Source organism: Galeopterus variegatus, unplaced genomic scaffold (genome assembly GCF_000696425.1).
Source record: "Galeopterus variegatus unplaced genomic scaffold, G_variegatus-3.0.2 Scaffold335, whole genome shotgun sequence".
NCBI classification, from domain to species: Eukaryota; Metazoa; Chordata; class Mammalia; order Dermoptera; family Cynocephalidae; genus Galeopterus; species Galeopterus variegatus.
Window position 1 is genome coordinate 543,373 of NW_007726446.1, and position 72,089 is coordinate 615,461.

Consider the following 72,089-nt stretch of genomic DNA (forward strand, 5'->3'; position numbering starts at 1 on the left):
TGAAACAAATTGATAACCTAGGTTTACTTTAATTAAAATGTGTTTTCCGCCCTTAACTTTACCCTGGTTGACATTTAAGATATATATAATTTTGGTATTTGCCTGAAATATTGATGTTGGTCAAGGGGGATCCCTTGAACAGAACTCATGGTGCCAGATGTGAAGTAAATCCTAGATTTGTTGGAAATGTTTTGGAATTCTGGACAAGTGTCCTATATCATGAAGTATTGAAGGTTGACAAGAGTCAGGTAAGATGAAGTCTCCAAGGCCAGACCAAGGATAATAAAGGTCTCTCTGATGGGCTTTCCTAATAAGCTCTCCTGCTATCAGGGGACATGAGTTATAGCAGGGCAGGGGAAGTGTGCAGAAATGTGGAGAGCCTTGGGAAGGGAAGCACTGGGAGATGAGTTCGACTTGCATAACTTTAATCAAAATGTACCCTTTCCAACCAGGAGACAGCTAACACATATTGTGGCTGGTTCCCCCACATCCATTCCACCCAAGATTATAAATTTAAGCAAATCATGGTCATTTTATCCCCTTTGCTACTAGTTATTGCTAGGCATGGGCAGAACTAAGCTGATTTCGGCTATAAAACGTGCAGGTGTTGGATGTTGTGGGAATGCAGGCCATGTCAACTCCATTTTCAGGTCCCTTTAGCTTCACTTGCCCTTTCTATGACCATCACCCACCCACTTCATAAGCTCTTTAATAGAAAGTTATCCATTATAATATCTGAAGCAAGGTAAGCATAGTTAGGACAATAACAGAAAATCTAGGCTAATTTAAGATAAAGATAGATGAAAGCTTTCATGCTGATGCAGGTGGTACCCTTAAGTTAAATGCTCACTGGTCACAAGACTTTTAATATATCATAGTCACAAGACATCCAGAGGTTGACCACATCAACATATTGTAGACATACTACCTTTTGTTCCTAGGTTCTTATATAAGCCCCTACTTACCTCCAAACAGTGCAGAGAGCAGCTGAATGAACATCTGGATTGCTACCCACCCAGTCCTCCCTGTGTGTAAGTTAATAAACTCTTTGTTAAACTGTTTGGAGTTGACTGCTTTGTTTTTTGGTCTCAAAGTACCTTCTCAGTTCAGAGGCTATTTCATGGCTACTGGTGGCCATCTCAGAACCATGAGTAAGCCTATGCGAAGCCAATGCTAAGGACAGCAGAGCTGACAGAAACAAAGAACCTGGTCTTTGATGATATTTTTAGTGGCTCAGTCAACTAACTGTGTTTAGTGCCTGCCTTTCCCTGAATATCTTATGTAAGACAATAAATTTTATTACTATTTAATCCATTTTGTTCCAGGTGTTCTATTACTTGCACCTGAGAGTGTATCTGATGTATCTGCCACAGCACGGTAAACATGATAATGCCAATAACACCCCTAAAGACTATGTAAGCCAAACTGGTCTCCTAGGTTACCCTCAGGTCCCCAAATGTCTGTGGCCACTCAAAACCAATGAATGAGAATTGCTGGATCCTTCTGCCAGTTGCAGTATAAGTAGAAATGTGAAACTGGTTAGGATGGTTATCTCTGGTTGTGCACCTGAGAAGGGGAGGTAGGTAAGATGAGCTTTACTTTTCATTTTACCTCTCATTTATTCCCTTAAATTTTTTTTTTCCTTTTTGTCTTTTTTCGTGACCGGTAACGGGATGGCAACCCTCAGTGTCGCGCCTGTACCGCGACCGGCAATGGGATCGCAACCCTCGGTGTCGCGCCTGCACCGCGCTTAACCAGTGAGCGGACTGGTCTCTATATGGGATCTGAACCCTTGGCGGGAGCGCTGCCACGCTCCCAAGTGCCGCACTCTACCGAGTGCGCCACCGGGCCGGCCCACCCTTAAATTTTTTTTAACCATAGTCATGTATCATTTTTATAACTAAAAGTTATTGTTTTACAATAAAATGTAAAACAAAAATTACCATTTTAACCACTTTTATGGGTATAGTTCAGTGACATTTAGTACATTCAAATCATTGTGCAGCCATCACCGCCATCCATCTCAAGAACTTTTTCCATCTTCCCAACTGAAATTCTGTAACCATGAAACAATAGCTCCCCATTTCTTTCTTTCTTTTTTTTTTTTTTTTTGGCAGCTGGCTGGTATGGAGATCCAAACCCATGACCTTGGGGTTATAAGGTCGCTGTGCTCTAACCAACTAAGCTAACCAGCCAGCCCAGCTCTCCATTTCGCCCTCCCACCAGTTCTACCCTGTCTCTATGGATTTGACTACCCTAGGTACCACGTACAAATGGAATCATGCAATATATGTCCTTTTGTGACTGGTTTATTTTACTGATTATAAAGCATAATATCTTCAAGGTTCATGTATGTCATAGCATATATATCAATACTTCATTCCTTTTTATTGTTAAATATTCCATTGTACATATATACAACATTTTGTTTATCCATTCGTTGATGGACACTTGGATTGCTTCTACATTTAGTTTATTGTGAATAATGTTACTATGAACATGAATGTACAAATAACTGTTTGAGGCTAGAAACTTTTAAATTAAGCCTATACATGGGGTAGAGGGAAATCTGAGGGAAAAAAATTAATGGAAGTGTTAACCATGGTTGTATTTGGGTGATGAGGTTACTTCATTTTTCATCATTCTAAAGTCATAAACTTTAACAATCACGTATTACTTCAAAGGAAAAATATGTACTTTTTTGGAAAGAAACATATAAGGAGAGTTAAGGTAAAATTGACCTTAGGAACAGAAAAGTTAACACAAGGAAGGGAAGAAACAAAGAAAACAATATTCATGGAGTGCCTATTATATATGAGACTTTTTAACAGGACTTAGTACCCTTTTTGGTGTGCCAGAAGCTTCTAATGAGGATAAATACTAACAAGTAAACAAATAGGTCATTAAGTTCAGAAAAGAAGTATCATCTGAGATAGAAATTTCCTGATCTTAATAGAATATTAACCAGTTAATACCCTTATGCCTAATTGAATAATTGAAGTAAGAGTTAATTGAAATCCATCACAAATAGCTCCCCGAAAGTCCCTCTATCTTTAGAATTTATTATGTAGTTCCTGTTCCTGCATAACTGTACAATTATATATTTTAACAATTTTCGTGAATGCCTTTTCCCCCTTTTTAGTACTTCATCTACTCTGCAACAAGGCTTTTGGTGTTTCATGCCATAAGATCCCTAAGTGTATCTTCATCTCTAGTAAAAATTATTCTAAATGTCTTTACATAAAAAGGATTTTATGAAAATGATCATTCTGTAAAGATGAGAAATTTCACAGTCCTCTGTCTACCACTGGATAATGTGTTAGGAGGAAAATCTCTTTCCTATCATAACAGGCACCAAACTCAGTTTTTTTTCTTATTAATTCAACCAAAGATGGGGGCAGAGTATTTAAATCAGCACAAAATCATCATCCTAAAGCCACTTTCTCTTACCTCACAACCTGCCAATGAAAAACATTAAAAATCATGTCACTAAGTGAAATTAAGAGAATACTTTGAGAAACTTGTCTCAAACTAAAACATGCCAAATTGAGCTCTCTTACAACCTTTTAAAGCAATGGTTTGAATACTGGTGTAACTGGCTACTCCTTCATAGGCCGGTTGAAGTCTCCCACGTGGCCCTGACTTTTAGGGACTTATTTCTTCTGTCCTTTCTCTGCCCCCTCATCTGAATCCGGATATAGCAGAGAAAGACAGCGATGCAAAAGGACTGCCCAGACCACACTCATTCTGCAATTGCCAGGTGCCTTCCACCTCTGCTTGCAAACCTAGATGTTCATCTGAAGATTTTAGAAATATATCGTCTATTCAGCTGCAATCTACATCTACTATTTCCTTGGTTTCTAGTTTTTCTGTGAAACAATTTCTTGCCTAATATCAAAGGGTTCACTTCGTAAGGTTACTTTTGGAAGGCCACCTATGTGGGAAAGAAATGGATGCCGTGCATCCTCTTCTCTTTCACCAAATGGATAGACGACCCCGCGTGTTTCAGGTCACTTCCGGAGCATTTCTCAGCATTTACAAAGGTCCTGCTTTGTGAAATATGGCAGGATGAACGTGAGCTGGAGAGAGCCTGCACTCTTCGTTGAAGAACTGCTCCTTTGTGGGGCCTGTTGTTTCTTCTCAGAAATTGTAATCTATCGCCACCTGGTGGTCGCTCTGTGTACATGTTTGGAATAGCAAGAACTGGGCATTTTAAGATTTGCACAAGGAGATTTGCCCAAATATAAATCACCCCGTCCTCCTTGATTAATTTCTTAATATTAGAATATTTTTATCTTCCGAATAACAACGGGGAAGGGCCATTTGACAATTATCTGAGGAATTCAGCTTTCTTCTTTAGGAGAAATGATTGTAATTTTCAGTCCTCTCCAGCGTAATGACTGGAATTTTGCCTCCCCCGCCACACTTTTAACCCTTTCCTGCCTCCCAGGAGTGAGTGTTGTGTGGTCTTTTGGGATGGGGGTGTGAATTTAACCATAGTCCTCCAAGGGAAGTCCAGAATGATTCGGAGAGCTACTTAAAAGTAACAAACACAGAGAATGGACTTGAGCTCCGGCTTAAAGAAAAGCCGAATGCAAGGTTAAGCAATGCTCCCCCTAGCCCTCGTCTCAGGAGACAGACGTTTAAACAGTGAGCACTGCCTTTTCTTTGGTCATAAATTAGGTACTTAAAATAGACCTTCAAGAGCCAGCTAAAATGAACCAACACCAAGGCTTTAAATTACCTTTCCTGGAGGCTAAAAAAGCAAAGTGCGTCCAAAAAAAAAAAAAAAAATTGACGTTTCTTACCTACTCACCTTGATTGACCGTATTTTAGGCAAAAAAATTTCCCCCGCTGCCGGTTTGGCCGCCTCTTCCACGCCTTACACTCCCCCCGCCCACCCGTTTTTCCCTTTCCGGGGAAGACTCGGCCCCAAATCCGGTTGGAATATCTTTAAACCTCCCCGGGAAAGAGCGGAGGGTCGCGTTCCCAAGTCTCAGTCACGATTGACCTAAGGGAAGGTTGTTGTCCTCGGCAGACAGGACGGAGTAACCGGGGCTGCAGGCTCGCAAACCCCAAAATCCCGGGGGGGGGCGACACTGTAGGGGTCGCACGACGCCCCCTCCTTCCTTTTCCTTTGGGTCGTCGCGTTCGCATTTCTTCAAAGCGCTAAACCTTAGATCAAATGCAAACGAAACAGCTGGACGGACACCACGCCCTTCCGGGCCACCCCTCATCACCGGTGTGGGTCCCTGGAGAGGATATCTTTTTCCCACCCCTAATATCTGAAGCATCCACCCCCGGGGAGTAATAAAAGATCAAAGTGAAGAACACAAACAAAGATATAGTTTCCAAATGTTCTGACGAGCCAAATGACCACCACAGCCACCTTTAGTTCAAATTCTTAACAGGGGAGGAGAGGAGTGGGCCAAATACCCCACCCCCAACCCGGCAAAACAAACAGCGGTGACTGCCGGGAGGCAGGAGGGCGGGGGCGAGCTGAGCAACCCAGGGTTGGCCAAGAACGAGTGGCCGAAGCGGACGGACGCAAGGGAGGCGTGAGGGACAGAACCGCGGGTGCTGTCCTTGGTGCTGAAAAAAGCAGTACCCTGTCTCAAAACTTGATGCACTGGATCTGAGTGGAATTCCAGGCCCTCGATTCCTTACCATCCCTGCTGAGCCCAAGAGTCTGAGTTGGAGTGGGAGACAATTGAAAATTAAATCAAAAACCACGAAGTCTCTAAGTCTGCTACTCTCCCTGCTTCACCGAATGTCACCTCCATGAGCAAAGGATAATATAAATTGCAGGGACAACGTAAGCTCCAAGAGAACAATGCCTGGCCCATAGTAGGTGATTAATAAATATTTGCTTAATTAATTACTAATTTTAATTAAACATTTTAAAAGTAAGGAAGAGCAGGAGCTTTTATTCTTCTCCTTCTCTCCACAAAGAAGAAAGAGGGGGATGTCCTCGCAGCTGGACACTCGGCTTTAAGTTGCAGTGCCTAGTGCTGTAGGAGATTCTTTTTCCAACGAGTTTATTTTCTTGGCTTAAGCGTTAGGGTGAGCATTTTAGATTCTGGGGTAAGAGGAGGGAGTGGTTGGAAATTTCTCAATCTAGTGCCACAGGTGAAGTAAGCGAATCTTCCTTTCCAGGGAAGCTAGGATCTTGGGAGAAGAAGGTCGAGGAGACAGGGGGCGAGCGGGCGTCTATGCGGGACAGCGCACACCTAGGGGCACCCGGGTTTGTTGCCTCCTTCTTCCTGACTCCTTGCTCCGTGCGTCTTGATTCAGCGACAATCTCTTTTAGGGTAGACTCGAGGAGGGGCCGTGGGTGGAACTCCTAGGCTTCACCTTGTGAACTGCGCAATTCAAGCGGCGCGGAGAGGCTGCATGCCCACTTTTCTACGTGGAGTGGGCACCCCCACCCTGCCCAGACCGGAGCTCTGACACCCGGGGCTGTGGTACCTCGCGCCCCGCTGTTCAGGATGCTCTTGTGTCCTTAAAAAGTGCACGGGCTTTCATTGTAAGGTGGGGAGAAGGCGACAGTATTTTCATTAGCATTAAAGGGGACGCGGTTATTTCAAACCTCACAGCTATATCGAATCGTATCTTCACAGGGATCAATCTTCGATCTCCCTTATGGAATTTTCGGTGATTATAAGATTTTCGGTATTCCCACTACGTCGTGGTGAAAGGCGACAAGACATTCAGAGAGACGAGACGGGCTTCGGGTGAACCAGCGAGGCCCCAGATGTGCCCATAAATAACTCCTTCCTGCTGCACCGCAAGAGAGAATAATATAAAATAAAATAAAAATCACTGTGGAAACGAGTAAAAGAATCATTGAGTTCATGGTGTCACCCAGACACGCACAAAGGTTCACTTTATGTTGCCCTAAAGTAGAAGAAGCAGGGAGAGGAACGGGGAGAACACGCACTAGCGGGGCTGAGGGGAGGCGTGAAGAGGTGGGTACGTCACGGAGCCTGCCAGCCCCTCCAGGTGTCGGCGCCGCCGCGGCGCCGGAGGAAGGACCCGGACGGAACCGGCCTCCGGGTCTCGACGCTCTTGGCGCCCTCTGGTGGGAAGTTCTCCGTCAACGCCTTTTTACGGTGAGCGGCTTTTCCCAACACAGCGATTCATTAAATGTGCTTAAATATTGCAAAGGGAGAATCCTTAAGGGGCGTGAAATCGAAAGGGGAGTGAGGGGAGTGGGCCGGGGCTGCTCCGCCCCCTCCGGGGCCACCTCTGTTGTCCAGTTCCCCGTGCGTATGGAGCGGCGCTCGTGCGTGTTATTAACCTTCAGACGTGATCAATCAGGACTTCTTTCCCCATCACCAAGGGGACCAAAGCTAGCAGGGAGCGCCTAGAAAAAGGGAGACGGGGCCCTCTTCTCTGCCCGTGGCACCGGGTAGCTATGCTCAGGTGAGGTACTTTAGGGGAGGCCCCGGGCTGGACGAGGAAACTGGAGTGACGAGATGAAGATCCTCCTTGTTCTGAGTGGTCCCCCCTCATCTCTGTCTCCTTTGCTTTTACAACAATTCTGGCTCAGTAGAAAGCTTGCTAGGACACAACCCAGAACGTGCTTTGCTCGAGTAAGCGTAGCGGGGTCGCAAATCTGGGGAAACCGTGGGGAAAGGGATTGAGGCAAAGCCAGGGCTCTTGTCTCCTCCAAGATGGGGGGGGCGGGGGGAGGGGATAAAGGGGAGGGAAGAAAAACGCTCAGCTAGGCAGGATTCTTCGTAGGAATTATCTTTTCCCTCCTCTCACCCGCCACTCTGCCTATTGCAAAAAATAGAGCGTGTTGAGTACGTTCTGGATTACTCAGAGGACCTTTTTTCACCCCCGGGCGCAAATCCGTGAGCTGGATTTATAATCGCCCTATAAAGCTCCAGAAGCGGTCAGGCACCTGCAAAGGAGCCCCGCCGCTCGGCCGACGAGCCGCCCCCGCGAGCAGCGGCCTCGTGATTCCCCCGCGGAGCCGGTCCCCGCCTCCCCACTCCGCCCCCGCCTCCCCCAGCAGAGCAGCAGCCTCTCTCCACCTCTCTCCTCTCCTCCGGGCGCTCGCGTGCGGGACAGGGCTGGCGAGAGCAAGGAAGCAGCTGGAGGTAACGCCGGACAGATTACGCCTGTGTCAGGGCCCGGCCGAGCGGAGCCGAGCGGATCGCTGGGCGCTGCGCAGAGGGGCTGCTGGAGTGCCCGGCTCGCAGTCGCCGAACCGAGGTGAGTAAGCGCGCGACCGCCCGGACTTCCCAGCGCCCAGCCTGAGCTGTTCATCTGGGTCCTCTCCGCCCGCGGCTTCTCTACCAACCTCTACCCACGGCGTCAGCCACCCATCCTCCCGAGCCGAGTGCTTCCCGCCCGCCCCAATCCCCGCTCCTCGTTGGTGCGCGGCGCAGGGACCCCCGCCCTCTGCACTCTCCCGATTCCCGCCCGCCGGATTTCTGACCCGGAGATGCACAGAGGCTGAGGTTCGCGCTGAACTGGGGCGAAAGCGATTTTCCCTTGCGCTCCCAGGCTGTGAGCACCCGTCCCTCCAAAGGGCGCCTGGGCAGCAGAAGTCTAAGGCGCGACCAGGAGCGGTAACCTGTTACTTCCCCAGCAACCGTGGTTACCCGCCGCCGCTTTGCTGTGCGAGTGCGCGCACGGGGCTAGGTGTGGGGCCCGAGGGAGGGTGTGGAGGCGGTGGCGGTGGGCGCTTCTCTGCGGGGTCTTAGATCTACCCAGATTCGACCTCACTCTCTTCTGTCCCGGGGCCTTTGGACGCCATCGCCCCAGCGCTGAGCGCCGAGCAGGGGCATAGAGAACAGATCTTTGTCCGCCTCTTCCTGCGCGCTGGGCGCAAGTTCGTTTCCTGGGTGACGTTCCCCTTTCTTACCTCCTCCACCCTCTCCGTATTCGTACGGCAAGAAATCTAGGGTCCTCAGGGGGCTAGGTAGAGGAGAAACACCGAAACCGGGACGGAGTCTCGCCGTAGGTTTTGAGATGGCTCAAAACAGGGTGGGACAAGAGGGAGACGAAATACCCCAGCTGCTTTCCGACTGCCTGGAGTGCAAGGTGACTGTGGTTCTTCCTCCGCTAAATCTGAGGGAGAACGTAAAGATATGGACCTTGTATTCCTTTCACCTTGTCTCACCAAAGTCCCCGATATCCAGAGCAGTTGGCTTCCTTCTTTCCAGGGAATTAGCCAGACACAACAACGGGAACCAGACACAGAACCAGACGTGCCCGCCCCGTGTGCCCTTCCCCCGCCTGCCCGCACTCCTGCTGCTGAGAGAGCTCAGTGGGGCTTGTCGCGACTCGGATAGAAAATCGCGCACTGAGCGCTCCCTTGTGCTCCTAGCCCAGTCCCCCACACCCTCGTGTCCTGCACTGGCCTTGGGCCCCCTTCGTCTCAAGTGCTCGCTGCACTCAGGTCGCCCAGCTGCGCCGCCAGACTGAAGAGCCGCCGGCGGCTACGTTACCTGCGCCCCTGTCCCCGAGCTAGCGCGCACGTCTCCTCCACCCCCCAACCCCCGGCGCACCCGGACCCGGCCCGCTCGCTGCCCTTCCTCCTCTCTCTCTCCGCTGCCGGGACTTCAAGGGGAGCGTCGGCGCCCCCGGCCCCTCAGTCGCCTCCCGTGTGCAGTACCCCGGAAGCCCTTCCCGCACAGCTCTCGCTTCTCTTTGCAGCCTGTTCCTGCTGCCGACCCGCCGAGGACCCTGGACAGTAGAGGCCCCGAGACCACAGAGCTGATGGCGTCTTCGACCCCTTCTCCGTCCGCAACCTCCTCGAACGCGGGAGCGGACCCCAATACTACCAACCTGCGCCCCACAAGTAGGTCCCGCCCCGGCTTCCTATCAAATGAACTGAGGGGAAGATGGGGGGCGCTGAGACTTTGAGAGGCTGCGCTGGCGGAAAGGGAAAGGGAAGCGCGGAGACGGTGGGGGCTGGGAAATAAATAGGGCCCTGACCCGGGTCCCTGTCAGAGGGCATTCGGCTGTCAGGGACGCTAGATGACTCCCAGGGCACCGGAGAGCGAGGACCAAGCAGAGTTTGAGCGGCGGCGATCTCGCTGGGGGTTCCGCGGCGGGGGAGGGGTGCTCGGCGAGAGTGCTGTTTTTGTTGTGTTGTGCATGATTTCTTGGTGGGATAACAGGGGTCGGGGCAGGGGGCGGTGTGAAAAGCCGGGAGTCCCAGTGGGAAAGCAGTCTTCTGTCTCCGGCTTTCGTTTAGCTGAGATGTGACCTCCTCCTTTCTTCCTGCGCTGTGCTCAAAGTCTGTAATCAGCGGAAATTTCGACGTTAATTGCAGCGTTTAGAAAAAGCTCAGGGTCCCTAATTGCTCCAAATTTGCGTCGAGCTATTGACGAGTGAGGGAGAAGCCAGGGGCGGGAAAGGTGCGTAAAACTGAGACTGAGCCTCGACATTTCATACAATTAATTACATCTCGGAGACAAAAAAGGGAGAGGGGCAGCATCCTGAGTGGCGAGAGGTGGGGAACTGGGAGGGGGCAAGGAGGTTTGCCAGGGCGGGAGGAGAGTGCACCTCTCTCCTTTCTCCTGGGCAAGAGACCTGTCAGCAGGTGTAACAAGTCCTGAAGAGAGGGGAAGAAAGGGGGTACCAGATAAAAGAGGGGGATTTATGCTTCCCCACCCTTAGCTTGATGGGCTCCTCAACCCATTTCCAGCATCTGTCTTTGATTCGGATTGATTTCCTACGTTTGTAGAAGCAGGAGGATAAGGGAATTTTTTTCTTTTTCGGTGTTGAAGTGAAGTGTCTGCCCACCCCACCCCGCAAAAATCTATCAGCTCCAGACAGTAACGGCCCCAGAATTTCTATACAAGAGGGGTTTAGGGGGGCAAAGTGTGGTTAGAAGGAATGCTTACTGCTGCGCTTTTATGGCACTTTTATATAAGCTTGAGAAAATAATTGTCCTCATCAACGAAGGCGGGGAGGGTTGTTATCGGGAAAGCCCCCTCCCCAACCCTTTGGCGCTGGCAGGGGGTCCCGGGCAGGAGGCCTCAAGCCCTCAGGCCGCGTTCCAGTTTCCTTTTCAGTTCCCTCTTCCGCCACCCAGGCGGGCTACAATTACCCACATAACAAAGAGGGGCTCGGGAGAGCCGCCAGCCTGGTGGCACGTGAGCTGGGCACCGGCGGCGCAGCGCTGGCCGGAACAGGCCGGGGGGGAGCGCGAGGCCTGCGCGCCTTTTGTTCGTTGCTTTGGCCTTGATGGATTCCTTCTCCGATCCTCCCCACATTTCCCGCCCCCTTTTTGCTGCCCGGCTGTGTTGGGCGGCAGTTGCGTTCACCCACCTCTCGCGCCCCGATACCCTACTTTCCAGTAGCCGCTCGCCGCCGGGCGCAAATGCCTTGAGCAAATGCCTACGGGCTCTTCCACGCAGTAGAGGCGATGACCCTAGCCCATACGTGGCCTGGCGCGCCCGGAAGCCGCGGAGGCGAGGGAGCCAAGGATCCCGCCCAGGAAGAGTAAACAGCACCTGTCCCAGCAACACAGTCTCCAGCCCTCAACAGCCCAGTCCCAGCGTCCGCACCCCAAGCTGCAGGCGCACGCCCCGCGCTCTTCCACTCCCACCCTCCCTTGCAGACACACCCTCGCCCGCCCAGCTGACTGCATTTCTCTGCCCCTTCTAGGTCTCCTGGGAGGTGTCCTTGCCCAGCCGCACATCTTTACTCTCCCTCTTGCTCCAGCAACCCCTGAGCCGGGCATGGAGCCCTTCTTGCCCTCGGCAACTAGGTCTTCCCGACCCCTGCTACATCAAAGAGGCTCTCTCACTGTTTCTCCCCATCTTTCTTTCCCTTTCCTTCACTGTAACCCCCAATTTTGAAAGGTAGTGCATTGTGTCTGAAATCCAACCTGCCCGCTAACCTGCCCGCTGAGTGACCTTGGAAAACTCTCTTAACCTCTCTGAGCCTCAATGTTCTTTGAAAAATGAGTCTTAGATTAACACTCCTCTTGCCTGTTTCATAGGGTTGTTATAAGGATTAGATGAGATGATGTTTAACGTGAAAGCTCTTTATCGGGTGGAAATAGCTTTCTACCCTTGAGGTGTTATTATTAGGGCTTTGTTTTGCACCGATTTCCTGTCTCCCTGGAACTGCATCTGTGACATGCTTTCTCACCGACATCGGACTGTTTCTTCTCTCTGCTGGGGCTCTGCTGTGCCTTGGGTTTAATGGATGTCACTCTCCTTATCGCAGCCAACACTCGCGCTGGGCTGGAGGCGAGGGCCGGGGTGGGGTGGGATGGGGTGGGAGATGGAAGTGATTGGAGGCCCTTGCTTTGAGGGATCGAAAGGGGATTTCACGCTGGGCCGACCACACCAGCCCGCGCGAGGGCTTCGCAAGCACCGGGCTGCTTTCTGCTCCTTGCTGGAAGTTGAATCCCGAAGGCAGGTAGATCCTGAGGGGGTTGAGAACAGCTGGTAAAGAAGGAAAATCCGGCAGCCCCTGGGTCTGCGGTTCGGACCCAAAGAAAAGGTGCCTGATTTTATTCCCCTTAGCCTGCTGCGGACCCGAGATGTCCGAGGGAAGGGTTAACGAGGGGCAGGTTGGGAAGAGGGGTCTGGGGATGAGGACGGGAGGCGCACTGTTGTCTTCCCGACTCCCCAGTCTGACTGAAGAGCAGCCATGCGAGCCCGATCATCTAGTCAAATACTATTTTTCACCCAATTAATTCCTGAACTCTTCTGCGACCCCATTTCATGCCAGTTTATTTTAAGCTGCCACTCGGCTGGAGACCCGCCAAGAAATTATGAGACGTTTCGGTCCCAGATGCCTCTGTGTTCCCTTTCTGGGCTGCTGTGGTCTCCCCTCGAGTCTGCCGGGCCTGGCCGGTTGGTGCCGGACAACTTGAGCGGCGGGGCCTGGCCCTTTGCGCGTGGGCTCAGCCTTCGCCCCACCCAGACCTCACCTCTGCGGTTGCCCCTCGGGGGTCCCGGCAGGGGCTGGGTGCCCCGTTTTTCATGAACACCGTTCTATACCTGAAGCCAGAGCGGGAAGGGGGTGTGATGGAGCTCGGAAGGAGGGCCCGAGTCTGCCTGTCGGCCCACAGACCTGACTCCTTGCTCCTTTCGGGAAAGAGCTTTTAATGAGGAGCACTGGAGAAGACCTCTCCCTCCCCCAAGAAAACCTGTGTCCTCCTCCCAGTCCCCACGGCCTGAGCCTTCCTGACCCGCATCTCTCTCGCTCTCTCTCTCATCCTAGCGTATGACACCTGGTGCGGTGTGGCCCATGGATGCACCAGAAAACTGGGGCTCAAGATCTGCGGTAAGTGAAAGGGCGGGCAGGGGCCCAGCACGGCGCACGGGCCTTGTGGGTTTGGGAGAGTGGGACGCTCGCGGAAGGGGATCCCGGCTCTTAGGTCCAGTTTCCTAATGTAATTACAGCCCCTGTGCCGGGCAGAGGCGGTCCCCTACCGGCCCTGACCCTGCCCCGCCCTCCTTTGACCCGGCCCGCAGGGGCCTTTTCCTGTGGGGTCCCTGACCCCCTCAAACCTCGTAGAAGGAACGCGGGCGCCGGGTCTGGGCGCGCAAGCAGGGGCACAGCGCCCCCGCGCGGCAACCCGGATCTCTTAGGCCGACGCCAGGGCCGCTACGACCCGCGAGCTCTGCGGGAGCGTCTCGAAGGTCGCCTAGAACAGGTGAACTGGCCTGGCTTTACTAGAGAGCAGACCAAAGGCGCGGTGTCTGCCTAAGACTGGCTGACACCTCGTCCTCCTCCCCTTCATCATCCCCCACCCCCACCCCCACCCCCGGTCTATGAAAGTGGCGACCTTCTGGGCCGAGGTTTCTGTGCTGAGATGTCATAACGGATTCAGACGTCGTTCTCTGAGGCCTCGGAGGCCAGCGGAAAGGATTTCCTGCGGCCCTCGGTGGCCTCCCTGGGGGAGGTGCCGACAGCTCGGGCAGGAGCGGTTGCCAGGTGTATCCTTGAAGGCGAAGAGAAGAGAAAGGGGCAAGTGGGGACGCGCGGCCTCAGCGGGTGGGAGGACAGGGGGTGTCACGATTTGCCAGGGAGGAAGGAAAATAGATCCAGGAGCTGGAGAGAACTGCTCTCTGGAGACGTGAGGGTCTGAAATGAAAACGCCCTGGGGATAAAAATTTTTAAAAGGAAAAAAGGAGATTTGTTCGAAGGGACACAGTTGAGTGGCTCCGGCTGAACAATGAGGACTTGCTTTCCTTGCTACATTTCACCGTCGAAAATTCTCCAGCCTTATCTTGCCAGAAAATACGGATGTCCCCGGGCAGGGGGTGGAGCGGCGGGGGAAGATTAACGAGGCGCTTATTAAAGAGCCATCCGTCAGCGGCTGCGCTGCGCGCGGGAGATAGCGGCGAGCACACGCCGGCCCGGCCCCGGGAGCCGGGAGCAGGTCGGAGAGTGGGTGCTCTCTGGGCCCGGGTTCCCCAGGCCGGTGGCAGTTTGGAGTTTGAGCAGAGAGGAGTCATTCAGCAGCTGGTGGGAACCACCGCCTTCCCCGCTTGGCCGCGCCACGCCCTCGCCCCCCTCCCGCCCCCGTGTTTCTGGGGCTCTGTCCCCTTGATCCCAGGACCCAGCATTTACGGCGACGAAGGGGAGCTCGCCTCCTAGACCCAGCCATTTTCCAGGGGGAAGCCCGGCCCTGCCGCGGAGCGGCCCGGGGGGTTGGCTCCCTCCCCAGCACGCGAGGCCCGTGGGGCAAGGCCAGGGCCGCGTCCCTGCGCCGCGGTGGCCAGAGGCAGCCGAGCTTTGTTCTATAAATAGCCCCCTCGCACCCACAACCCCCACCCCGCCGCCATTCCGGGCTTAATGGCGCGTTTCGCGTCGGGTCCCTTCAGCGGCCATGGCGCTTGGCTTCTGCAGCCGTCATTGTCATGCAGCCGAGCAAGCAGAACTGAGCGAGTCCTGGGCGCCCGCCGCGTCCGAGGACACGGTGGGGGCAGGCTCAGGGCGAGGCTGCCTTCCCTGCGTCCCCGGCCTGCAGCCCTCACCCACCCCCTACCCTCCCCCTGCTGCCCCGGCTGCAGGCCCTCCGGGTCGGCGGAAGAAAAGGTCTAAGCGCCCCTTCTGGGGACATACCCTGCGTGTCCTGAAAGAGTAAAGGGGCAGGAAAGAGTTGGGCATCGATGAGTCTGCAAATACAGGAGGAGAGTTGGCATCAACTCCCCCTCACCCGCTGCCAGCCAGTGCCTTGAGGGAGAGCTATTGGGCATTTGGGAGCTACCATCCTCAGAGATTTCTTCCCTGTTTCTACACACCCCGTCCATAATACTAATTTCAGAAAAGTTGCAACCCGTGTGACAGAAGAGGACAGGATAGTCTGAGGGGAAACTGCCTTCTGCCAAAACGCTCTGCGTTTAGGGCCACAGGTTAGGAGGCTTCCTTCCTATTAGGTTTGATTCTTAGAGGAAACAATACCGGAAGGATTTAATTTTCATACTTTGTGCCAACTCTGGCTTCCCATTTTACTCTAGTGGAGGGAAAGTGCAGTCTTTGGTTTGGGCCCTGGATCCAAGGCCAGGGAGTAAAGCTGCAAGGAAGCCCTAGGTCCAACCAGTAGGTAACCTTAGCTGGGGCAACAGAACCCTCCTGGGACACTAATCAGCTAGAAGAAACCCAGGGTCTTGCCAAGAGCCGGAGAGTGGCTGCAGGCATGGTGGCATGACCTAAATAGAATGAGTCACAGGGATCCCTAAGTTCTGGCCTTAGGCTCTGCTAACTTCCCAATGTGTCCTTGGGCTTCCGCCCCCGTCTGTGCAGAGGTCCCAAACTTGCTACCATTTACAGCCCCTGAGCCGTTTTATTTAGTCCACACAGTGTGTGTGTGTAATTTTTTTAATCAGTTGCCAACTTTTAAAAATACAGAGACCTTGAATATTCTTTATCTCTGGTTTCTCTTGAAAAAAAGGGGGGGGGGCGGATCTAGCAGTGTGCTGTTAGCCCATAAAAATTGGAAAAAGAGCCCCTTCTTCTAAGCAGATGCAATTTCATGCTACAGCTTGGTGAGCAGAGAATATGCTGGGCTTCTGCCTCCATGTGCCCCTTTGCCATGCACCCTTATTCCATGACAGCTGGAAGCCCCACTTGGAAACAATTGGCTGCAGCCAGGCATTTCACTGGGCCCCCTAGGCTTGTGAGGAAGCAGCAGCAGGAGCTGCCCTTGTCCCAAACATGGAGTCATGACAGGGCTCGCCTCCTATTCTCCCCTTGAGGCTGGCCAGAGGGCTATAACCACAGCTGCAGCTTCAGCCCTCCTCAGCTCTCCTCTTTGCCTCTAAGAATGTACATCTGTACCAGTTACCCTCAGACTTCGACTAGGTCCTCACACCTGGGGTGTAGAGCAAAAGAGAGTACAGTCTGCTTTAGTCTCAGAGACCCCTGCTTCCAGACCCCTTGCCTGCCAGGGAAGTTGTCAAAATACCCACCTCGATGTCATCCACCACCTCCCCATCCTTGGGGAAACAGTTTCCTCCAGGGCCTCTCAGAGCCAAGAGAGGTCTGGATCATTTACCCTTCTTGAGGATCTGATATTTCAGAAAACAAACATATTTCTAAACAAAGTGACAATATACATTAAATGTATACATTACCGACTTAATGGCTTTTAACACATTATAATGCAATGTAAGTGTGCTATTCATAACATAATTACAGGATTTAGAGAAAATTCTGATTCCTAGTGCACTATACCTCCTGTCCCAGAATGGGATGCAGGTTTAAAGTTGTGTCATAATTATCATCTCTCAACCCCATCAGGACATCTCTGGGGGAGCCTGTGTCAAAACCTTTCTTGGAGATAACATCCAGAACTTGAACTAAAGTCCTGCCCCTCGCAGCTGCCCAGAGGAAAGGGGTTTCTAAAGGGGTTTCAAGGTGGGAGACTTTAGGTTTTCCCAGGGAGTGGGTCTGAAGCCCACTGAGAGGTCAGAGACTGCAGAGTGGGATTCAGCTGGGTATGGCCTCACCCACATTAAGCTGCTTGGATTTGGTCTTTCTGGCCTAGCAAATTCCACAGCTCACTGTTCTGGGACAAGGGGAGCAGTCTCCGAGTTCAGGAGCCAGGTGATCCTTCATGCCTCTGGTAAATGAGTGCTGGCTCCCTGCTCTGGACTCTGATGATTTGGAGGAGGGATTCAGAAAGTAGGGGAAGAGGGGAGGAAAAGGACACTCCACTCATCTTTATATCCAAGTGTGGAGCTCTGTGATAGTGTATTTCCCCCTTCTGCTGTTCTTTTGGGCTTTGGTGACAAGTTTAAAAGGTGCTGGGAACAATGGAGGACCTGCTACCTCTGCCTGCCTATTCTTCCCTCCAAAAATAGACCCGGGCTCCTGTGTGTGGGAGGACGCTAATCACCATATTCTTCCTCTACCACCCTCCTTTTCCCACCCATCACCATTGCATTGCAGTCCCAGGGAAGTAAAGCTGAATTGCCCTTTCTGGCACCTCCTGGGACTTTCTTCCAAGCCTGCCTTGTGACATGTGTGACTACCCAAGGATCCTGATATCTACAAAGACAGCTTTGGGGTCACCAAGAAGCTCAGAACTTTCTTCCTCCTTTCAATGTGTTATATTACGGGCTAAGGTTGAGGCTGAACTGGAGAAGATGCTGAGAGAGAGTAGATTTGTAGGCAGGGAGCCCCTAAGGGGATAGGTGGAGGTGTGTGGAGGGGCGTTCCTAGTTGGCACATTCTCCAGCCCTTTCTGCTCAACCTGCTTCCCGGTTTGCTGCTGGTGTTGTCTGTACTGCTGACCTCAGGTGGGAGAGATTTCCACCCCATCTGAGGGGCAGAGGTGAGGCACTGAGAATCCCGCCCTGGGCTCAGGATTCATCCCTGTGGAGTTCTCGGATGACTTTCTATCATTATTACAACATTGGCCACCATCGGCCAGACTTTAAGTTCCTGGAGGGTGAGGGATCTCTCTCAATTATCTTTATCCATCCCCTGTCCTAAATGCTTAGCAAAGTGCTTTCATACAACAGGTGCTTAATAAGTACTTATAGAATTAAATATCAGCACACATATGATTTTACACTTTCTTGTCTATTTCCTCAATACCTTCATTCAAGGAGAGGGGGTGGTACAGGAAAAGCTGCACTTCAGGTCTGGCTCAGAAAAATTACACTTATATTCAACCCTGTGAGTGTTACCGAGGAAAGAAGCATCTTCCCTAATCCCCAGTGTTGGACCTCACCCCTCCTCCCTCTGTTGTCCTCACCCTCCTCCCTCTGCTGTCCTCACCCTCCTCCCTCTGCTGTCCTCACCCTCCTCCCTCTGCTGTCCTCACTCTCCTCCCTCTGCTGTCCTCACCCTCCTCCCTCTGCTGTCCTCACCCTCCTCCCTCTGCTCTTCTCACCCCTCCTCCCTCTGCTGTCCTCACCCTCCTCCTCCCTCTGCTCTTCTCGCCCCTCCTCCTCCCTCTGTTGTCCTCACCCTCCTCCCTCTGCTCTTCTCGCCCCTCCTCCTCCCTCTGCTGTCCTCTTCCCTCCTCCTCCCTCTGCTGCCCTCTTCCCTTCTCCCTCTGGTTGCACAGCCCTAAACCCAGAGCTGGCAGCATCCTCTCTGACTGTGTCTCTTCCTTTAAAACCTCATCCTGGGGCTGGTTACTGGAGTGGAAGCTGTCCAATTGACTTAATTCTGAGTTCACTGTCACGTTCAGAGAGGAGAATGGGCTTCACTTACTGTTTTTCTCTCTTGCATGACTGGGTCTGTGCCACTGATGACACTTGGCACTGCCCCCTCCCCGCCTGAAGGCGAGCAGTGCCAGAGACACTATGTATAAAGCACAGACACAGCTTCTTTCACAGGAGTGAGAGCCCTGCTTGGAGAGTTGTCCTGGTCCAGCAGCTGACCTCGGTGGCTGCGTAGTTCGGAGTGCTCCCTCTGACCCAGCTTCTCATGCCATAGGCTTCTTGCAGAGGACCAACAGTCTGGAAGAGAAGAGCCGCCTCGTGAGTGCCTTCAAGGAGAGGCAGTCCTCCAAGAACCTGCTGTCCTGCGAAAACAGCGACCGGGACACCCACTTCCGGCGCACAGAGACCGACTTCTCCAACCTGTTTGCGCGAGGTAGTCCCTCCCCACACTCCCAGCCCAAGTGCCGTCCAGTGGTCTCCTTATTTCAGTATCTTGACTCTTTCCTGAAATTTTACTTCTTTTTACCAAGAAATGTCATTGTTCTTTCTGAATCCTCATGAAACTGCTTTCCAGCATTGGACTATAGCAGACTCCCTCCTTCCTTACTGCCCAGTTCTCCATCATTTTGGAAGCTAGATGAAGGCAGCCAAAGTAACACTCAATTCTAAACACACCTTCAGGCACAAATATGGATGCATGGAATCTTAGAATCCAAAGAATTCTTACATATGAAAAAAGTCTAGTGATTCCTTAATAACATTTATCCTCCAAGATTGGCCAATTTAAAAAAAATAATAATTCACCATTTTGGAAGCTGTATGGCTGGGCCTTATAACCAAAGACTGTCCTGAAACTCATTTCCCTTTTGGAGATCTTCCACTAATTCCTGCTGTGCCCATAACACTGGAGATGCTTTACCAGTTTCTCCCAAACTCATTAACTCACCACAGCATCACAGAAGCCAGACCAGAACAGTAAACAAGACTTCACTAGGACCTCAGATAATCCAGGGACTAGACACAGAGTGCCATGTACAGTGCTTCCTGATCTTGAGCTATGGCAACCTCAACTGGGGCCCCTACAGCTTTCCTTCTTGGCTAACGCCCCCCACATGCACCCCCAGCGTGACTGTGCCTAGCAGAGCCCATGGCCCAAAGACATCTCTGGACATCTCAAAGTCCAAGTCCAAAAGGATGATGTCAAGAGAGAGCCAAGGGTCCCCTCTCCCACCTTCCTAAGCCCTATCTTCCAGTTCTAGTTTCCTGAGGACATCATGAAGGACCACCCCCTTCAGGGGGAACCTCATCCTCAACCCCCAAAGCCTTTACCTTCTGCCATTAACAGATCAAGCACATCATAACACTAGACCAGATGTACTGGGACACACCTGGCCACAGGGAACTATGACAGAAGTCCCCTCCATCACACTCCTCACAGGTGCCCACTCGGCCTGCAAATGGACAACCACAAAGGCAGGTTGCCCATGGCTTCTCAAAGCCCTTCCTTCCTTGTGTGAGTAGCCTAACTCTCAGAAAGCCTGCGAGCCCCCAGAAACTGTACACAAAGTTTCAGTGTCAGTGCATATGTGCATTTTTCTGGGGATATGGTACGTCAGATACTCAGTGCGTATACGTATCCTGGAATGAAATTAGGCTCGTCAAGACATGGCTGATATTAGGGATCTCTGGACCTAGGAAATCCAGACATGAGTCAGATGGTAACCATTTGGTGTTCTCTCCTCAGACCTGCTTCCAGCTAAGAACGGGGAGGAGCAAACCGTGCAGTTTCTGCTGGAAGTGGTAGACATACTCCTCAACTATGTCCGCAAGACATTTGATCGCTCCACCAAGGTGCTGGACTTCCATCACCCACACCAGTTGCTGGAAGGCATGGAGGGCTTCAACTTGGAGCTCTCTGACCACCCCGAGTCCCTGGAGCAGATCCTGGTTGACTGCAGAGACACCCTGAAATATGGGGTCCGCACAGGTAAGGAGGAGAGCCAGGTAGACGTTCAGTACAACCTTGCCCTCCATCTCGCCCGGGCCAGTTGTGAGGATGCAAACTCATGCAGAAGGAGAAACACAACCCTGGGGAGGGAAGGCAGCAAAGTGCTTAGTGACCACAAGAACAAAAACAACCTTGAGCAGTAACAGTTGAGGGGAAGCCCCAACTCTGGCAAAAGCTCATCATCATTTATTGCTGTAGGAGCAGATTTAAAAGATACAAATACATGGTGCTAGATCAAGTTCTATATAAAGGGTTGTCATTCTTAGTTTTAGGCTACTCACAACCTAAAGACAGCAGAGTGACCCATTCCCTACTTCTTTTCTCACCTCTGTTTTCATGCCTATAAATCTGATAAATCCTACCCTTCCCTGTCCCCAACATCGGGGAGAATTGGGCCCATTTCCCTCTTTTTCTGTTTTAGTTTCCTAGGGCTGCCATTACAAATTACCACAACCTGGGTGGCTCAGAACAATAGAAATTGATTCTCTCACAGTTCTGGAGGCTGGAGGTTCGAAATCAAGGTGTCAGCGGGGCCGTGCTCTCTCTGAAGGCTTTTGGAGAGGATCCACCTTTGCCTCTTCCAGTTTCTAGTGGTGTGGGTGTTCCTTGGTTTGTAGCTGCATCACTCCAGTCTGTACCCTCACCTTCACATGACATTCTCCTTGTGTGAGTGTGCCCAAATTTCCCTCTTCTCATAAGGATACCAGTCTTCAGATTAGGGCCCACCCTAATCCAGCTGACTTCATCTTAACTTGATTACATCTGCAATTTCCAAGTAAGGTCACATCCACAGGAACCAGGGATTAGGGACTCGGACGTCTTTTTGAGGGACACAATTCAACTCATGTCACCTTCTATTGACTAGGCCAAAAAGTCACACATGCCTCCTTTGCTTCTACACCTTCTGGAGTTTAGACACTCTGAGTCACCAAATCTTGTTAACAACTGGGAGTCCTTGAGGATGCCCTCTTGCCTCCTTTTCATATTACAGAAGCCCTCTCGAAATCAGCAATCCTGGCCAAAGTTACTTTCCAATTGCCTCAAGTTCAAGGACTTCTTGAACCTCTGGCTGAGCTGTTCTAAGCCTACGAGTGAAGCAGTGACTTCTCTCTCCCCCCACCACAGCCTGGCTTTCCTGAGCTCCCAGGCAGACACATCTATAGGAACTGGCCATCCCTGGCATAGTTGCCACCACAGGGGAAACCACCAAGGCCACAACTGGCAGCACCTTGTTCTTTTTTCTTCTTTCTCCTTCTCCTTTATTTCCGCTCTCCCTTCTCAGTTATTTGAAGATAGATTTAAGACCAAGACTGGGGAGGCTGGTGGTGATAGAGCTGAGTAAGGCTGTTGGATGTCAAAAACAAAGTGTTATAATGAAATAATGAGGCTGGCCAAAGAAGCTTTTTTAAATGAGGAATCTCAAACAGCTTTTGAGGTCTGCCAACAACACTGGAATAACTTGTGGGTGGAGAAGACTCCATATGTACAAAGTCTGTGTGTTTTTGATTTTTAAAGAAAAGCAGTCATTTAGTTATATCTTATCATGGTCTCCCGATGGAGAACAAGTAGTGTTATTTGGCTGGATTTAAAGAGTCAGAATTCCCCATGTATATTTTTGCTTGACTTGCTTTGGTCCAGTGTTTTTAATTTTGTCAGTTCACTCTACGTACACTTTCTCAGAGAGACGGGGACCGTGTACTTTTATCATTAAAGCCGAGAATGGTGGTGTCCCTCAAAGAAAAATACATAACTTTCTCATAATAGTATCTCATATCATCTACAAAACTGAGGCATCTCATGGTCAGAGAGAGCACAGGCTTTCATTAGCCCAGCGTATGAATCTACTTCGATATCGAGCCTGCAGCCGTCCTTCCTTGTCCTTCAGAGCAGCTTCCGGGAGCACGTATACACATTTACAGAGTTCACAATCTTCCAAGCAATGTGAAACCTTCTGCTGAATCTCAGGGGTTGACCCCAGTACAAGTATACTGTTGCTGCCACATCAAAACACAGCTCCTGGTTGTCTGTCTGTCATTTAGGTATAGGTACAGGAGCAATAGGTAAACCCTGCATGTAGTTACACACAGTGAAAAAAAATTTTTTTAAAGGATATTAATGCATTATTGCTCAGCCAAAGTAATGAATTAGGTTTTAATAGTGAAAACATACTCATCTGGGTATTGTCTGTGAAGGGATGATGATGGCATTTGGAAATTCCTGTACACATTAACAAAAGACTTCTTAAAAAAGGAACCAGCATATATAGATTCTGCATGAACTAACAAAGGTGTTACTCAGCCTTCAACCACAGCAGCTACTTAGGTGATATGTAGATATGCCAGACTTTCTTAGTTGTTCTTTTTTAAACTTATTATGGAAAATTTTAAACTTATAGAATTGTATAATGAACCCTGTACATCCAACACCCAGCACTCACTCCTGCCAATTTTGTTTCACCTCTACCTCCATCCACTTCCTACTCTTCTATATTCCATGGAATCAAATCCCCAATGTAATATTATTGCATCCATACATGCTCTTTATCCTCAAGAACTCTTAAAAAAACAAAAGCCACATCATTGTTATTCCTAAAAATATTTACAGCTCCTTAGTATCATGAAATGTTCAGTCAATGTTCAAATTTCCAGTTGTCTCATGAAGGTCATAAATGTTTTACTTTGTTATAATTCATTTGAATCAGGGTCTGAATAAGTCCTTCACATAGCAATTGGTTGATATATCTCCTAATTAATAGACTCTCCCTTCATCTTTTTTTTTCTTACAGTTATTTGTTGAAAAACTTTTTAAAAAATAACTTTTTTTCTTCCTGTACTTGACTTTAGGTCATGTGCTGCTAAGTACCATGTCTGTCATCTGTGATTTTCATTGAATATGGAGAGTTGATGTTGAAATTTGAACTGGGTTATTTTGTTTTTGTAAAAATTCTGGTATAAGATTTTGGGTGTATAAGGTTGTAGACCTAAGCTAAAAGTAAGGTTTGGGGAGACTTTGTGTTCTTTACGTTTTCATGGACAAAGAGGGACTGTTTCACTTTGTGCCATTCTCTCTGTCATTGTCTATCTTTTGTCTCTGCAATTCTGTGTGGTTTTGATATTTATCAAATAGTGTTATTGAATTTATTTATGATTCAGTCCTGTCTTGAAATGTTGGCTGTTAAAAGTTTTCAAATGGGTATCACACATATAATTTAATGGACTTCAACAAAATTAGTTGCATCGTAGGAGATCTCACAGATTCTGTTCTCACTGAGTAGAGTAAAATAGATACTTTAAGTTGTTTAGAATAGTCTACATGAACATCTGGAATCTGGCCCCATACTTCTACTAAGTTTACTGGTTATGTTTCTTTTGTTTTTTTTCTAAAACTCTTGTTATTTATTTATTTATTTATTTAAAGACGACCGGTAAGGGGATCTTAACCCTTAGCTTGGTGTTGTCAGCACCACGCTCTCTCAAGTGAGCTAACCGGCCATCCCTATATAGGATCCCAACCCATGGACTTGGTGTTCTCAGCACTGCACTCTCCTAAGTGAGCCATGGGCTGGCCCTAAAACTCTGGGGTTTTTTTTTAGGACTTTTGAGATGCAGGGATTGGTAAGAAGCCATAGTCCAGATGTTCTGAGTGAGGCCCTATCACACCTGGAGAAGAACAGACATTCTCAGAGAGGGGAGCTAGAGCAGGAACACTCAAACACTAGCTCCCTGACAGTTATTTTAGAGGCAAAGGCAATTTCCACTGGAAACACAGCAGTCAGCATATCTTTCTAACACTAGTTCTCTGTCACACATCCCTAGATAATCTATTGCGTTGACTCCTTTGTGACGACTGAGCCAAGTCTGGAGTTGAGTTGAGTTTTCTGGTGAACGCCAGAAAAACTTGGCAACAACCCCGAATTTGTTAAGGCAAAGCCTGTTAAAGCACCTTGTGGGCATCACAGGGCTTTAGAGTCATGTAATAATAATAGTTATTTCACTAACAACTCAATGAGTGAATGAAGTTGTGTCTGCCCATTTCACAGAAGAGATGCTAGGTCATCTCAGCAATACACTTATTTTAACAGTCACCTGACTATATATGGACAGAACACACCAATGCTTAACGTCATAATTGTCACAGAGACCCAGAGAGTGATGGAATGCCCTGATCATCAGCATCAGCATCAGAGCTGGCACTTTCCCCTAGCTTGGTTTAGTCCACAGAGCCAAGAACCCTCTCTGGAGACTGCAGCCTCTCCTCCATCAGCAAACCTTGATTTGGGGATTAAAATCCTTAGGATGTTAAATTAAAAGTTGAAACGGGGAAAAAATCAGTATTACCACATTCCCTTTTGTAATGAAAACAATTAATGTGACAGAAAAGTTCATCTAGAAGTAAACAAATAAGGTATTGGAAAGCATGATAAGTTTCATGATACAGGATTTTTTTAATTTAAAAGCATGATACTTTAGACACACAGAAGTTTGGGGGCCATTGTTAATGCCAGAGGTTGGTATAGTGTGGGTCAGTCTGCCCTTTCTTCTCTGGTGTCCATGGGGAGCCCTGTTAGACTGGGCCAATGGGGCAGGTTTTTACTTTGAAGATAGCCTGAAAAGCTGGGTTTGCCTTGATGCTTGCCTGTTACTCTCCTCTCTAGGTCATCCTCGATTTTTCAACCAGCTCTCCACTGGATTGGATATCATTGGCTTAGCAGGTGAATGGCTAACGTCAACTGCCAATACCAATATGTAAGTCCCACATATTCTTCTATATAAGAAATCATGATATATCACTATGACTTGTTGCTTTAAAAGCCCAATTCCAGTGGTTCTATTTTATTAAAGTTTTATTTTAATAAAATTGCCTTGGTCATCTTTTCTTTTAAAATCTTTGAGGTTTGTCACAGTTCTGGTCTAATAGCAGATGCTTGATAAACTATTTTTGAATTGAATAATGTAACTTAATGAGAGTATGGTCATGAACAATAATAACTCTAGCTTTCAAATTTTACTCTGATATTCCATGTTAAATGACCCCATTTCTCTTAATGGTGTATCTAAAGAGGTCATGTTTGGCGATATGGTCTTGGTTCCTTTCCCCATCCAAGCACATTGGTCCTTATAATTTAGGTAATATTTTCTTCATAATTAAAGCTCCCATGAAGTCCTAAATCAATTTGATCAACTTATTGCTTAACTAAAAATTCTGAAACAAAATTCAGCTGCTGCTGACACATTATGTATTCCTTTCAAAATAGCTGTTTTGCTGAATTTGACATTTCCCCCCCATACTTGTTTGTGTAGATAAAGCCTTTGTTTGTTTCTAAGTTCTTGTAAATGTATATGAAACTGACTCTAAGGCCCTGGGGGGTGCAAGTACTACCTGGGTAGTCTTCTTACAGTCACTCCAAAGTTTCCTCTATATACATGTGCCCTCTTTGAAGAGAAGGACAGGATACAAGTTGATAAAGGGTCATCACAGCCAACAGAATAGGTTTTTCTCAACACTAGTGACAATGTTTAACCACTACCCAGACAATGACACTACATTTTATGAAAGTATCCAGGGGAAAATAATGAAACAAATTTCTTACAATAATTCAAAAATAACTGCATAAGAATGATATGGGTATTAGTCGCTGTAGTAATGTTCAGAAAATAGCCACCCACTTTTTAAGTTCATGGTAAAGTAGATTCTGAAAAATGAATTTAGGCGAAAGGGTGGTATTGTTTAAAATGAGAAATTCCATTTGACATCAAGATGGAATGTATGTTATTAAAGTTCAAGGTATTCTATTTTTCTTAAACAAATTACTACCAGCCACAAAACCTGAAGGACATTTTAAAATTATAGATTGATTTATGTGTGTTCCAAAGCTGTTTAATGCTGGGACACAAAATACTTAACTACTTTCAGAAAAGTTTCTATTAATTAAGGATTTGTGCTTTGTTTGCTAATTTAAAACAACAATGACAATTTTTAAAAAGCAACCATGACAAGTAAAGCCTTTAGTGCTGAAAGGCATAAAAGATTAAATTGATTGAAATACTAAAATGGCTTTCATGCTCCCTGCTCTCAAGTCATGGTTAACTTCACGGAGTGTCCACATTGGATCAGTGAGACTCTGAAGGGCTGAGAGGAATTTAGGTCAAAGACACAATTGCTAGGATGGTCTCCTCAAACAAAAAGCTCCCCTTTGTGGGGCTGGCCGTTTAGCTCAGTTGGTTAGAGCATAGCTTTATAACACCAAGATTATAGGTTCGGATCCCTGTACCAGCCAGCTGCCAAAAAAAAAAAAAGCAATCTTTACTGTATGATTTGTGAGATAAAAATATACCAGCAAGCATAGACATCATAATACACTAATTGTAACTTGAAAAAAGACACTAATGCTTAATTGTAGCATCTAGCACTAGTAAGGAACAATTTGAATTAGAAAATACAGTTGGTTTTAGTTATTTTTTAATTCAGCTATTTGGAAAATAAATAAGAAAAGTATAGTAAAAGGTACATATCCATTAAGGCCCAAGTACCCATATTAATATAGGCACTGAACTCACCCAGCATCTTTAAGTATGTATTCTCCAGGTCTCTCAGCTGCAATTTCCTTATATAGCCAATCTCAGGGTAGATAAAAGGAACTCACCTTTTTGAACCATTTATGGCCATTCTACTAAAAGGCTTTTTTTCAGCCAGAAAAATCCCACAAATTCTCCTTTTTTTGTATGTGTTCATAAAATCAAAGTCCCTTACTCTTCCCTTAATTCAGCTCAGCCATGAAACACTAAAATATGTCCCAGCCATCTGAGGTCAAGGCCAGTCCAACTAAATGACACACAGTAATTGCAGCTGTACTCAACAGAAGATATTTATAAAATATGATCCGATTCCAACAGATCAATAGAGAAGGTTATTTAAAATAGTGAAATAGTTTCTGTCAGTTCTAGAGACAAGGTATTGTCTAAAGAAGTAATAACTATTATCTAGAAATTGTTCTAAGACAGTTCCCTGGAAGATCATGAAATGTGGCAGCACTGTCAGGAGCTCAGACAGAATTTTCTCCCTTGTGACAATTCCTTCTTCAACTGGGAATGGTGTGCAAAATAGGTGCAGGAAAGAATGGCAAAAGGATCTTTCTTTGGCAGAGCAGGATTTAATTAGTGCTGTACTCTTTTTTTTTTCTTGACATGCACTCTCATTGAGTATGGGTGACACTGATAATAGAAAATTGTAACTATATTCTTCAGTTTAGTCATTTTAAAAGAACTATCCAATATTCCGATTTCAGTGGCAAAGTGTAGAGTTAGAATAGGAAGAACATCTACAGTCATACTTTTACACCTGCTTAAGCATATAGCTTTGAGACATATTCTTCCAAGCAAGGACCCAATAAAGATCCAAAGAAGTCTTTACAAATGTATAGTTGTCCATGGCACGTACAGCTCTTTTCTTCTAAAACAGGTCCACCAAACACGATTGGGCAGGTTGAGCAGCACCAATTGTAATTGCAGCCTGCCCTCAAACACCTGATGACAATACATAATCTTAATGGTGAGCTCTATCACAACCCTTGGTTATGAGGTTATGATTTTAAGCATCTAGCATTTTATTTGCATAGAAATTACACAGGAGAAATTTTCTATGGGAGTTATCAGTCATTTTATACTACTGGGCAGGTGGTTAGAGAAGAGTCTGCAGTAAGCAGTTCTCACTTATCATAGAGAAGCAGCTGTGATATAAGGGACTTGGAATCCTGATTCTGAACTGTGAGATTTTTACACAAATCACTGAATTTCTCTGAACCTCAGTTTATTCATCAGGAAAATGGGGGATAATAACATTTGTCCTTCAGAGTGGTTCTGAAGAGTTAAAAAGGCTCCAGTCCCATGCGCCTATTGTATACAAGTTACAACGTATGCATCTAGGAAAGGCAGCCGCCCCCCAGGACACCGTTGCCATTTGAGACCCCTTGCTTTAGCTTCCCAGTTCTTTCTTTCTCTCATCATCTCCGGACAATAGAGGGTCTCACTAAGCTCCCCCTGCCATACCTGTAAAGAGAGGAAGTCTAAGAGGAGTGACAAGATAGAGTCAACATAGAAGATTATTTCTTTGTCTCATTCAGGAAGTTCCCAGTTTGACAGTCACCAGGGATCCAGTTTCCTAGTGCCTTTCTGATCTATATTGTAGCACATGGTTCTCGGCCTCAAAGTTGCCTAATGGTGCAGTCTGGTGCTGAATAACTCTAGCCATCACTTCTGTGTTTCAGAATTCTGGAAGAAGGGAGAGAGGAGGGGAGGAGGGAGAAAAGAAGGAAGGAAGGAGGGAGGGAAGGAAGGGCAATAGGGGACATATTCCTTCCTACTAAGAAACCTGCTCAAGAGTCTCCCCCAACATTTCCCATAGCACCTTTTTAGCCAGAAATTAGCCACATGGCCACACCTAAGGAGGCTAGAAAATATAGTCTTTGATCTGGGTGAACAGCAACCCTAAATAAAATTTAATGAAGCAAGGGAAAATTGATATGGTTAGTAACCAGCAGACTCTGCCCCAAGAAAACTACAGCTTCTTGACAATTGAATTGCCTTAGTTCTGAGTGAATCCCACTGGGAAGATGAGCCAAACCACTAAGGAAGGGCTGAGTCACCTCCCTATTCAGAATATAGAAGGGCTCAGAACTCTCCTTTAGTGTCACTTGGTGAATGTCACCATCTTATTGTTTTAGATCCTTACTTCCAATCCCACGTTCTGATGTTTCACCCGAGAGCTTTTTGCAGGTTTAGTTTCTCATTCTCTGATTCTGAAATGTAATGTTATATATACTCTGGCTTTGGCATCTGACCAGCTTATTCCAAATCCATATTTGACCTTTGATCTCTTGACTTCATCTGGTTTAGTCTGTCATTTAGGGAAGGGGTACCTAAACTAGGATCCAGGTTGCAAGAGGAGAATTTCCTATAATTGTATACAGAGTGATATGCCTGCCCTCATTTTTTAACCTAGAGAGAGGGACCATAGCTTTATTAGGATTCTCAAAGGGGTCTGTGACCCCAGTTAAGAACCACTGCTGTACGTAAACTTCAAGGCCTTCTGTGAGGCTTTAAGTGCAGGCAGATCCCCAATTGTAAACATGGCCCAGCATGGGAAGGCACATCACAAGATGTGTCAAGAACAGGAAACAACATGCTAGCCCATTTGTCAGGCCTGGCTGCAAGTCAACAGCCCTGGACACATCTGCCACATTCCAGGAGAGGATGTCAGGACTAAGCTCATGAGTCAGGATAAGCTTGGTGTTAGCTGTGGGATAATTGGTCATTCAGACCCAGGCAGGGACTGTCAAACAGGATGCAGGTAAGGCCAAGAACCAGTTGCTGGATTCATCCTAGTAAGCTTCCTCCTCAGTGTTGGGAATGTGTCCTACCATGTCCTTGTCTCCTCAGTATGTAGGATGTCACTTAGCAGAGAATAGTCACTCAATAAATATTTGTTGAACAGAACTGAAAGAAAAGTTTAGGAACCAGGGACGTGGCATAGATAAGCAACCTGAAATAGAGGAGATCAGATGGTCTCATGATCAAACTCTGTAGACTCTTCATCCTAATCCTGAGAGTAAGGGCCATGTTCCTGGTCCTTCGATAGGGAGGCTAATTCATGCAAACCTGGGACCTAAATTGATTCAAATCATGCAGTATGGGGTTGGACCAACTCCCTGGTCTTCAGTACCATCCCTCTCCCTTCCCCATATATTGCTACCTGGACATCTAACACTGACTTGACTCAAACTCAACTTTTATCTGATCCTTGATACAGTTCCAGTATTTTGGTATATAATTCCATTTGTTCCTTGCTTTACCTGAGAGAGCTTTCTTATGTGGTATTGTGAGATTCTAGCACACACATTGTCACCAATACCTCTTTACCACGCAAACATTTTTGCCATTCCAACATTTCCAAAAATCAGTAAGACCATTGATAACATATTTTTTCAAGAATGGTTAGAAGCCCATCATGAGTTTGCCTCTTGCTACACTCAGCAGCACAGGCTAAACCAGGAATCCTTCTCTTCTTCTTCCTTTATCAGGCCATCAGACATGAGGGAGTGTTGGTTGCTACGGTGCTGGGGCTCAGAGCAGAACCAAAGCATGATTGTGACCTCCAGAGGTGATGGTAACTGAATACATGGTTTCCAAGGGTCTTTCTCCTAAATTTCCAGTGGCCTCCCAAGGAAAATGGACATATTCTTTTGAAAACAAAACTCTTTTACCAACAGATGTATCCTGAGGATCCTCCAGGATCTTTTTGTCCTCTTCTATCACCATATGATTAATGTGATTGCTTTTTTCCTCCGTGATTAAAACATAGTAGCTTCACCTGTGTCTTATGTACAGTACTAGTTATCTCATCCTTGCAAATAGCTTTTCTAAATCATTAAGCAAGCAAGAATTCCCATTAGTCTTCAACATTGGCATTCAGCCCAAACATCCTAACCAATGATAAAGCCTTCCAATATCACTCGGCAGAGTGTGTCTAGGCATCTCTCTTCAGCAAGGATGATCTGTATCCCACCCACAGACAGGGCTCTAATGCTTAAGAAAACCAAGCAAAACCAAAAAATACTAAAAGCCTCAAAGCTTAGTAAATATCTTTTTGTTTTCTGGCTTAATTTTCTGTGGATGGGCCTTCCTTGATTTCTTTTAGTCCCTGTTTTTGGTACCACAATCTTGTTTCAATGATGACTCTATCAGGCTGTGCCTCTGTTTTGAATTGCTTTGAAAAGAGCATGGCTTGCTACTTTTAAATCAGTTTTCTAGAAGATATGTAACCCACCAGAATATCTGATGCCTACAGTTAGCTGTGTATGCCAGTTGACCATCTTCTTGTAATTTATAATTTGTAATTAGAAAATCATCACTTAAAATTATTCTTGGCAGATATTGACTTCAGAGAATTATAGAAACATAGCTGGCCTTGGGGACTATCAGTAGAAAAAGGATGTAGATAATTATATTAAGATCTTTAAAACCTGGGTCAATATTTCCAATTATCTTCATAGTTAGCTTTCATATGTTTACATTGTTTTTAAAAGATAGACTTGGGCTCTGACTTTTATACATTCTACAAGTGTGAAACTGGCAGTCAGGTTTTTTTTAAAATATTCAAACCAATCTTATGTAGAACTTATAATACATTTTTTTCAATTAACATTTGTGTTGTCCTATGATCTTAAAGGTAAAAGGGACCCAGAAGGGTCATTTTCTTTCCTTCTATTTCTCTGGGTGAACCACACCTAAGACCTTCCATTCAGATGAGAATCTCTTTCGTTGGTGAAGTATCACAGAGCAGGCACTTCCGCCACCTCTCTTGGTACCCTAGGCTAATTTCTGACATTTTATGATTGGTAACTTAATGCATTTCCAGGAAATGAATCATTTTAGTGGTTTTAAACATCTTTTTTAGAACCCAAGTGCAAATACTAAGCCAGTCATCTGTGTTCCCAAACTAAACGGTTTGACTTCTTTATTTTCATCCTTTTTCTCACCACCTTTTCAGGTTTACATATGAAATTGCCCCAGTGTTTGTCCTCATGGAGCAAATAACGCTTAAGAAGATGAGAGAGATAGTTGGATGGTCAAGTAAAGATGGTGATGGGATATTTTCTCCTGGTAGGTTTCTCTTCTCTTCCCCTGACTCTTCTCAAGGTTTGCAGTATGGACCCTTGGGAACACTAAATACAGTGTGGGCTTGTGGAAGAATGATGACCTTAAATTTTTTTTTTCTTTTATATTCTGCCTTCCTATCTTTATCAGGGTGAAGGCTAGCAGGAATACATTCTATATGAACTAACTAACAAAGGCTGTACCTAAATCTGTACAAACTGACAAAGGCTGTGTCTGGATCATGCTAAACAACTCCGTTCTGTCAACAGCAGTTTGATTATGCTATAGATCAGTGAATCAAGATTATCAATTAACTAATTGATTTCAGCCAAAGTAGTAAATCTACTCTGAATTTGTAGTTCAAAGTAGATATGATAAGAATCTTTAAAATAAAGGTGGGTATTCTTAGAGGTAGGGAGGAATTATAGATGGTGATAGAGATAGTATAATTGTGTACAAGGGAAAGAGAAGAAATAAGAATTGCAGTTGTCTGAGCAGTTCAAGCAGACCACAAATTTGCCTGTTTGATTGTCAGGATAATTAATGTAAAAGTGATTGGTTTGGGTTGGCCAGACATAACTAAATAGCTACCTCAGTTCTCCTTGTGTCTTTATTAAGTTAAACATGAGAGTTTTACTATTATTATTTTAATAACCTTAGAACTCTCCTAAATGACTCAATAACTCAGTTGGGCTGTTCTTGGAAGATTACCAAGCCGGTAACCAAGCAATGTCACTGTTTCTTCTGTAGGCACCATTACTCTCTCTTTCTCTGGCTTTCTGAACTCAGGGAACAATTCATCTTTGTTCAGTAAATAGATGGAGCTGAAAGTAGAAGAAGGCTGTAACTCACCTACCCCTTTGAAGCCACTGCCTCGGCCTCCTCTTATATTTCCGTCTAGGCCTCAGGTGGGAAGGGCACTGGTGAATATGACATAATCAGCTCCAGCCAAATCTCCAAGCTAGTTCTGGTACTAAATATACTACTTGTATTCTCAGGGCAAAGGGTTGGGGGAAGCCACAATAATAGAAAAGCCAGCAAAACTTGTCAGGATATTATCCTTCCCCATCCTGACCTCCCTTGTCCCTTGAGAGGCCAGCTCAGGCTTTGTTGTTAACAATAATGAAAGGGTCCGACACCTCCTTATGTGTCCGCTCGCCAATAGGGGGCGCCGTATCCAACATGTACAGCATCATGGCTGCTCGCTACAAGTACTTCCCGGAAGTTAAGACAAAGGGCATGGCGGCCGTGCCCAAGCTGGTCCTCTTCACCTCAGAACACGTGAGTGGGGGTCTCTTGCTCATGCTTTCTGGTGTTTTTCGAGGTTCTATCTAACTTCTAACCTTAAGCTTCTGTATGTTGTAGAGTCACTATTCCATAAAGAAAGCTGGGGCTGCACTTGGCTTTGGAACCGACAATGTGATTTTGATAAAGTGCAATGAAAGGTAGGCAGGAAAGAGTGAATATTAGGTTTTCAATGTATTAAATGTGTTCATCTGTTAAATTTGTTTTATTGTGCTTAAGGACTGGCTCAGTACAGTGTGCCAAGCTGCTAATGGTCTGTTGAAAATATCCGATTAAATTACTTTTTGCTGCTGCTAAAGTTTTTTTCATGTGCAATCTCATTGATTTTTCATTTTAATTTCTTTCCTTTTGCAATAATTACAGGGGGAAGATAATTCCAGCTGATTTTGAGGCAAAAATTATTGAAGCCAAGCAAAAGGTATGTACTCAATGGTGCATCTAAACTCTAGTGAATACAAATTTTTAAAAATACCTATTTTCTGCCCTAGACAATAAAAGTCTTTGATAATATAAAATCATTTTATTGTGCTTCTAAAATTCTATTCCCAGATAATTGCTTATTTCTAAATGATTTGGCTTTAAAGCTGTGTCTACACAGTATCAATTAAAAAAAAAATGAAAAATTCAGTCATTTAACCACTTGTCTTCATTATACCTAATGGTTACTGTAGTGTTCTTCAGTAAATCAACTACCTGAGCATCATGAAGATACAGCTTAATTGAGCATTTCACTTGCTACTTGTTAGGTATAATCTCATTTTAACAAATACAATTTTAGCTTAGGATTCTGTTTAGCAAAGTGCTTCCATACCCTGGCAGAGGGCCCATGGTACTTGGCAAATCCAGCCTCAACAAACTCTATTAAACAAACAAAAAAATGTAATAGAACAGAAATATCCACAAGTCACTTCCAGGTAACTATCACGCCACTTACCAACACATTGTTGTTTTGATTACATTCTTGTACCTCCTTCTCTAGTTACAGTTGTTTGCTGGGGTCTCAACAGAGTAGGTGGATTTAAACATTGTGAGGAATGAGCAAGGAGCAGAGGTGAAGCTGAGCTTCTGAAAAACCTAAGACTCAAAGATTTCTCCAAACTTAGCTGTATTACTCCACTTCCTCATTTATTTCTTGTTCATGTCAAAATTTCACTGTGTCCACTATTAGTGTATCAGTTTTCACAATGTGTAGACCTGTTTTAAATAACCAAACAGTGCTTCAATGTAATTATTATATTGATGCACTTAGAATGACACAGCACCTAAAAAGAACATTGTCCAGATAATATTCAGAATTACCTGCCCATCACTCCAAACACTTCTTCCTGCTTTATTTTTTGCCATGCAACTTATCACTATCAAACGTACTATATATTTTGCTTATTTAATTTTGTTAATTGTCTGTCACACCCTCCCACTAGAATATAAACTCCAGAGTGTCAGGCTTCTTTAGCTGGTGTGTTCACTGCTATATTCCCAGCATCTACACAGGGCCTGACACACAAAAGTTTTCAAAAAATATTTGTTGAATAAATAAATGAATGAGTGAATGAACCAACAGAGAATACTACCACACACATAATATCTAATATCATGCCCACTTAGCTGATCACAGTTAGAGACAAATGCTGCTGCAGTTCTGCTTCACATGGGAATGAACAAATGAGAACGGCTTGGACTAATCAGCCTCTCTCTCTTAACTTGTAGGGATATGTTCCTTTTTATATCAATGCAACTGCCGGCACGACTGTTTATGGAGCTTTTGATCCGATACAGGAGATTGCAGATATTTGTGAGAAATATAACCTTTGGCTGCATGTTGATGTAAGTGCTATAGTTCACAGAGTGGCCAGTCCTCTCGGGGGGGTGGAAGTAGCTCTGCTTTATGATCTGCCTCAAGTTTCTCTCAATGCCCCAGCCAGCCCTCTCTCCACTCCACATTAGTTCCAGCTCTTCTTTGGCTCCCAGCTGGTGTTCATGACAGGCACACACCATAGGCCTGGTACATCCTCTGGGACTCATCCCATTCCTTACTGGCCAATTGCTGTCTTCTGTAGTTCGTCCTAGAATATGGTCTCCATCACCTTCCCAGGTAGCTCTGTTTGGGCAAATAGCCACAGAGTAAATATATAACTGATTTCAGAGAGAAAAATATGTAAGATACAATGTATAGAAAGTAGCCAAAAATGTAAATGCTTTGATACCTGCCTTTATCCCAAATATCTGTGACAGCTTTTTTTTTTAAATGCATATCCACTACATTTAGAAGAAATAAGTCAGTATATGGAAGGCATTATCAACTAAGAGATTTAGTCCCAAATTTTCCCAGGAACATGAAAGGTACATTTTCACATGTGTGACTGGGTGTGGTTTTTCCTTTCTCTCTGTCCATTTTCTTATGGGTTTAACGTCTCACAGCTGGACAGTGGGGTAATATGCCCTGCTACTGAACAAACAACTTAACAAAGCCTGTTGTTATGTCATGTGGCATCTCAAACTCTTTGGTAAACATGCATCATGGTACCCACAAAAATACCTTGCTGTTGCAGGAGCTGTTGTAGGACCTGCACACCCAGCAGAAGCTGTTGCTTTTGGAGTTTTTCAGAAGCTGTTAGAATTCTAGTGTCCTTTGCATAGCTTCCAGAGCCATGCCAGGGCCTCACTGAGTGTTTCTGCCTGTCCATGGTACTTTGGGCCTTTGGGTCCTGCCACCATGGCCACCACAGGCTCAGACCCACTTATCTATGGCACTCGCACTTTTAGGAGGGACATGACAAACAGTCAATAATCACAACTGCCACAGGTTGAACGACCAGTGTGGGCTCATTTTGTCAGAGAAGCTTATGTTTTTTACCTTTTGCAGTCTCTCGTTTTACTAGGGGTGTGGAGTGACTGATTTGGGATTCTTAAATGTCGCTGCTCCCTCTCCCTCTCCTTTCTCTGTCCTCGCAGGCTGCGTGGGGCGGTGGGCTACTTATGTCCAGGAAGCACCGCCATAAACTCAGCGGCATAGAAAGGTATGGACCGGACTTTGCTGGGCCTCCTTCCATCCAGAACATCAAATATGCTGTGCTCTGAAGTCAGCTTGCACCTCCCCCTGCCTTGATTCCCACCATGTATCTCAATCTGACTAAGCTCACTTTAGTTCAGCAGGTGTTTACTGAGCATGTATTGTATGATCAAATTCCCAGTCAAACAAGTCCTCAATTAGTTCATAATTTAGAAAGAGAAAGACACATAAACAAATACAGACGTCCCCAAGGTATGATGGTTCAACTTTATGATGGTGTGAAAGTGATACCCATTTGGTAGAAACTGTACTTCAAGTGCCCATACAGCCATTCTGTTTTTTGGGTTCAGTACAGTATTCAATCAATTACATGAGCTGTTCAACAATTTACTATAAAATGGGCTTTGTATTAGATGTTTTTTTCCCAACTGTAGGCTAATATAAGTGTTCTGAGCACATTTAGAGTATGCCAGGCTAAGGTATGATGTTCAGTAGGTTAGGTGTATTAAATGCTTTTTCAGTTTACAATATTTTCAATTTATGATGGGTTTATCAGATGTAATACTACCGTAAGTCGAGGAGCATCTGTAGTTACAACACAATGTGGTAAGCATAACAATAGATGAAGTTGCAGGTGCACAGGAAGGAGAAAAGAAACTAACAGTACAGGGATTGGAGGTTAAATCAGAGTTTTTTCAAGAGTGCAGGAAGGGCTGCTGATTCGTTCCACTCTTCTTCCTCATTACACTTATTGCTGGTAAAGGGGCAGGATACTCAGCTCACCTAACTTATTTTCTTTTCACCATTCAGATTCAGTGGGTGTTCTAAGCCAAATATGATTTTGACCAGACTCCTAAGTATTGATCCATAAAGAACTGACATTGATTCACTTATTCACTCATCATGTATTTACTGAGCACCTATCATGAGCCAGGCAGGCATGGAGGTGAATGTTTGGTTACCTGCCTTCTGTCCAGCCACCTGTGGCGCTTTTCTAAAAATTGCATATCTGACACATGCAGGAAAATTAGGCAGTATATGGAAGGTGTTATCAACTAAGAGATTTGCCCTACTAAGTTTACATTCCAGTGGGCTGCATGTTCATAACAAGGACTCTAGCTTTTGTTACTTCTACTGTGCTTCCTCAAATTCCTATCTCCCTCTTGAAAGGTCAGTGTCAAGGTAGGTGAGACTGGCTCGTCGACATGTAGTTATATGACCCTATAACTTGGAGAATAATACATTAAATGTCAATGAGTCAGCCCAACTGCACATTAGATTTCTCAGGTAATTTTGATTTTCCATCTTTGAGTGTGGGAAAACTTGAAATATTTTGCACTAGACTTTCCTAACATTTTAAAGCACATATGTCTTCTAAAGGAAATTGAATTCATATCATGTCTTATTACTTTCCATTTGTAGCAGCAAAGAATCATTTACTTCAGACCTTTAGGACATTCAGAAAACCATTCAAGACATTTTATGAGATCTAAATATAATTTTTTAATAACTTGGTAAATGATAGCAATGGGAAAATTGGTGAAATTCACTACCTTTTAAATATGGCTTGACACTGATGCTTTTTAGTAAGATAAGCACCTAGTTAACTTTTCTCAGAATTTTTCACAGGTCTCTTTCACAAATGTTTTCTTTATTATGCACTTAGGGAAAAGCACTTCAGGCCTTCCTCTCTTCCCTTGAAACACAGTGCACTAAATTATTTTCCCCCAATAAGACTTAAGCACACTAAATTATTTTCCCCCAATAAGACTTAAGCAAGATGAAGAGGTTAAAAATTCACAGCAAGAGTTTAGCTCTAGGGAGAGCAGAGGCAGAGTAATTCCAAGCTATGCTTGAGAAGAGATCCTTCACAGGAATTAAAATGCAGAGCCCAGCTGTGGGCCAGGCCATTGGGAAAGAGTCTGTAAAGCCCTGAAGCAAGTTACCCAAGTTTTAATCATCATACATTACACTTAGTTGTTTCTGTAATGTCCTAGCTAGTGTGCTCCTTAACTATTTAATCATGTCTGACAGAATGATGTGGTTGCTAGGACACCATGCTTGTTAAGCTTTCATTGCAGCCCAAACTGGCAAAACTATGCTCATTTGGCATTTAAACAATGCTGTTAGGTAGTCAAAGTCTAGAACGGTCCAGTTGGTCCTTGTTTTTAGGTGTCACTCTTTATACTGCTTTGGTAGATCATCACTGCCAGCCCATCCTATAAGTTAAGAACAGAAAGGAAGAAAGAATCTAAAGTCTAGGAGGCAGTCTAGTGGAATGGTTATGAGCGCTGGCTCTGCAATTAGATTCCCTGGACCTGAATCTTTATCCAATACTTCCCAGCTGTGTGACTTTGGGTACTATATTTAACCTTTTTGTATATCAGTTTCTCCATCTAAAACAGAATTAATAATAGTACCTGCATCATAGGGTTGTTGTGAGATGTATACCAGGCACTGTTATAAGCATTTTATGTTTATTAACTCATTTTATCCTTTGTTCAATTCTATGAGGTAGAAGACACTTCCCATTTTACAGATGGGAAAACTGAGGCACAAAGGAGTTATGTAATGTGCCCAAGCTAGCAAATGTCAGAGCCAGAATTTAGACTTGGGCAGTTTGGCTTCAAAGTCTGAGTTCTTAACCATGATACCATATTGATATACCTAAAAGCTCTCAGAACATTAGGACACATAATAAGTTCTTCATAAATGTTAGCTACTTTTAATAGAAGTTATTTATTTATTTATTTATTTATTTTAAATTTAGCAGAGTTTATTTGAGCAAGGAAAAAAAAATTTGTGAATTGAGCAGCTCTCAAAACCAGATTGGGTTTAAAAATCTCTACCCTGCAACATGATCAGGCAGTATATATGGACAGATAATAGAAGTAAGATACAAAACAGCTGAATTGGTTACAAAAAGAGCTTAATTGGTTACAACTCAGTGTTTTAATAGCAGCTATTTAGAAGATACAGTCTGGAATACCCTGAGACTGATTGCAAAATATTTGTTTTCTACTTGATTGGTCAATTTAGAGAAATAAGCGTTGAAAACATTTACCTACTTGAATTGAGATGGGTGGTGATTTCCTCAAGAGAACAGTTGTGTCTTTCTGATTCCTGCACCTTCTCCTCACATAGCATGTGCTTCTTTCAGGGCCAACTCAGTCACCTGGAACCCTCACAAGATGATGGGCGTGCTGTTGCAGTGCTCTGCCATTCTCGTCAAGGAAAAGGTTTGTACTCCCTCCAGAGATACACTGCACGTCCTTTAGAAGGCACAAGAAAAGAAACATGTGGGGTCTAGGGCTGGCTGGTTAGCTCAGTTGGTTAAGGTGAGGTGTTATAACACCAAGGTCAAGGGTTCAGATCCCTGTACTGGCCAGCTGCACATCCCCCCCCCCAAAAAAAGATAAAGAAACGTGGAAGTCTTTTTACAGTCCTTGTTAGCTAACTCACAAGATTGGCAACCCCATGATGGGACAGCCATTGCTGTCTCTTCTAGCTCACCTAGTTTCTCCTTTTGGTTCTTGCTGTCTACTGTCCTTTTTCCTGTTCGGTACTCAGGGCCTGTCAGTGACAGAACCTTTAAGGGAATTATTTGAGTATTCTTCCATGTTTGTACAAACAGAAGTGAGAGTGATTGAATGAGACACCCAATCAATCTCGTCCTCAGTGAGGACAAAATTGCCCACTGTGATATATTTTGAGTTCTCAGTGTGAATTTGTGATCTCAAGAGCTGAAATAAATTAGGCAGAAGAGAAACTACAAATATCAACTCACGGCAGAAAGGAATGTTGACCAAAAAGCTTCTGTAGATAGGTTAGTGCTACGTTCCCTCCTTTCAACACCTAATAAAAGCACCCTGCCCTCCAATGCATTGTTGTTCCAGTAAAACTTCCATGTGCTAAAGCATTCCAAAAAGTTTGTCTCCAACCCGTAGGAACCAGAATCTGTGCAGGCTCTTTACTCAGCTCACACATAGAGTCCCTGTTAACTTTGTAGGAGATCCTGGAGAGGTCAGAAGACTTTCAGGGGGAGGAAAATTTTTCATAGCATGGAACTGTCCCACCCACTGAGGAAGTTTGGATCCCTAACCCCTGTTCACTGAATGCCATAGCACTTCCCAATTTCGAAACAACCCAAAACGCCGACTCATTTCCAAATGCCCCTTCGAGGGACTGTGGGCCCTTGTTTAGCCATCTGAGACCAATGTTCATTTTCTAACCTGAGAGACATAGGGAAAGGGGCAAAAGTTTTTTCAAGAGTGGTTTTAGAGAAGGACATCAGAATAAGTGCAAGGCCTCACAAAGACATCGGGGAAAGGTTGCGTGTGGCCCCAAATCCCTCCTTCCAGCCAGCCCCTTTTCAGAGCCATCCACATCTCTGGTCTGTGAATACAGATGCACCATGTTGGTTTCTATGATAGGGTATACTCCAAGGGTGCAACCAGATGTGTGCAGGATACCTCTTCCAGCCAGACAAGCAGTATGACGTTTCCTACGACACTGGGGACAAGGCAATTCAGTGTGGTCGCCACGTGGACATCTTCAAGTTCTGGTTGATGTGGAAAGCAAAGGTATGAAGGGGGTAATTCAGAAAATAGAGCAGAAATGTAATTTGCACAGACAGGCTGACAAAAGAGAGGCAAAGATACATCACAGATAATTCAGTATGTGTGTAATCAATATCTAGGTAATTCAGTTAACTATATTTTCTCTGTGAAAGGAATAACTTTACCCCTTATGTCAAATTCTCACTCCTTCCATTCAGTCTCCCCAGTTTGAATTATGATAAAGTGTTCTCATAGCTTTCTCTTATAACACCTAAAAATTATGTCAAGATTAGGATTTCCACAACAATCTTTAGGGAAGCTGAAATTAGTACAGATATAGAGAAAGAGATAAAAGATAAAATTACTGCATTATTCTGAGTAGAATCCTAAATTCCCTTTTGAGGCTTCTCAGCATGGGATATATATGACAGTTTTAAGTTCTATTTAAACAATGGCTTTCCCATTATTTGTACTTTATATACTACTCTGGACAATGTATACTTTATTCTGGGAAATCCTACCACTAGACTGAAGTGTGCTGTGTCTACATTTATCAACCTCTTGGTTTGCATTTCTGTACCTAGGAAAAAAGCCAACTACTGGAATTTCCCCCAAAATATGAGTGAGGGAGAGGGTTACCATCTGGCTATTTGTTTCAGAAGTATTATTATGCAATCAAGTAAAGGCAGTTTTGATTTCACACCATCAAATTGCATTCATTGTTTTTATTTACCTACTATAAATTAATTTTTAATAATTTCCATGTTTAAGATTGGGTCTACCTAAATACAAACAACAAGGTTTTCTAGCAAAATAATCTAGTCAAATATTTCTTCTGTAGGAAAAATTTGGCAGATTATCAGTTTATTCCTAATCATTTTTTCTAATCATTTTCCTAGTCATTTTGTCTTAGTATAGAAATAGTCTGAATTTGATTTCTACCACAAAGTAATCATAGGTATTTTAAGCATATGAATAGCTATAGAGTGCAACAAAATAAAGAGCCCTATCATTTTGAAATGTAACGACCACATGGCCTGTCTCAGTAATTTGTGTCTTTGTTTTGCCTAACAATAACCTCTTGAACTGTTTGCCAGAGGTTTGGCCATAGTATATTTGTTGCTGAAGTGGGACCCTGGTGCAGGCTTCACTCCCAGGTGGACTGGCCAGAGTGTTCAGTCATCAGTGACACAACTTGGGGAGGCTCATGCTTTGCCAGTGTTGGACTAGGCTCAGGCTCATTAGCAATCCTCGAGCCAGCTTTGTGCATCTGCTCTCCTTATTAACACCGACCCACTCAACAGCCCTCATGCTGCTGTCATTAACCAGCCATGCTAGCTTTTGAAACTAACGCTCAACCAGTTTGTCAGTAGTTGGAGCTTTTGCAAACTCAGAGCACGTTCTGAGACTAATGGTTTCCCCATCTGCCTGCCTGCCTGTCACCAAAAAGGGGTAATACAGTGTTACGTGGAAGGTAGCCTGCCTGGGAGGGTGTGGAACATTTGGTTAGGACTTACTGCCAGGGAAGATGGGTTATAAAGCAGTATTTTTAAAGTATCTATGATGAAGAATGAGTTGTTTGGTTTTTTTTTAACCTATCATGGGCCAATACAATAAAGATAAATTGCTAAAAAAGACAAAAATGAAATTAAAAAATATGAAGTGCAACCCACTATTTTCTTTATTAGATTCAATAAACAAAAAATTACTCTGTCAAATTGCTATAAAAGTTTCTTATTGCTTAATCTCGATTTTTTATTTATTTCTTGGCAGACTTTATACTTCGTGGACTGAGGCACTTTGAGTAGCAGTATCCTAAAGCAAACCAGAAATAGGCTTCAGGTCCAGGCTGTGAAAAACTAGCAGGAAGCTAAAAGCCCTACTGAGAATAACTACCCAGAGACAAGAGTGCATTCAAAAGAGAAAGCGGGCACACTTTATTTTATTTTATTTGCATGCAGATCTGTGAAGAAGTTATACACATTTAATTAGATGGTGCTTCCTAACCATCTTCACGAATACTCTTTTGTAAATTTCCCATAGACAAGGGCAGCATAGTCTTCCCAAATGCTCATCACAGGGAAATACAACCTAACATCAACAAACATAACTTTTCTCTTTAAAACAGGGCACAGTGGGATTTGAAAATCAAATCAACAAATGCCTGGAACTGGCTGAATACCTCTATACCAAGATTAAAAACAGAGAAGAATTTGAAATGGTTTTTGATGGCGAGGTAGGTTATCATCATAGAACTGTATATACGGCATTTCCAGAAAAACTATTGACGGAAGCTCCTGAAGTCATATTTTCCCACGTTGCCAGAAACTGCTTCTGAATTTTTATTTTTATACACTTTTTAAATTCCTTCCATGTCCATGAACTTTTCTGCTGGTAGCATTGGGATGACTTTTCCCTTCACCTCTTCCACGACCTTGTAGCACTTGGCCAGCCCTATGTAGACAAAAGGTCTCTCCTTGTCAGGTCTGAATCCTCCATCATTCTCAGGTTTGTCTTGTGTTGAACCTCTATGAGAAAGTGTTTCTCAGTTCCAAGCTTACAGGATGGCAATATTCTTGTCTCCCAAGACTGGTTCTAAAATGAGGTTCTTTTAGAACCTAGGCTTTACATAGATTGATTATGAAGTCAGCCAGATAAAGTTGTCTCTGCTCTGAGTTCATATCCACATTGCACACAGTAAAGTATTTGTTATACCAATATTTACTGAGTACCCACTGTGTGCCAGACCCCACGCCAGGAGTGGGTTATATAGTATTGACCAAAATAGATACTGTCTCTGCCTAATGGAGCTCAGAGTTAAAGAAAGAAAGATAGAATAGAAGCCAGTGTTGAATAAAAGAAAACCCACTCATAACCCAGTATAATATAATATCATCTACATCCAATGATAGTCTATGATCAGGCAACCTAAACTATTAGAAACACGCCTGAGAATCACATAATGAGCAAAAAAGAGCCCTAAGCAGTTTAAAATCAGTGATACAGTGTTCTGATCATTGACACACTACTTTAAACATTCTGATAGCAGGCCAAAAACAATATGATGTCTGAAGCCAGTTAGAGGCAGGCACAGCGATGGCAAACACCAACTAGGGAGGAAACTGAAAACTATTGCAAGAATACAGAAGAACTCTAAAAGCCCAGGAATCTTTAGGGGAGGGACACTAAACGGTTTCAGTCATCTCAGTAAGCCTTGTCTTATGGTTTAGAACCAGTATTAATGTTCATTATGATAACCCTGAGTCATCAATAAAAGATTCAATGTTAATATAATAAACTCAATAATCAGTATAAATAAAATAAGCTGTTTCAAGCATCTTTCTGAGGCACTGCAAAATAGCAAGATGGGTAATGCATCTTTTTAAATTACCCAAATGTAATTATGTTTAACATTTTAATGTTTAAAAGTGGAAACTTTCATTATCTAGAAAATTGGGGGAACAGCTCTCTTGCCAGAATATGATTGTATAAAGAAGGCATTGTTCTCCCTGGTGCAGAAGTTAACGTTGCCTTCTAGAAGGACATTCAGCTTCTTTCTTTGATCTGAGAGACTTCTACCAACGGTGCATATGGGTTTGGGAACAGCTCTCTTTCAAGTTCTGATCATTTTCTTCGTTTTCTTTGTTTGTTTGCTTGTTTGTTAAAAATCTCTGCAGCCTGAGCACACAAATGTCTGTTTCTGGTATATTCCACAAAGCCTAAGGGGTGTTCCGGATGGCCCTGAGAGACGGGAAAAACTACACAGGGTATGGATTCACTCTTTATCTCATCTAATCCTCTGCAATTTCTCTGGCTGGTCAGGTCATCCTCATTCCAATGTGCCTTTCTAATGGAGAAATAAAAACTAAAGACTTAGCATGGGCTTCTAGTAAGGGGGTGGTGGGGAGCCATCTTGCTATATCCTTCTTGGGTCTGCATTGTCCGCTTGCTGTGGTTCAGATACCAAAGCAACCCCTAAAGGATGTGTCCCTGTCTTTGGTTGGTGTTCTTCATTAAAGGGGCTCTATGCAGGGCAATTTAATAATATGTATATTTACAGGAACATTCTATATTAAACTATGTCTATCATATTTTATTAAGTTACAGTTTAATGCTAATTCATTCTAGCTGTTGATTTCTATATTTATTTATTATTCATATATATATTTATTATTCAGAGTTACTGGTATTATATTTAATTTACATAATATTTTGTTCATCCAATCATTCAGCAAATACTTGTTTAACACAGTCTATGTGCCAAACAGTATTCTGGGCTCTGGATTATATAGAAGCCTTAATTTGTGTTGTCGCCTATAAGAGTATTTTTAATTTTATTCATATCTTTTATCACCATTGTTCTGTGACTGACTTTCAAAATTCAGTCACACGGTACTTTATAAGGGAACCTATGACCGAGTAGACTTAAATCGTCATTAGATATTAGCCACCAGGATATAAAATATTTCTTTGCGTTTATGTTAGTGTAAACACAAATAATAAAAAGCAAGTTGGCAATTGTTAAAAAGAGACGGTGTTAATATCAGTCTTGAGTTTTATTTTGTGTTTTCCATCACAAGGTGGCTCCAAAAATCAAAGCCCTGATGATGGAGTCAGGCACAACCATGGTCGGCTACCAGCCTCAGGGAGACAAGGCCAACTTCTTCCGGATGGTCATCTCGAACCCAGCCGCTACCCAGTCTGACATCGACTTCCTCATTGAGGAGATAGAAAGACTGGGCCAGGATCTGTAATCACCCTTTGCAAAACATGAGTTTATGGGAATTCCCTTTCCTCTCTGGCATTCTAGAACAAACTTCTACAAATTGCTGACACACATAGGCCATTTCATTGGAAGAAAAATAATATCTTTGAAGAATACTGTTAAAACGTTACTTAAGCTTGTTTGTTATAGCTAGCAAGGAAATAATGTTCCTTTTAAAAAGTTGCACATTAGGAACACAGTATATATGTACAGTTATATATACCTCTCTCTCTCTCTCTCTCTCTCTCTCTCTCTCTCTCTCTCTCTCTATATATATATATATATATATATATGTATAGTGAGTGTGACTTAGTCATAGATCAAAGCATGTCTCCCACCCCAAGAGAATTAACTTTACTCTCAGCAGTTATTGAAGGGTTAAACATGCTGCAAACCAGCTTGCCCAACAACCACGAGAAAGATGTTTTTCAAAATGCTGTGTCCTAGGGACCAAGGGAAATGCTGTTGGTGGGAGTTGAGCTCACTGTCAGTGTTCTCCCTCCCAAAGTAATGATGAATGAGGAAAAGCACCAGTAGATGACAAGAGTCACACCCTCCCCATTAGTGTCCTGTTAGGGGAAAGTAGTAGCAGAGTCATTGTTACAGGTGTACTATTGCTCCATTTTTAGAGATCAATTTGTGTAGATTGTGTATATTACTGTTGTCTGACCTCGGCGGGGAGAGGGAGGTACATGTAATGATTTCAATGACTATTTAATTGTAGATCAGTGAAATATTTGCTTATTTATATTCAGAGATTTACCATGTTAAAGAGGCATCTTGTATTTTCTTCTCATTTGTAATGTATCTTATTTATATATTAATGAAGTAAGTGCTGAATACTGTTTATGGTATTTTTGTGCATTTGTGAGCCAAAGAGAAAAGATTAAAATTAGTGAGATTTGTATTTATATTAGAGTGCCCTTAAAATCATGATTTAAGCATAAGTTTACTGTCTGTAGAAGAATTCTGATACTGTATATAGAGTCATATATATGGAAATCCTATTCCTTAAATAGCATCTGCTCTTCCACTACCCTTTCTGTCTGGCTGTATGACTGGTGTTCTCAATGCTTTTCTAGTAACTGTTGGATAATAACTAGATCTCCTGTAATTTTGTAGTAGTTCATGACCAATCTCTGTGACTTGTTTAGCTGAAACCTAAGGCAATGTTTCCGAAGACCTTCCGAAGATCTCAGATAAATTGACCAGGCTCACAACTGTTTCTAAAGGAAGGAAGTTCACACTGTGCATTTTAGAGTATGCAGGAAGAATATAAATAAATAAAAATATTCTCAATGGAGAATTTGAACAAAATTTTCTTCCAGTTTGTGTTTCATACAGAGAGAGAGATTTCTGATTAGAGTTTTTTGGATCACCCACAGCCCATTCACTTTCCATGAGCTGACTTTAGGTGATGCTCAGCACCCCTTAAGCTGAGACTCAACCCACTGCTATAGGTACCTGAGCCCCTCATCTACGAGATCATTTTGATTATAATTAAATAAAATTTTCAGTTCTACCCTTTTTTTAAAAAAAAGATGACCGGTGAGGGGATCTTAACCCTTGACTTGGTGTTGTCAACACCACGCTCTCCCGAGTGAGCCACGGGCCAGCCCTCAGTTCAGCCCTTAAGAAAGAAAAGCCATCCCTGTTTCTCACTTTTCTACTTGCATCTTGGAGTGCCATTCATTCAGTCACTCAAATATCCCTTCTGTCTCAGGCACTGTTCTAGGCACTGAGGTTACAGTGTTGTTTGTGGCAGACAAATATTCCTTCTAGCAGGGATCTTACATCACTTGGCATTTGTGGTATCTGAATGCCTCTAAGATCACAGAGTCACACCTTCCTGTTGCTTGTGCTTGTACAGTGGTCCCAACAAACTTCTCAGGAAATGTGTGGGTGCTGGTTCATTAGAAAACAGAGCCCACTTTCTACCATATACTAGTAAGCTATAATAATACCATCTCACTCATTTGGAATACAAATAATGTAAGGATTAGAGAAGAGTAATTTGCATATTGATTGCATGTGTAACCATTATATTAAACAAACTGGACTCCATAGGGAGTGATCACAAAGTCATTTTATTCTTTCTCCCACTGTTCTTTCATTTTTTTTAATTGAAACATAATTTATTATACTTAGTTGTGGGGTACAGAGTTGACTATCAGTATTTGTTCCCACTGTTCTTTCAAATCCCCTCCGCAGACTGATTTTTTCCATGCCCCTATTTGAATTCAGGCCAATCGCACAGCTTTTCTGGCCTCTCAGGCACAAGAACAGTCTCATTTTAGCAATTAAAAGTCCAGCTCAACATAATAAGCAAGGCTTCAAATTTTTATAAAGTATAGGGTTTCTTGCCTCCCTCAATCTGGCACCATTTCAGGCTGCAAGCACACAGTGGCAGGGGGAATGAGGCTGGCCATGAGGTGAGGTCCTCTCCCTTTTTTTACTCTTTTTTCCTAGCTACTGTGTTTCCTCATTCAGGGTCATGCCTAGGGGGTGAAGGGTTAAAGTAACTGGCACAATTTTACATAACTGTTAAGTTGCCATTTGGCATCAGGGCCCCTGATCCATGAGTTTTTTTTTTTTTTTTTTTTTTGGTATGGGACAATTTTGGGGAAGGAAATGAGGATTTCAAAAGTTAAGGTTGGGCTGGCTGGTTAGCTCAGTTAGAGCACGGCGTTGATAACAGCAAAGTCAAGCATTTGGATCCCCATACTGGCCAGTTGCCAAAAAAATTAAGGTAAAATTTAGATACAGTGGAATTTACTCTTTACAGTGTACTGTCTTTAGTTTTCTATGAGTTTTTTTTTTTTTTTTTTTTTTAAGGGATAATGGACTCCTTGAAGGTGGGGTCCAGGGACTTTATTTCTTTATATCTAAGCCCTGGCCCAGAATCAGTGAACAAGAGCTGTTGATTGAATGAAAGATATAACATCACAAGAAACATAGGTGCCATAAGATAATTTGCCACCTTAGAAGTCATCTGCACTCTTCCAGGCACATCTTGCTCACCTAATTCCTCCCTATCATGGATTCCATGTTGTCTCCTTTAAGAATGAACCTTCGGGCAGGGAAGGTAAAAGTTTCCATTTTTGCTGTTGCAACACCCCCAGTCTCTGCTTTTAGGTTGCCCCATCCTAGCCTCCTTTAACAGGAACACATAGAATGGGTGGTAGAAAGCTCATGAAGCTGACTCAGTCTGACCCACCTGGTTTCACACTAGCTTGGGAAGAGCCATGAAATCCAGACAGGGGAGTTTAAACTTGATTATTAGGCAAGAAACAAAACTGATTGAAGATTTGTGAGCAGAGAAGGTGGCCCTTGGAGCAGTGATAGGACAAAAGCTGTGTGCGAGATAGATGACTTTGGTAGTGGCAGGTACAAGAAAGAGGCCAATTTCTACAAGTGGCAAAAAGACTTTGGGTAATAGTCTAGGAAAGGAAAAAAAATGGCTCCAAGAGAGAATTCAAAGGAAACGTTTGATAGGATTTGGTTAATAACAAGGTGAACAGAATAATGAGAAGAGTTAGCAGGTATACAGCCTGCCAGAATAAATCTAAGCGCGTTACGTAAATTAGCCCGTTTGAAGCTCCTAATTATCTCCATTTTGCACACAAGGAAACTGAGACATAGGACCTAAGTTCTTACCAGGTTTGGGGTCTGAGGCTTTTAAAAAAATGGTGCAGCCCACAAGAAATAAAAGAAAGATGGCAAAAGAAGATGACTTATTAAGGGTTAGGAGTTCTACTTTTTTTTTTTTTTTTTTTTTTTTTTTTTTTTTTTTTTTTGTCCGGCAACGGGATCGCAACCCTCAGCGTTGCTCCCACGCCTCGCTCAGCCAGTGAGCGGGAACCGGTCCGTATGTGGGATCCGAACCCTCGGGCGGGAGCGCCGCCACACTTCCCAAGTGGCGCACTATCCAGTGCACCACCGGGCCGGCCCCATAGGAGTTCTACTTTTGAATTTAAGATGACAGCCAAATAAAAATATCCAGTGGCACATGGAGTAGAGAGCTTTTCACTTTTGCCTGATTCTGCCTGGAGATATGATCAGATCCATCATCGTGGAGAAACCACTGCTGTTTTTGAATGACATTCTGCTTTTCTTCTTTCCTATCTGCAGGGCCAGCTTCATGGGTCCTTCAGTAGCACAGGGCCCTGTACTCAAAAGGGCACTGGGCTTGGTATAATGTCCTGCTGTTGCCATTTGCTATGGTTTGAATGTGTGTCCCTCCAAAATTCATGTTGAAACATAAGCCCCATTGTGGCAATATTAAGTGGTGGGGCCTTTTGGGAAATGATTAAGTCATAAGGGCTCCACCTTCATGAATGAATTAATGCCCTTATAAAAGAGGCTTTAGAGAGAGTTCACCTCTCTTGCTCTTCTACCATGTGATGGCACAGCATTTGCTCCCTGTGGAGGATGTAGCAACAAAGTGCCATCTTGGAAGCAGAGACCAGGCCCTTAGCAGACACCAAACTTGCTGGCTCCTTGATTTGGACTCCCAGCATCCAGAGCTGTGAGGAATAAATTTCTGTTCTTTATAAGTTACCCAGTCTCAGGTATTTTGTTACAGCAGCACAAACGGACTAAGACATCATCTTAATAATTTTTTAACTAGGTGTCTTGCATTTTCATTTTGGACTGCGCCATGCAAATTTTGGAGCTGGTCCTGCCTTTCTGATGGAAGGTCTGGGGTGGACTTTCCACATGTGGGCATTCGCTTTACACTGAAGGTCTCCTTCACACGCAAGAGATGTTTGCTCTTTTCACTGCTTCTGTGAAACTGTTCTTTCCAACATCTTGATTGATGCACTGAACTTCAGTTTTTCTTCATTGTTAGGCTTTGCACTTCCAATGCTGGTTTTTAATCTTTTCTCAAAATTCTCTTCTTGCTTAACTGTCATGACACATGACTTTTGCCACTTCTTGATTTGATGTTCTTTTGTCTTGCATTTCCAGCTTTTCCTCTTGGTCTTGCCCGACACCTTCTCCTATCTTCTCAGGTCTCCAGCATCGTGTTCCTATCCTCATTGTCATGATGTCCCTGTTTTTTATTTCAAGTTTGGAAGCTGTGAAGTCCACAGTCCAGTCATCATCTGGTGAGGGCCTTGTTCTTGATGGTGACTCTACAGTGACACAGGGTGTAGTCACATAGCAAGAATGGCTGAGCAAGAGAGTTTTCTATGAGTTTTGACAAACCCATTCAGTCATATAATCACCACCACAATCAAGACCTAGAACAGTTCCATCACCCCAATACATTCCCAATGTCCCTTTGTACTCAACTCCTCCCCTTAACCCCACCCCCTGGCAACCTCTCCTCTCTTTTCTGTTTCTAGAGTTTTGTCTTTTCCATCATTAAATGGTATCATATAATATGTAGTCTTTTGAGTCTGGCTTCTTTCTCATAATGCATTTGAAATTCATCCATATTGTCTGTATCAGTGTTCATTCCTTTTTATTACTGTATAATATTCCACTTGTATGGACTACCATAGTTTATGCATTTCCATTGAGAGAAATTGGGGTTGTTTTCAGTTTTTTGCTATTAAAATAAAGTTACTATAAACATTAGCTTGCAGATTTTTGTGTGAACATAGAGTTCATTTAACTTGGGTAAATCCTAGGGGTAGGATTGTTAGATCATATAGTGTGGGTGTAGTAGTCCATTTCTGTAGCTTATAACAAAATACACAGAACTGGGTATTTTATAAAGAAAGTGAAATTTATTGCTTACAGTTTCTGAGGCTGGACAGTCCAAAATCCAGGGAACACATCTGATGGTGACAGTGACCCAGGGGTCTCACATTGCAAGATGGAGGAAACAGTGAGAGACACTAACCTCATTTAGTTTCCTTTTAAAGTCCTCAGAACCAAGCCCCTGACAACCATTATTAATCCATTCTCTACAGCATGGTCCTACAATCTAATTACCTCTTCAAGGCCCCACATTGCAATTTCCGTAATAGGATTTCCTACCCTCAACAGCTACAGTGGGGGTTAAGCCTCAATGAGGTTGGGGGGCATCCAATCTACAGCAAAGAGTGTGTTTAACTTTACAAAAAACTTCCAGGCTGTTTTCCAAAGTGGCTATACCATTTTGTATTCTCACTAGCAATGCACAAAATTTCCAGCTGCTCCATATTCTTGGTGACACTTGGTATTGTCAGAAAAAAAATTTTTTAGCCAAGTGGTATCTTGTGGCTTTAATCTGCTTTTTCACGAAGTACTTTTGAAGGATCTCATTGTGTTCCTCCCACTTCATTGCACAGGAGGCAGTCAAGGTCTCTGGTGTGACCACTTAATACTCAAACCCTTCACCCTAAATTCCTGGCTATCTACCCTGTCCAGTCCTATGCTGGGATCCCTTCTCTTTCAGGCAATACTTTTGGATAGAGTCCCTTATAAACCAATTATTGTGGATTACATAAGGAGGGTTTTTTTTTTTTTAACATACATGTATAGGAAAAAGGAGGACAATAACATTATACTTGAGTACCCCTACTCAGCCAAAGCTAAGGAACATTATCAGTGCCTTAGAGCTCTCCAACCCCACATGACCCCTTCTCTAATTCGATGTGCCTCCCTCCACAAGAGGTGATCACTATTCACTATTCTGAATTTTGTTTCAACCACTCTCTTGTTTTTCTAGTTTTACCACATATACATGCATCTTTATTGTTTAGTTTTAAATAGTTTTTTACTTTATGTAAATCAAATAATACAGAGTTGATATACTTCTGTGACTTGTCTTTCTATTCAACATTATGATTTTGTAGGTCCAGAGCTAATCCACAGGGAGACTTTGTGCAGTTAAAAAAAAAAAAACAGTACCCCTTCCTCCAGGAATGAGCATCTCTGTGCCAGTCAATGTGTACAGCTTGGCATGTGGAGCATGGAATATATTTAAGTGCCAACTCAACCGATTGGCACAACCTACAAGCACAGCTTTATGTGGAAGCCCTCATGTTTTTGGTCACCATTGATGAGGATTACAACTGTAGTGCTATTCCATTGCATGAATATACCTTGGATGGTTTATTCTATTAGGGGTAGACATATGACTTTTTTCAGTTTTTTACTTTTAGGGACAATGTTGCTATGAACATTCTTGTATTTGTTTCCTGGTGCACATGTGTAAGAGTTTTTCTAAGGTTTATACCTAGAAATGAAATTGCTGGATCATAGGGTACTTGTTAAACTTTACTGAGTAAAGCAGGGTGGTCACACCAAGTTGCACTTCCACCAGCAGTGTACACTATTCCATAATCTCACTGTCACTTGGCCTAAAATTTTTGCCAGTCTAGTGCGTATGAAATAGTCTCTTATTGTGTATTTAGTTTATCTTTTCCTGCTTACAAATAAGGTTCCCTGATGCTAAATAAGGTTTAGCATCTTTTTACATTATTACAAACCATTCGTGTTTTCTGTGAAATGCCAAAATAGTGCTCTTTGTTCAGTTTTCAATTGAGTTGTCTTTTTCTTTTGATTCTTTAGGTATTCTTTATATATTCCAAATACAAGTTCTGTTTGATTATATGTGTGACAAATATCTTTACCTTTTCACTCAATTGATGATCTTTTTTGAAAACATATGATCTTAAATTTATCAATATTTTTCTTGATGGCTTCTGTTTCTCTGTGTCTTCTTTAAGAAATTCTTCCCTATCCCATATATGCCATATATTGGCTCCTAAGTTTTAAAGTTTTATGCCTTTCACATTCAGGTCTTTAATCTACCTTGAACTGATTTTTGTGTTTGTTTCTTCTTTAAGACTGAAAGGGCTATTATTAGCCCTTTACTCTTCCATATAAATTTTAGAATCAATTAAACAAGTCCCACAAAAAAATCCTATTGGAATTTTTACTGGAATTTCATTAAATCTGTGCATCAGTTTGAAGAACCCTAACACCTTTTCAAAATTGACTATAGTAACTATAAGCACAGTATATATCTCCATTTAACTAGGTCATCTTTAATATCATTCAATTAAATTTCATAACAGACATCACTTTTTTTTTTTCCTTTTTGTCTTTCTTCGTGACCAGTAACGGGATCGCAACCCTCGGTGTCGCGCCCGCACCGCGCTCAACCAGTGAGCGGACCAGTCTCTATATGGGATCCGAACCCTCGGCGGGAGCGCCGCCAGGCTCCCAAGCGCCGCACTCTACCGAGTGCACCACCAGGCCGGCCCCCAGACATCACTTTTGATAGATTTATTCTTAAGTGCATTATATTGTGGTTATTATAAATAGCATCTTTTAAAAATTACATTCTCTAACTGATTGTTATTGATATATAGAAATGTGGGGCCGAGCCTGTGGCGCACTCGGGAGAGTGTGGCGCTGGGAGCACAGCAGCGCTCCCGCCGCGGGTTCGGATCCTATATAGGGATGACCGGTGCGCTCACAGCGCTCACTGGCTGAGCACGGTGCGGCCGGTCTCAAAAAGGACAAAAAAAAAAAAAAAGAAATGTGATTGCCTTTTTGGTAATGATTTTGTATCCCAGAAAACTTCCTAAAATTCAAATAATTTGGTTATTTAATGTTTTCTAAATAGACAAATACACTATCTATGGATAATGACAGCTATGTTTATTAATTTTCTGGTCAGCCACCAGAAAAAAAGAAAAAGAAAATTTTTTTTAGTTTCATCTCTGTTCCTTTTTCTAATTTCTCAGGTTGTGTGCATAGGTCATTAATTTTTAGCTTTTCTTCTTTTCTAATGGAAGCATTTAAAGAATATTTCCCTACGAGAATTTCTTTAGCCATATACTTTAAGTGCTGACACACAATATTTTGTTATCATTCAATTCTAAATATGCTGGATTTGTTCATTTTTCCTTATAGTTCATTAACTTTTGCTCTATGATTAGGTAAACAAGTTTGTAATTTTCATATATTTCTGGTGATTTAAAGTTTTTATCACGATGTAATGACCAACATTTTTTTGCCTTTTTGTCTAATAGCCTGTAGTATTTTGTCTGATAGTACAGCTTTCCACATTTCTTTACATTAGTCTTGCCTGAGATACATTTTTCTTCTCTTTGAATTATAATATTTCTGTATCCTGAAGTTTGAGGTTTGTCTCACATAAATAGCCTATCGCTGTAATTTATCACTTCTTTGTCTTTTAACTAAAGGATGTCATTTATTTCATTTATTGTGACTACTGATATATTTGGATTTAATTCTACCATCTTATTTTGTGCTATTCGTTCCATTTTTTCTTTCTTGTTAGAAGATCTGGATTAATTTACATTTTTGTGTTTCTGTTGTTTTTCTGTTTTTTCCCCCTCTGCTTATAAGTTATACTTCTGGCTATTTTTCATTGTTTACCCTAGATATAATACTAGGTATAATAGCATGAATCGTTTACCATTTCAAAAGTTAGTAATTTTACTTTCTTCATGAATCATGTAAGAACCTTAGAATACTTTTACTATCAGTGTTATCCAATATTTTAAATCTCTCTTTTTTAACCCTACAATTTGTGTATTATTAATAATTTTATTCAGTTGATTGTTGCTTAGATATACTCACGTATTTAACACTACAGTTGTGCATGAGTCCTTTTCACATCTTAGATCCTTCATTTGGATCATTTTCCTTTTTCTTGATCTGCATGTGTTTGAATTCTTCTTTATCAAAGCCTATTAATAGCCCTTCTCTTAGACTGGACTCTGTAACTTTGTCTGCTCTGTGGGTATCGTTTGTGAGGGTTGTTTGAAAGCAAAGTGATTCAGGTGATTTGCTGCCTGTAGGATGGGAAAAGTACCTATTACATAACACAGACTTTGTTAAACAGGGAATGTTCCAGTCACAACAAAGGGCTCTGCTTCTAAGCATTATGGGCATCCTGTTATCTCATACATATAAAAGAAACCACACATACATGCATCAGATTTACCTGCCAGAATCTTAAATCTTTCAATCTGAGCAAATGATGTAAAGCAAATTAATAAAGGTGATCTCACTATATTTGGGGCTGAAGAATAAATGCGGCATGCAAGGTTGTTTTAATATTCCAATAAAACCACTTTAGAACTACTCTTCCTTGTTCCCTTGTTCTCCATAATAGACATTTGTGTTTTATGCCTGCCTGGCTTCTATTCTTTCTTCTTCTGGTCACGCCACCTTAATTTCCCTTTGAGAAAATATTCTTTCTTCATTCTTGCCCAATGTAATTTGGAAGGATGAGTCTACCCTCTGATTCCAGAGGTGGTCACCTGCCTCAGCAGGTATGGTCAATCAGGGCATTTCATCTCCTGGGCCACAGAGATGGACACTTGACCCTAGACAGGCTGATGAGATTCCTGACATGAGGTCATGAAGCCCCAGACCAGTGAGGGATCCGTAAGCAAAGCAACATGCAAGAGCCCAAGAAGTCTTGGCCTTGATACAACAGCTGGAGCAGGGCCCCATCTTGCGAGCCCACATCAAGGCCACCCTAAGATTCTTTAATAATAGTTGAACACATCTGGAGGGCTGTAGTAGTTTCCTATTGCTGCTGCAACTCGTTACTATAAATTTAGTGGCTTAGAACAACACAAATGTGTTTTCTTACAATTCTGTAAGAAATTCCAAAATCAGTCTCAGTGGACTGAAATCAAGAGTTTGGCAGATCTGTGTTCCTTCTGGAAGCTCTAGGAGACTCTGTTTCCTTGCCTTTTCCAGCTTCTGGAGGCTGTCTGCATCCTTTGGCTCATGGCCTCCATCACATCTCAGTCTCTGACTCTCCTGCCTCGCTCTTTCCATTTTAAGAGCCCTGATGATTACCTTGAACCCACCTATATAATCCAGGATAACCTCCCCATCTGGAGAGCCTTAACTTAATCACATCTGCAGAGTCCCTTTTGTCATGTAAGGTAACATATTCATAGGTTCCAGGGATAAGGACATGAACATCTTTGGGGACTCTTATTCAGTTTACCACAAGAGCCTACGGGTAGCACCCACATGAATAAATGTGCATAGGGAGGGACCAAGGTACCTCTTGACAAAAATCTCATCTGAGAAGAGACAGTTGATGGTCCAAGGACAACAAGTTAGTGTGAACAGGAATCTGTTATGTTCAGCTGGAAATGTCCTGCTGAGATTGTTTTTTGAAGGAGACCTTAAATTATTCCTAAAAGATAGTACCAGAAATCTGTGAAGGGGAGGTGGTTAAGAAGAGAAGGCGTTTGACTACATACTGAGAGACTTGGAGTACAAGCTGGCATGGCTTGGTAACCACGTAACAGTGTGGAATCCACAGTGGGGCGTGTGGGGAGCAGAGTCCAACAGCTCTGTGGGAAGGGCCACGACTTCCACCTGGGACTCAAGTTATTGGATTAAGTTCAACTAAAACAAAGACTCTAACGATGATGGCTTCAAAGTGTTTAACTTTTGAAGATATCTTTCTCCACCCATAAATATATTTCCAGGCCTCAAGGGAAGAGAAATGGGTGAAAAAGACAAAGTTATCCTGATGTCAGTGATTCAGAGTCTCCTGCTCCAGTGCCAGGACAACTTGGCCATCATCGTGCCCACTGGTCACTGCAGCAGGTGTGAGCAGAGGAACAGACAGACCCAGTGGCAGAAGGACATGGCTTGGTGAGCCATCTCGGGGTCTGCCTGCTCTCCTGGTCCTCAGAGCAACTGCGTGTGTATTAGGGGTGGGGGAAGGCAGAGGGTGTGGGGGATGGTTTTGTACTCTAGCAGGTTGATGAAAGAGGTTTCCAGTTTGCCCCCAATTTGGTACTTAGGATCCAGTGCTGGAGACAAAAAGGTGGTACCCCACATTGTGAAGAGCGCTGCCAACCACTGGGTAGCTCACATCGCTCATGGCTCAGTGGGAGGGTAGAACTGGTCCTTCTACCACCAGCTGTAGCTTCAAACCAGCCCTCCAACGCTGCCACATTCTCAGAAAGGAGAGAAAAGCTTTGTCAGGGTTGCGAGTTGAGGCCGATACCCCAGAGCAGGTAGGGCCTAGAGACTGAAGGAGAGGAGGCACCCTTCAGGAGGCACAGGCCCCTTCACTCGGAGGCGAGGGGCAGAGGGAAAGGAACAGAGCAGTTCACCGCCCTGCCCCTGCCACTGCAGGTGCCTGAGTCACACGCCTGGCAAGGTGGGAAAGCAGGCAGCTTTGAAAAGCTGGAACGTCTTTACTAATCAAGAGTGATCAACAAGTAATAGAATCCAAGCTGTCACTAAGGGGTCCACTACCTACTGCGAAAGAGGGATTCAGTAATTGGGACCAGAGACCGGAAGATAAATAAATCCAGTACACATTTTACCCCATTCTGTTAGGATTGCTCAAAAATGTTTACAACGGGCCGGCCCGGCGGTGCACTGGAGAGTGCGCCGCTTGGGAGTGTGGTGGCGCTCCCGCTGAGGGTTTGGATCCCATGTGGAGACCGGTTCCCGCTCACTGGCTGAGCGCGGTGCGGGCGCAACACCGAGGGTTGCGATCCCGTTACCGGTCAGTAAAAAAGACAAAAAGGAAAAAAAAATGTTTACAACTAATTCAGAATAATGGCAGAATAAGCACCAAGGATCTTATTTTCTTCTTATAGTAATCAAGCTGCCTTATACTTTCCTACAAGGGACAAACCAGCTGGAGAGATTACTATTTCCCCAGATAATTTCAGAGAACAAAAACAAAGAAAAGGGCACAAAGCAGACTCAACCATTTTGTGAGAAGATGAGGACAAAGAATGTTGTGGGGTCCAATAGAGATAATGGCTCTGTTATGCCAGGGTGTGAGGCACATCCCTGCACTAGTGAAGTCACCATTGGGGCATGGTCTGCAGACCCCAGAGAGCACATCCCACGCCATGGCCACTGGGCATCACAGCAGGAGCTGGAGAGTGCATCCCAGTCTGGCTGGAGGAAACGGTGAATTCCCCATGGTTCCTGAAGGAACACACCCCTAGGGCTTTCTGAACTCATTAGAAGAGCAAGCCTGTAGTTCTCTCAGATAGCAAAGTTGGCTAGCCCCGAAGAAACAGGGTTTTTCTGCTAATGCTTGACCCTATTTTTACCTCCATGCAGATGTGGCCTGAGAAAAGATGGGTTACAGAGTGCAGGACACTAAGGCAAAACGGAAGCCAAAGGCAAAACTACAGCCTATTTTTTCCCTTCAAGCTGATCTAGAAATTCACTTTTAAACTACAAACTGCTTTGAATTCCCTAGAAATGGCAATGTCTTTTATTGGCATAGCTTTAGTTTCTATTTTGTGGGAGCAAATCTCTGCAACCTCTCACTTCTTAGATTAAGCCGTGCCCTCTGGCTACATAGACAGGCACTGTGTAATCCCTGAAGTTAAATCCTGCTTACTTGATAGTAGAGATTGTCTTCTACTGCTCCTCCCTCCAAAGTAAATTTAAAATGGAGCAAACTTAAGGAAAGAGTCAGAGAGAGAAAAGAGGAAAGAAGAAAAAGAAAAGAAAGAAAACCTTGTGGCTAAACTTCTTAATTGTGGGGCCCTAGAGAAAATCAGCTGAAAGGAGGGAATGGATGAGGATGACCAGAGCTCAGTGGGCTCCAGTTACAACCCAGTAGCAAATGAAACTGGCTTGGCCACATTTCAGACTCCAGATAAAAGGACAGCCTTCTTGCCTTACTCTGATCAAGGGTGTCTGAGAAGCTGGAGTCCTCCTGGGAGGGAGCATTAGAAAGATGCCTTGTTTTAATATTATGTTTAGGATTGTGGTGGGAGTAGGGATGGGGATGGTGGTAGATGGAATAAATAGAAAGGAAAAAGAAAAGCAAAAGAGCATTTCCTTTGTGCTTTCTTAACAGGAAAGCTCTCCACTCTCCTCAGGCTCCATGGATGCCACCTAGTGGGCAAACGACCAGCTCACGCTCAGCCAGCAACTGTGGCCAGCCTGGGTTTGACATATCACACCCACCTTGTTTCGCCTGCCAAATGCAGGAGCAAAAACAGTGTTTTAGCCCCACAAAGGCTGCCCATCACATTGGGGTAGAGGTAGCAGCTAGTCACGACTGATGGAAGTGGCTCTGGAGAGCCAGGGAGCACCAGGAGGTGGGTATAGCCAGGGTGAGCCTGTGGCTACAAGACTCAAGCCAGGAGTCTGCACCCAGAGAGGCAGAGGCTGGTGGGGGCTACAGGTATCTGTGGGCAGCACAAACCACGGGTCTGGAATCTGGAGTCTCTGATGAGGAAAGTTGGAACCCATTGGTCTTCAAGACAGAATTTTTTTATTATTCAAGACAGTAGCACCAGCCAGCAGAAAAACAATGTTGAGTTTCATTCTAGGCAAAGAATATCTGTCCTCTGACCCATGTGTATTTTATACCACTGTGTGTGCATTCCAGACCTAGATAACACTTCTGGGGCCCATGAGAGTCTGGGTATAAGAAATATTTAAACCAGTCTGAATTGAGTTTATGACACTTGCAATCAAAAGAAACCTAAGTGATACAGCTGCTCAGTCCTTTGCAAAGGACTATGGAGGGTGCCAATGGTCAGAAGCAAAAGGTAATAAAGCAATAAACATGATCACTCCACCTACCTGCCCACAACCCCACCTAAGCTGTTATTCCTGCCTCGAATATCTTGGTGAAGGTGTGGGGTAGGGAAGTATAATCCTTCCTCAGAGAGGGGAACCAGGTATTGTTGAACAGTTAGACAGTCTACCACAAGCAGCCAGTCCATAGGCTGGGAAGGTGACCCCAATATATAGATTTGTACTATATGAAGATAATAACTGCTGTAACAGATACACTTCTAAATTTCAGGTGTTAACAAAAGGCATGCTTATTTCTCTTCCACATTACATTTCAATGTGGTACTTGGCAGGAAGCTTTCTACTTGGTGATTCAGAATCCCCATCTCCTCCCATATAACTACTCCAGCACCTATGGCCATAGAGTCCTCTTGCAGCTGGCTAACAGGGAAATAAAGGATGGAGAAGTGAGAACAGGTGCTTCTTATGGGCTTTGGTTCATAAGTGACACACACAGTTTTACCTGTATGTAAGGCAGATTAAGAAATACAGTCCCAGACTGGACAGCTACTTCTCAACCACAACTCTGATCTATGAAGCGGGAACAAAGTCTCTGGTGAGAGCCAACCATCTCTTCTGTGGGCATTAAACGACAGAGCTAGACAGATCTATCTTGCTCTTGGAAATTTCAACTAGCAAACATTAAAGGAAGTTTCCAGTTTGTGATCTAGCTGTACCTAAAGAAATATATCAGTTAGTACTGGATTGAGGTAGAGGGGGCAGGGAGAGAATGAGCAGCTTTAAAAAGAATTTTGTCTCCTATATGTAAAAGTCCAGAAATGAGCAGTCCAGGGCTGGTATGGTGGCTCTGCTCCACAAAGTCCACAGGGATCCAGGCTCTTTCTGTCTTACCATAGCAGGCACAGTCTCCATTCCCAAGGAATGATCTCCTTCTGGTCCCCAGTAACTATTCCATGTCCAGCCATCTGTCCATAATCTAACCAGCAAGTTGACCAATCAGTTGACCTTAGAGTAGGGAGATTAGCCTGGATTATATAAGTGGACCCACTGTCATCATTTGAGCCCTTAAAAACAAAAGAACATTGGCCAGCCACCAAAACAACAACAACAACAAAAAAAAAAAAAAAAAAAAACACAGAAGAACTCAGAGAGATATAGCAAAGGGAAAAGGTGAAGATGGAGGGGACCAGATGAGAAGGAATGCTGGTGATTTCAAGAAGGTGAAAACAGCCCTACACTAACAGCCAACAAGAAAATAGGGACCTCAGACCTACAGCTGCAAGGAACTGGATTCTACCAACAACCTGAATGAAATGGGAAGTGAATTCTTTCCCAGAGCTTCGAGATGGGTGCCCAGGTCAGCTGACATCCTGAGTGTGAGACTTTAAATGAAGAGTTCAGCCAAACCCACCCAGACTTCTGACCTGCAGAACTGTGAGAGAATAAATGGGTGTGTCTTTCTGCTAAATTTGTGGCAGTCTGTCTGTAATACAATAATAGAAAATTGATACCAACATCTGCGTAAGCTGGAACAAAAGATGATCCAGAAGTTACATGATGTAAACATTTTATTAAACAATCTCACCTCAATGGGTACAAACTTTTTTTTCTTTTTGTGGCTGGCCAGTACAGGGATCCAAACATTATATACCATGCTCTAACCACCTAAGCTAACTGGCCAGCCCAGGTACAAATTTTAAATGGTTCTATTTTTCTCCAACCACTGCTGCCAACTGTGTTAAAATACATCTCACTGCCCTTTTTTAAAATTTATTTTATTTATTTTATTTTTTGGCAGCTGGCTGGTATGGGGATCCAAACCGTTGATGGTATAACACTGTGCTCTAACCCCCTGAGCTAATCAACTAGCCCCTCACTGCCCACTGATATATGTCACTGCCCATTGGATAACAGGTATCCTAACAATATCTTGGGTGGTGTCTTCAACCTCCTGGTCACTTTTAGTTATTAAAAGGCTACAGAACTTAAAGTTCCAACATCATATCTGATTGAAAGCATTCCCTTCCCTCATCACTTGACAGCTGTGACTCCAGGGAACTGAAGTGAAGGAATGACATGGATGGTTCTGTTACTCCTCCCCCATCTCTCCTGGAGTGGGGGTGCTAGGGCATGGTCTGCTCCTGGGACACTGTCTCCTCCTTTCCCCTGTGGACTATAGCTCCTCTGGGCAGGGAAGAGGAAGTGGGAAAGGGACAAGAGACTCCTATTTAACTGGCCACAGTGCAGTCTTCTCTTTGGTGGCTGTCCTTCTCTGGGTCTCACTGATTGACTGTAGGCACCGGCTCTCTTGTGAGCACATGATTTCTGCAGAGGGCTCTAAGTGGGGAGCCTCCCTCCTGCACAGTTGCCCATGCATGAGTTCCAGCTGTGGTCCAGCCTCTCCCAATCCCTCTTGGCTCCTGCCAGCCCTCTTGGCTCAATTTCATTTACTATCCTCAGGGCCAACTTGACCTGCGGGTTCCTTGCCACAGTGACCAGTGGGAGTGAATCCTGCGCCACTTCCATCCTCCTCTCTTGACCCTGCCATTGTTCTCCAACTCTTATTCCCCCTGCTTAAAAAGGTGCAGGACAAATTCTATGTCTATTGCCTAGCCAGGCATGCAATAAGAGAATAAAGTATCCAAATCCTGATTTTTTTTTAAGCATCTCCACTCTCTTGGAAATCCTCTTCCATCTTTGAGCTTCCCTTCCCTCATTCCCTTCCCTCCCTTTCATTGAGACAATGCTCCTTGCAAAAACAACTGCACGGCCCACAGAGATGATGGCTCACACTACTCAAAATGGGTGGGGATGAGGGCTCAAATGATGGAAGCAAATAGGAGAACTAATTAAGCCACAGCTTAATGCTTACGAAGGAGGTGTCTAACCCAACAGTTGGTAGCTCTCTTTAGAACCTGAGGTAGTTAACACTTCTTTGTCTTCATCTTTGAACCCCATCACAAATTCCTGGGAACCCAAAACTGTCTCACTTAACATCCTGTATTAACAGTTAAAAAGAAATGGAGAAGGCAAGGACCATGCCTGGGGTCCTGGGCAGTCCCCATCACCTGGAAGAAGGCAGGAGCATACCCAAAACACCACTTCTGTGTGGGTGATCCACCATAGCCACTGCCACAGTCAGTGAAAAGGTGGCTCACCACCACAGAAATAGCCACTGCAGGCTGTGCAGGCAGCCCACCACCCACTCAACTGCATTGACACAAAGAGAGTAACCAGCAGAAACTGGAAAAAGAGAGGAAGTCTCTCTTCTCAAAGCCTACTCCAGAGGAATAGAAGAAGCAACTATTCTACCAGATGACCAGCCACCAATGTAGATATAATAGAAATAAGAAAAAAACAAGAAAATATGATACAACCAAAGGAATACAATAATTCTCAAATACCATACCCTACAAGAGTGAGAAACCCTTGAAATGGCTGAAAATGAATTCTGAGCAACAATCTTAAGGAAATTCAATGAGATAAGACTCAGTTAGACAACATAATGAAACAAGGGGGGAAAAATCTAGGATATGAAGGAGAAAACTTACAAACAGATTAATACTTTAAAAAGAATGTAGCAGAATCCATGGAACTGAAGAATTCATTCAATGAAATTAAAAAAACACAACTGAGAGCTTAAGCAGCAGGCTACAGCAAGCAGAAGAAAGAATTTCTGATCTCAAAGATAGTCTTTTCAAAATAACCCAGGCAAACAAAAAACAAAGGAAAAAATATTTTTTTTAAATGAAGAAAATCTAAGTGAGCTACCAGACAACCTTAAGCACACAAACATTTGAATCATGGGTGTTATAGAAGGGGAGAAGAAAGGAAAAGGCATTGAAAATCTACTCATCAAAATAACAATGGAAAACATTCCAGGTAAAGGGAAAAACATGAACCTTCAGATTCAGGAGGCTCAAAGGGCCCCAAACAGATTCAATCCAAAATGATCATCTCTGAGATACATTATAGTCAAACTGGCGAAGCTCAAAGACAGAAAGAATCCTAAATATATCCAAAGGAATGGAAATCATCAAGTCGAAGGTATACCTGTTCCCCAATGTTCATTGCAGCACTCTTCACAATAGCCAAGAGCTGGAATCAGCCCAAATGTCCATCATCGGATGAGTGGATACGGAAAATGTGGTATATCTACACAATGGAATACTACTCAGCTATAAAAACGAATGAAATACTGCCATTTGCAACAACATGGATGGACCTTGAAAGAATAATATTAAGTGAAACGAGTCAGGCAGAGAAAAAGAAATACCACATGTTCTCACTTATTGGTGGGAGCTAAAAAAATAAACAAATTAATTCACCCACAAACACACACAAAAACACACAAATAAAAACAAACAAACAAACAAAAAAAAAAAAAAACCTGGGTGAGGGGAGAGGAAGATATAACAACCACAATTTTTTTTGAAGTTTTTACAACAAGCAAATGGAGGGAACACACTTGGGTGGGAGGGGGGAGAGGGAGGAGGGAGGGAGGTTTCGGTGATGGGACATAATAATCAACTACATTGTATATTGACAAAATAAAAATAATTAAAAAAAAGAAAGAATCCTAAAAGCAGCAAGAGGAAAGCATTGAGTCACCAATAAGGGACCCCCTCTCAGACTAACAGCAGACTTCTCAACAGAAACTCTGCAGGCCAGAAGAAAATGGGATGATATATTCAAAATACTAAAAGAAAAAAACTGCCAGCCAAGAATACTATACCCAGCAAGGCTATCCTTCAGAAATGAGGGAGAAATAGTGTATTTTCCAGAGAAACAAAAACTTTGGGAGTTCACCACCACACAACAAACCCTGCAAGAAATCCTCAAGGGAGTCCTGCATCTGGAATCTGAAAAACAATAATGACTACCACAAAAACACCATAAAGAACAAAACCCACTAGTAGAACAAAAATGCAAACAAGAAAGAGAAGGAAACTACATCTTACCATCTCAAAAAAGCAACAAACATCAAAGACAATAAAAGGAGAAGAAAGGAACAAAAGATACTTAAAACATCCGAACAAAAATCAATAAAAAGCCAAGAGTAAGGCAATACCTTTCAATAACAACCCTAAATGTAAATGGATTAAACTCCCCACTCAAAAGACACAGACTGATTGGATTAAAAAGGTAGACCCAACTATGTATGTTTACAAGAGACTCATCTCACCTGTAAAGACACACACAAAGAGTGAAGGGATGGAAAAAGATATACACAAATGGAAACCAAAAATGAGTAGGAGTAGCTATTCTTATATCAGATAAAATAGACTTTAAACCAAAAGCAATAAAAAAAGACAAAGAAGACCACTATGTAATGATAAAAGGATCTATCCAGCAAGAAGACATAATAATCATAAATATATATGCTTCCAACACCAGAGGAACCAGATAGATAAAGCAAACAATATTAGGCCTAAAGAAAGAGATAAATCCCAACAGAATAACAGTATGGAACCTGAACACCCCTCTCTAAGCACTGGACAGATCATCTAGGCAACAAATCAACAGAGAAACACAAGATTTAAACCATGGTTTAAACTAATTAGACCTGGCAGATATCTACGGAACATTTCATCTAGAAACTACAGAATATACGTTCTTCTCATCAGCACATGGAACACTGTCCAGGATAGACCATATTTTAGGTCACAAATCAAGCCTCAAATTTAGAAAAACTGAAATCATTTCAAGTATCATTTCACACCACAGCAGATTAAAACTAGAAATCAATAACAAGCAAAACTCTGGAAACTATACAAATACATGCTCCTGAATGACCTATTGATCCAAGAAGAAACAGGAAATAAAAAAATTTCTTGAAAATAATGAAAATAAAGATACATCATTGCAAAACCTGTGGGATACTGCAAAAGCGTACTAAGAGGGAAGTTTACTGCAATAAACACATCGAAGGAATAGAAAGATTGCAAATAAACAACCTAATGCTATACTTCAAAGAATTAGAAAAACAAGAACAATCTAAACCCCAAATTAGTAAATGGAAAGAAATAATTAAGATCAGAGCAAAATGAAATGAAATGTAATAGACACCCAAAAGACAATACAAAAGATCAATGAAACAAAAAGTTTGTTTTTGAGAAGACAGACAAGCCATTAGTGAGGCTAAGTTAAGAAAGAGGGGAGAGGACCCAAATAACAAAAATCAGAGATGAAAAGAAGACATTACAGCCAATACCATAGAAATACAAAGAATCTTTAGATACTATTAAAAACAACTATGTACCAACAAATTTGAAAACCTGGAGAAAATGGATAAATTTCTGGACACATACAAACTACCAAGACTGAACCAAGAAGACATAGAAAACCTGAACAGACCTATAATAAGCAATGAGATTGAAGCAGTAATCATCAGTCTTGCAACAAGAAAAGCCCAGGACCAGATGGCTTTACTGCTGAATTCTACCAAACCTTTAAAGAGGAATTAATATGAATTTTCTTCAAACTCTTCCAAAAAATGGCAACAGATGCCATTCTACTAAACTCATTCTATGAGACCAGTATCACCCTAATACCAAAACCAGTCAGATGCAACAAAAAAAGAAAACTACAGGCCAATATCTCTGATGAACAGAGACAAAAATCTTCAACAAAGTATTAGTAATCAGAATACAGCAACACATCAAAAATCATACACCATGATCAAATGGGATTCATCTCAGGGATGCAAGGATGGTTCAACATATGCAAGTCAATAAATGTGATACAGTACATCGGCAAAATCAAGGACAAAAACCACATGATTATCTCAATAGATGCAGAAAAAACATTTGACAAAATACAACATCCCTTCATGATAAAGACTCTCAGCAAATTAGGTATAGAAGGAAAATATCTCAACACAATAAAAGCCATAGATGACAAACCCACTGCCAAAGTCATCCTGAATGGGGAAATGCTGAAAGATTTTCCCTTAAGAACAGGAACAAGACAAGGATGCCTACTCTCACCACTCCTATTTAACATAATATTGGAAGTACTAGCCAGAGCAATCAGGCAAGAGAAAGAAACAAAGGGCTTCCAGATTGGAAAAGACAAAGTCAAACTGTCCCTGTTTGCAGATGACATGATCCTATATATAGAAAAACCTAAAGACTTTATCAAAAAACTCTTAGAGCTGATAAATGAGTTCAGTAAAGTTGCAGGATACAAAATCAACACCCAAAAATCAGTAGTGTTTTTATACTCCAATAACAAACTAACTGAAAAAGAAATCAAGAAAGCAAGCGCATTTACATTAGTCACCAAAAAAATAAAATACCTAAGAATCAATTTAACCAAGGAGGTGAAAGATCTCTACAATGAGAACTACAAATCACTGCTAAAAGAAATTAAAGAGAACACAAAAAGATGGAAAGACATTTCATGCTCTTGGATTAGAAGAATTAACATTGTGAAAATGTCTATAGTACCCAAAGTGATCTACAGATTCAATGCAATCCCCATCAAAATACCAATAACATTCTTCACAGAAACAGAAAAAACAATTCTAACATTCATATGGAACAACAAAAGACCCCAAATAGCCAAAGCAATCCTGAGCAAAAAAATAAAGCCAGAGGCGTTACTCTCCCTGACTTCAAATTATACTATAAAGCTATAATAACCAAAACAGCATGATACTGGCATAAAAACAGACACTCCAACCAATGGAACAGAATAAAGAACCCAGAAATCAACCAACATACTTACAGCCAACTGATATTTGTCAAGGACAACAGGAGCATACATTGGAGAAATGATTGCCTCTTGATAAGTGGTGGTGGAAAAACTGGACATCCATATGTAAGAGAATGAAACTAGACCTGTACCTCTCACCATATACCAAAATCAACTCAAAATGGATTAAAGACTTATATATAAGACTCAAAACTATACAACTACTAAAAGAAAACATAGGGGAAATACTTCAGGAAGTAAGACTAGAAAAAGACTTTATGAATAACACCCCAAAAGCACAGGCAACAAAAGAAAAAATAAACAAATGGAATTATATTAAACTAAAAAGCTTCTGCACAGCAAAAGAAACAGAGCAAAAAGACAACCTACAGGGGCTGGCCTGGTGGCGCACTGCTACAGTGCGCCGCTTGGGAGCACAGCAGCGCTCCCGCCGAGGGTTCGGATCCCACGTACAGACCGGTTCTCGCTCACTGGCTGAGCGAGGTGCGGGCGCGATGCCGAGGGTTGCGATCCCATTGCCGGTCCCGGTCCGGTATGGGCACGACACTGAGGGTTGCGATCCGTTGCCAGACATGAAAAAAGACAAAAAGGAAAAAAAAAAAAAAAGACAACCTACAGAATGGGAGAATATATTCACAAATTATGCATCTAACAAAGGATTAATATCCAGAATATACAAGGAACTCAAATAACTTAACAGTAAAAAAACAAGTAACCCAATTAAAAAATGGGCAAAGGAGCTGAACAGGCATTTCTCAAAAGAGGATGTACAAATGGCCAACAGACATGTGAAAAAATGCTCAACATCACTAATCATCAGAGAACTGCAAATCAAAACCACACTGAGATATCATCTCACGCCAGTTAGACTGGCCATTATCAAAAAGACAGAGAGGGCCGGCCCGGTGGCGCACTGCTACAGTGCGCTGCTTGGGAGCGCAGTGGCGCTCCTGCCGAGGGTTCAGATCCCACATACAGACCAGTTCCCGCTCACTGGCTGAGCGAGGTGTGGGAGCAACACCAAGGGTTGCGATCCCATTGCCGGTCCTGGTCCGGTGCGGGCGCGACACTGAGGGTTGCGATCCGTTGCCGGACACGACAAAAGACAAAAAGGAAAAAAAAAAAAAAAGACAGAGAATAACAACTGCTGGCAAGGATGTGGAGAAAGAGGAACCCTCCTGCACTGTTGGTGGGACTGTAAATTAGTGCAGCCATTATGGAAAACAGTATGGAGATTCCTCAGACAACTACAGATAGAACTGCCATGCGATCCAGCAATCCCACTACTGGGTATACACCCGAAGAAATAGAAATCACTGAAGGAATACCTTCACTGCGTTATTTATCGTAGTTCTACTCATAATCACCAAGAATTGGAACCAACCTAAATGTCGATCGACAGATGACTCGATAAAGAAAATGTAGTATATATACACAATGGAATACTACTCTGCTATAAAAAGGAATGAAATTCTGCCAGTTGCAGCAACATGGATGAACTTAGAGAAAATAACTTTAAATAAAATAAGCCAGGCATAGAAAGAGAAATATTGCATGTCCTCACTCATAAGTGGGAGTTGAAAAAAAAAAAAAAAGCAAAGAAAGAAGGAAAGAAAGATACAAAGATCACAATAATTCCTTGAACTTTCAAAAGGAGAGAATGGAACTGAGGCCACCAGAGGTGGGAAAGGGGGCAGGACGGTTAGGGACAAATTGGTAAAAGTCCACAAAAAATGTTTACATTGAGTAATGAATAATTATTATGCTTAAGGTTAAAGAAAAAGCAATAAAAGGAAATGAAAACTGTCTCAACACAAGTACAGAGTTTGTTTTGTTTTGGTTTTGGTTTTTGCCTAATGGCGTATGTTGATGAAACAATACTAACAAAACAAATATGTAGACGTGCACAAGCCTTGACATACATCAACTATACTAACACAGGATGAGGGTGATGAGGCTTAGGGAAGTTCAGGAAAAATGAAATTTATAAGAAGGTTGGGAGAGTTCAGTGGATGAGCTTGCAATGCGACTTGGCTGCCAGAGCATGTACTGAAATCTGTGGCCGGATGCATGGGAGGACATTGTCCAAAGAATGACAATAGTCTCATTGTTCTCCACCTGGCTTGAGCCACATCTGGAGAGCCTTGTGCAATCATGGGAACCACCTGGGAAGGGGCAGATGGTGAGCCAATATTGACAGAATTGAACAAAGAGCAATGAAATGGGAAGGTTATAAGGAGCCATATGGGAATAGTTGAATAAAAGAGGGATGTTTCATTTAAATATGACTTGAGGGTGGGTTGAGGATAATGACTGCTATTTGAAGAGAGCAGAACTGAAGCCAGCAGAAGTAAGCTACAGGAAGGAAGCAGCAACTCAAAACAAGAAGAAACGCCTAACTTTTAGAATCATACTGGTAGCAGTCACTTGAGTGCTTACTATGAGCCTCGTGCTTGACATGTGCGAACTCATTCAATCTTCACAGCAGTCTGTAAGGTAGGTACTATTATTATCCTCACTTTACAGATGAGGAGCTGACTGGCACCAAGTTTAAGTCACTTGTCCAAGGTCATAGTCTTGAGTATCAGGGTTGATTTAAATCCAGGAGGTAGAGCTCCAGAATCCACATTTTACCTGCCAGCCTACATTGCTATCCCATGGAATGGCATGCTCTGCTTCATTCCAAGGATTCAGTGGGTTGCTTTAGAGGGTTTTCTGCAATGGGCGGGAGGTCTAAGATCTCTGTGTGGTCTTTCCAAATGCTATGACAAACTAAATATAATTATTTTCCATGAAAATAATTGTTCACTTTAAAGGGTTCATTCATTCTTTCATTCAACAAATACATGTTGTTCACTTATTATGGGCCAGGCCCTCTGCATAACGGTATTCACAGATGAAGTCATTCAAAAACCAACTTCTCTTGTGTATTTAAAATATGACAAAACTATTTTGTTTATCTCAAAAATACATCTATGAAGGAAATAAAGCACATGTACCTTTCATCTTTACAATGCTGATTTGGCTTATTGTAAGTACCAGCTACATATTTCATCACAGTAGAGCTGCAGCAGTCTGTACAGAAACCAGCCTCCATGGCCTATACCTGCACCAAAAATATGCTCCTGGATTTTCTTAGAAAAGCAGAAACTTATCAATCAATGCCCAGGGAAAATTTGCACCATCTCTTTAGAAATCCCACAGTAGCCAAGTTTCCTAAGTGTCATAGGAATAGAGCTGTTGTCTCTCCTGAAAGACTCAACATGTATCTATTACCTCTTCAAGATGTGGATCCAGAGAGTGTTATTTTCTGAAGAGTCAGAGAAGTCTAGAGTCACCTGGAGATTATTGCAGGAGGAATAAAAGACATCTTTATGTAATCAGTTTACATTTGTATCCAAAATAGGCACCAGGAATATTTAAGCATGACCAAAATGCTGCAATTATTTAATGACAAACCACATATAACAGGAAGCGGGGAGAGTTATTTTAACAGCTGACTGGAGTTTGAGGAAGTTGATTAGTGGGGTGAGACCTGCTCTCTTGTTTTAGAAAAATCACCTAATGGATGGGATTGGTTACGAACAACTAGGCTTCTTAGCAATTAACCTAGATAGGAAAGAGTTAGTTAAACAGAGTTCAATTGCTTTTCACAATAAAATCAAAGAAAATTTGAATTTTCCTCTTTTGTGCAGGAGAGCAAGGTTGTGGGAATACAGGAAAGAGTGTTAGAGAAAGGTCTTAGTGGAGGAGTGATCTGGGTACAGTGACATATTTGTTTGCTAGGACAGCCATAACAAAGTACCACAAAGGGAGTGGCTTAAACAACAGACATTTATTGTCTCACATTTCTGAAGGCTAGAAGTCCAGGATCAAGGTGTTGGCAAGATTGGATCCTCCAGAGAGCTGTGAGGGAAGGATCTATTCCAGGCTTCTCTCGTTGGCTTGTAGATGACTGTCTTCTCCCTGTGTGT

At 43.4% G+C, this 72,089-nt stretch overlaps 1 protein-coding gene across 2 annotated transcripts; it reads left to right on the top strand.

Moving 5' to 3' along the window:
* Positions 1–7,851: 7,851 nt before the first annotated feature.
* GAD1 (glutamate decarboxylase 1 (brain, 67kDa)) lies at positions 7,852–47,226 on the top strand. Of its 2 annotated transcripts, XM_008567652.1 has the most exons (17): positions 8,139–8,223; positions 9,673–9,817; positions 13,207–13,269; positions 18,886–19,044; positions 20,356–20,598; positions 25,274–25,364; positions 32,164–32,276; positions 33,436–33,551; positions 33,636–33,715; positions 33,939–33,993; positions 35,283–35,399; positions 36,528–36,592; positions 39,746–39,824; positions 41,019–41,168; positions 43,273–43,380; positions 44,822–44,911; positions 45,725–47,226. In XM_008567652.1, exons 2-17 carry the CDS (start codon positions 9,736–9,738, stop codon positions 45,896–45,898), a joined length of 1,785 nt encoding a protein of 594 aa, XP_008565874.1. In that variant the 5' UTR covers positions 8,139–8,223; positions 9,673–9,735; the 3' UTR covers positions 45,899–47,226. The 2 variants fall into 2 exon arrangements, with proteins under 2 accessions (XP_008565872.1, XP_008565874.1); XM_008567650.1 differs by lacking the exons at positions 32,164–32,276; positions 33,436–33,551; positions 33,636–33,715; ... (6 more) ...; positions 44,822–44,911; positions 45,725–47,226 and adding an exon at positions 30,695–30,882 and having other exon boundaries at positions 7,852–8,227.
* Positions 47,227–72,089: the final 24,863 nt, after the last annotated feature.

Bases quoted from the DNA above. Each gene is read 5' to 3' on its own strand.
- GAD1 (XM_008567652.1), top strand. From the start codon at position 9,736: ATGGCGTCTTCGACCCCTTCTCCGTCCGCAACCTCCTCGAACGCGGGA. The intron at 13,270-18,885 runs GTAAGTGAAAGG...CTCATGCCATAG, and splicing joins ACTGGGGCTCAAGATCTGCG to GCTTCTTGCAGAGGACCAAC. The intron at 20,599-25,273 runs GTAAGGAGGAGA...TCTCCTCTCTAG, and splicing joins GAAATATGGGGTCCGCACAG to GTCATCCTCGATTTTTCAAC.